Source organism: Hyla sarda, chromosome 12, assembly GCF_029499605.1.
Source record: "Hyla sarda isolate aHylSar1 chromosome 12, aHylSar1.hap1, whole genome shotgun sequence".
NCBI classification, from domain to species: domain Eukaryota; kingdom Metazoa; phylum Chordata; class Amphibia; order Anura; family Hylidae; genus Hyla; species Hyla sarda.
The window spans coordinates 64,564,190-64,636,278 of record NC_079200.1 but is presented as its reverse complement, the minus strand read 5'-3'; the positions used below and the strand labels follow the sequence as shown (position 1 = coordinate 64,636,278).

At 44.9% G+C, this 72,089-nt stretch overlaps 1 protein-coding gene across 1 annotated transcript; it reads left to right on the top strand.

The window, feature by feature from the left end:
• Positions 1 to 29,407: 29,407 nt before the first annotated feature.
• On the top strand, positions 29,408 to 67,924 carry EEF1A2 (eukaryotic translation elongation factor 1 alpha 2). The gene is made up of 8 exons (XM_056547961.1): positions 29,408 to 29,565; positions 36,624 to 36,804; positions 57,159 to 57,338; positions 59,123 to 59,419; positions 61,201 to 61,351; positions 61,560 to 61,816; positions 65,533 to 65,767; positions 67,568 to 67,924. The coding sequence occupies exons 2-8, from the start codon at positions 36,661 to 36,663 to the stop codon at positions 67,693 to 67,695; spliced, it is 1,392 nt and encodes a 463-aa protein (XP_056403936.1). The 5' UTR covers positions 29,408 to 29,565; positions 36,624 to 36,660; the 3' UTR covers positions 67,696 to 67,924.
• Positions 67,925 to 72,089: the final 4,165 nt, after the last annotated feature.

Genomic DNA, 72,089 nt, shown 5'->3' with positions numbered 1-72,089 from the left:
ACCCAGGCGCGCTTTGAAACCCTTGCTCTGTCTGCAACAAACTTTTTTACATCCATGAATTCTTTACTGACTGTAACCCATCCTTTCTAGGCTACACAGAAACAAGGCACCCTCAGGCACTGCCTTCTCTGCTGCACTCCTATGATGGTCTTCAATTTTCCCACATTGGAGAACTGCTCCTTCATCTCCACTCCATCTTTCCCCTGTTCCCCTCTACTCCCCCTCCCACATTAAAGTGACCGTCATCTACTGGGCATCAAGCCCTGTAGCGACCTTTATTGACCACTTTACTACCTGGCTTTTACAGTTTCTCTTCTTGGACATCCCCACTATCATCATGTGCGACTTCAACATCCCCATCAATACACCCAGTCAGCCACCTCTAAACTTCTATCACTAACCTTTTCCTTTGGCCTCTCGCAGTGCTCCTCCAGGGCAACCTCAACATTGACAGAATCTTAGACGGTCTTCTACCACTCTCCACCATATCTTTTTTTCATGACACATTCACAGTCACCACAATCTATAACACCACAGTCACCTCAGCCCTCCAATCAGTTGCCCCTCTCACACATAATAGAATTTGACGTATCAATAGACAGCCCTGGTACACTAATAGCGGCAATAGAAGAATACCCACTCCACAGAAGACTTTATAACACACAAACATGCACTCCTCGCCTTCAAGTCTGCACTCACTTCTGCTAAACAGAACTAATTCATTACTGTCATATCTTTTCTGTCCCACAACCCCAAGAAACTCTTTAACCCCTTAAGGACCAGGGTTTTTCCCATTTTTGCACTTTTATTTTTTCTTCCTTACCTTTAAAAAATCATAACTCTTTAAATTTTGCACCTAAAATTCCATATGATGGCTTATTTTTTTGCAATACCAATTCTAGTTTGTAATGACATCAGTCATTTTACCCAAAAATCTACAAAACAGAAAAAAAAATAATTGTGCGACAAAGTTGAAGAAAAAGCACAATTTTGTAAGTTTTGGGGGCTTCCGTTTCTACGCAGTACATTTTTTGGTAAAAATGACACCTTATCTTTATTCTGTAGGTCCATACGATTAAAATGATACCCTACTTATATAGGTTTTATTTGGTTTTTTTTTATGGGAAAAGGGGGGTGATTCAAACTTTTAATTTTTTTCCACTTTTTTTTTTTTGCAGTGTTATAGCTCCCATAGGGGGCTATAACACTGCACACACTGATCTTTTACATTGATCAATGGTTTCTCATAGGAAACCATTGATCAATGTGTGGTGTCCCGGTACCGTACATTGTACCGTACCTTGTGTGTTAAGTCCCCAAAGTCAGAGTTCATGCGCACCAGTAGGATCCTCCTAGTGGGATAATCCCTTGTCACCTCTTCCTTCTTTAATTTTATGTGTTGGATGTATATAATTTGTATATAATATAGATATGTATAGTACTTCCAGGACCTTAGGTCACATGACTACTTAGCCTACTGTTAGGTTAAGCTTAAGGACCTTCCAGGTCACGGGAATGGGTCACATGATGTACCACAATGCTTTGTGAAAGGACTGACAGTTGGTATGAACCAATAAGCTATGAGCCTGCCCCCTTGCCATATAAGGGCGCTGGTACCCAATCATTGCTCTCTTGGGTTCCAGACTAGCAGAGAGAGAGAAGCTCCGTGCATACCTGCAAGACAAACTTAGGCCTGAAGCCTGCTAACTTCAGCCAAATACCAAACCGTGAGTTCAACTAAACTCAATCCTAAATCTACGTGACTACTGAACCTAAAACCAAACCCTAAATTCAGTGGAACAGCGTAAAGCAAGTCTCAGAGCTTTTTTCCCTACAAGGTCCCAACCAACTGTGAGGAACCTAAAGTCCGGTCCTCCTTAAAGACTGTTACTATTGTCAACCTGCGTAAAAGTTGCAGTAAAGTTATTTCCAGTTTACTAAACCTCCGGTTGGGGACAATCCTTTATTCCTCCCTATCGTTCCTGGGACAAGTGGTGGTAGGATATATATATATATATATATATATATATATAGAGGAAGAACCCACACCCTGGCATCACGACAGTTAAGGGTTAATCCAACACCCTTTCATCACTGCTCAGCAACACCCTACCTACCCTACATCCCCACAAGCTCACCACATAGCTTTTTGGCGTCTCACAAATAGGATACGGGTGTGTGCCTACAGCTGTTGTCACACCCCCATGTAAAGAACAGTATTAATGTACTGTGAATCGCATTCAAGTGTATGGGACTGTGCTTATGGTACGGTGTGCAAGAAGTGCACATGAAAAGTAAGGGGGGAGGCAAAAATTTGTTTACTGCGAAGATGTGTAAAGTGCGTAGTGAAGCCATGCTATGATCCTCTGGGCCATGCAGTACTGCAGGGGTTAACTGCTTGCCCGAAAAGCGCTCTAAGAAAGCCCATGCTGCGCCACGACCCGCCCCTGGGCGTGGCTACCAAGTACATGTGTCGCAGCCAAAGGGGAACTTAAAGTCATTGCTGTTGTTTGCCAGGGGACTGGAAGTCGGAGCTGCACCGATGACGTCCTTCCGGTCGGCAGCCATTTTGTAGAAGTCCAAGATAAAAGGAGCACTGCACAGCGACCTCTTCAGTCTGCACGAGGAAGAGATGGAGAGTACAGACATGGCGGAGAGCAGTGTTCCACGTGGTGAAAGTATCAAGATGGCGCCGGAGCAGTGGAAAGTTGTGGCGGTCGCAGCCCAACTGTTCCAAGAACTAACAGACCATCTGCAGCAGTTGTCGCTGAACATGGAGGGGGCCTATGACCTGCCCCCGCTGCCCGATGACGCCGACTGCCTGGCAACCCCTCCGGGGGAATCTCCACGGACATCCGGAGCAGCATCACCGGTGACATTGTCCCCTCACTACCGGAAATGGGGGTCCTGGGTCGAGATCCCGATGGAGGAGTCTTCCATAAGTACTGTTACGCCGAGCGCTCCGGGTCCCCGCTCCTCCCCGGAGCGCTCGCTTCTCTCTCGCTACCGCAGCGCTCCGGGCAGCTCCACTGACCCGGTGCGCTGCGATACCGTCTCCAGCCGGGATGCGATTCGCGATGCGGGTAGCGCCCGCTCGCGATGCGCATCCCGGCTCCCGTACCTGACTCGCTCTCCGTCTGTCCTGTCCCGGCGCGCGTGGCCCCGCTCCCTAGGGCGCGCGCGCGCCGGGTCTCTGCGATTTAAAGGGCCACTGCGCCGCTGATTGGCGCAGTGGTTCCAATTAGTGTGTTCACCTGTGCACTCCCTATTTATACCTCACTTCCCCTTCACTCCCTCGCCGGATCTTGTTGCCATTGTGCCAGTGAAAGCGTTTCCTTGTGTGTTCCTAGCCTGTGTTCCAGACCTCCTGCCGTTGCCCCTGACTACGATTCTTGCTGCCTGCCCCGACCTTCTGCTACGTCCGACCTTGCTTCTGTCTACTCCCTTGTACCGCGCCTATCTTCAGCAGTCAGAGAGGTTGAGCCGTTGCTAGTGGATACGACCTGGTCACTACCGCCGCAGCAAGACCATCCCGCTTTGCGGCGGGCTCTGGTGAAAACCAGTAGTGACTTAGAACCGATCCACTAGCACGGTCCACGCCAATCCCTCTCTGGCACAGAGGATCCACTACCTGCCAGCCGGCATCGTGACAGTAGATCCGGCCATGGATCCCGCTGAAGTTCCTCTGCCAGTTGTCGCCGACCTCACCACGGTGGTCGCCCAGCAGTCACAACAGATAGCGCAACAAGGCCAACAGCTGTCTCAACTGACCGTGATGCTACAGCAGCTACTACCACAGCTTCAGCAATCATCTCCTCCGCCAGCTCCTGCACCTCCTCCGCAGCGAGTGGCCGCTTCTGGTCTACGACTATCCTTGCCGGATAAATTTGATGGGGACTCTAAATTCTGCCGTGGCTTTCTTTCCCAATGTTCCCTGCACTTGGAGATGATGTCGGACCAGTTCCCTACTGAAAGGTCTAAGGTGGCTTTCGTAGTCAGCCTTCTGTCTGGAAAAGCTCTGTCATGGGCCACACCGCTCTGGGACCGCAATGACCCCGTCACTGCCTCTATACACTCCTTCTTCTCAGAAATTCGAAGTGTCTTTGAGGAACCTGCCCGAGCCTCTTCTGCCGAGACTGCCCTGTTGAACCTGGTCCAGGGTAATTCTTCCGTTGGCGAGTACGCCGTACAATTCCGTACTCTTGCTTCAGAATTATCCTGGAATAATGAGGCCCTCTGCGCGACCTTTAAAAAAGGCCTATCCAGCAACATTAAAGATGTTCTGGCCGCACGAGAAATCCCTGCTAACCTACATGAACTCATCCATCTTGCCACTCGCATTGACATGCGTTTTTCCGAAAGGCGTCAGGAGCTCCGCCAGGATATGGACTTTGTTCGCACAAGACGTTTTTTCTCCCCGGCTCCTCTCTCCTCTGGTCCCCTGCAATCCGTTTCTGTGCCTCCCGCCGTGGAGGCTATGCAGGTCGACCGGTCTCGCCTGACACCTCAAGAGAGGACACGACGCCGCATGGAGAATCTCTGTCTGTACTGTGCCAGTACCGAACACTTCCTGAAGGATTGTCCTATCCGTCCTCCCCGCCTGGAAAGACGTACGCTGACTCCGCACAAAGGTGAGACAGTCCTTGATGTCTACTCTGCTTCTCCACGTCTTACTGTGCCGGTGCGGATATCTGCCTCTGCCTTCTCCTTCTCTACTATGGCCTTCTTGGATTCCGGATCTGCAGGAAATTTTATTTTGGCCTCTCTCGTCAACAGGTTCAACATCCCAGTGACCAGTCTCGCCAGACCCCTCTACATCAATTGTGTAAACAATGAAAGATTGGATTGTACCATACGTTTCCGCACGGAGCCCCTTCTAATGTGCATCGGACCTCATCACGAGAAGATTGAATTTTTGGTCCTCCCCAATTGCACTTCCGAAATCCTCCTTGGACTACCCTGGCTTCAACTCCATTCCCCAACCCTGGATTGGTCCACTGGGGAGATCAAGAGTTGGGGGCCCTCTTGTTTCAAGGACTGCCTAAAACCGGTTCCCAGTACCCCTTGCCGTGACTCTGTGGTTCCCCCTGTAACCGGTCTCCCTAAGGCCTATATGGACTTTGCGGATGTTTTTTGCAAAAAACAAGCTGAGACTCTACCTCCTCACAGGCCTTATGATTGTCCTATTGACCTCCTCCCGGGCACTACTCCACCCCGGGGCAGAATCTATCCTCTGTCCGCCCCAGAGACTCTTGCTATGTCGGAGTACATCCAGGAAAATTTAAAAAAAGGCTTTATCCGTAAATCCTCCTCTCCTGCCGGAGCCGGATTTTTCTTTGTGTCCAAAAAAGATGGCTCTCTACGCCCTTGCATTGACTACCGCGATCTTAATAAAATCACGATAAAGAACCGCTACCCTCTACCCCTCATCTCTGAACTCTTTGATCGCCTCCAAGGTGCCCACATCTTTACCAAACTGGACTTAAGAGGTGCTTATAATCTCATCCGCATCAGAGAGGGGGATGAATGGAAAACGGCATTTAACACTAGAGATGGACACTTTGAGTATCTGGTCATGCCCTTTGGCCTGTGCAACGCCCCTGCCGTCTTCCAAGACTTTGTTAATGAAATTTTTCGTGATCTCTTATACTCCTGTGTTGTTATATATCTGGACGATATCCTGATTTTTTCTGCCAATCTAGAAGAACACCGCCAGCATGTCCGTATGGTTCTTCAGAGACTTCGTGACAATCAACTTTATGCCAAGATAGAGAAATGTCTGTTTGAATGCCAATCTCTTCCTTTCCTAGGATACTTGGTCTCTGGCCAGGGACTACAAATGGATCCAGACAAACTCTCTGCCGTCTTAGATTGGCCACGCCCCTCCGGACTCCGTGCTATCCAACGTTTTTTGGGGTTCGCCAATTATTACAGGCAATTTATTCCACATTTTTCTACCGTTGTGGCCCCTATCGTGGCTTTAACCAAAAAAAATGCCAATCCCAAGTCTTGGCCTCCTCAAGCGGAAGACGCCTTTAAACGGCTCAAGTCTGCCTTTTCTTCGGCTCCCGTGCTCTCCAGACCTGACCCATCTAAACCCTTCCTATTGGAGGTTGATGCCTCCTCTGTAGGAGCTGGAGCGGTCCTTCTACAAAAAAATTCTTCCGGGCATGCTGTTACTTGTGGTTTTTTTTCTAGGACCTTCTCTCCGGCGGAGAGGAACTACTCCATCGGGGATCGAGAGCTTCTAGCCATTAAATTAGCACTTGAGGAATGGAGGCATCTGCTGGAGGGATCAAGATTTCCTGTTATTATTTACACCGATCACAAGAACCTCTCCTATCTCCAGTCTGCCCAACGGCTGAATCCTCGCCAGGCCAGGTGGTCTCTGTTCTTTGCCCGATTTAATTTTGAAATTCACTTTCGGCCTGCCGATAAGAACATTAGGGCCGATGCTCTCTCTCGTTCCTCGGATGCCTCGGAAGTCGAACTCTCTCCGCAACACATCATTCCTCCTGACTGCCTGATCTCCACTTCTCCAGCCTCCATCAGGCAAACTCCTCCAGGAAAGACCTTCGTCTCTCCACGCCAACGCCTCGGAATCCTCAAATGGGGTCACTCCTCCCATCTCGCAGGTCATACAGGCATCAAGAAATCTGTGCAACTCATCTCTCGCTTCTATTGGTGGCCGACTCTGGAGACGGATGTCGTGGACTTTGTGCGAGCCTGCACTGTCTGTGCTCGGGATAAGACTCCTCGCCAGAAGCCCGCTGGTTTTCTTCATCCTCTGCCTGTCCCCGAACAGCCTTGGTCTCTGATTGGTATGGATTTTATTACAGACCTACCCCCATCCCGTGGCAACACTGTTGTTTGGGTGGTCGTTGATCGATTCTCTAAGATGGCACATTTCATCCCTCTTCCTGGTCTTCCTTCAGCGCCTCAGTTGGCTAAACAATTTTTTGTACACATTTTTCGTCTTCACGGGTTGCCCACACAAATAGTCTCGGATAGAGGCGTCCAATTCGTGTCAAAATTCTGGAGGGCTCTCTGTAAACAACTCAAGATTAAATTAAACTTTTCTTCTGCATATCATCCTCAATCCAATGGACAAGTAGAAAGAATTAACCAGGTCTTGGGTGATTATTTACGACATTTTGTTTCCTCCCGCCAGGATGATTGGGCAGATCTTCTACCATGGGCCGAATTCTCGTATAACTTTAGAGTCTCTGAATCTTCCTCCAAATCCCCATTTTTCGTGGTGTACGGCCGTCACCCTCTTCCCCCCCTCCCTACTCCCTCTGGTTTGCCCGCGGTAGATGAAGTGACTCGTGATCTTTCCACCATATGGAAAGAGACCCAAGTTTCTCTTTTACAGGCTTCATGTCGCATGAAAAAGTTTGCCGATAAGAAAAGAAGAGCTCCCCCCATTTTTGCTCCCGGAGACAAGGTATGGCTCTCCGCTAAATATGTCCGCTTTCGTGTCCCCAGTTACAAACTGGGTCCACGCTATCTTGGTCCCTTCAAAGTCTTGTGCCAAATTAATCCTGTCTCTTACAAACTTCTTCTTCCTCCTTCTCTCCGTATTCCTAATGCCTTTCATGTCTCTCTTCTTAAACCACTCATCATCAACCGTTTCTCTCCCAAATTAGTTTCTCCCACTCCTGTCTCCGGTTCTTCTGACGTCTTCTCAGTGAAAGAGATACTGGCCTCCAAGACAGTCAGAGGAAAAAAGTTCTTTTTGGTGGATTGGGAGGGCTGTGGACCTGAAGAGAGATCCTGGGAACCTGAGGACAACATCCTAGACAAAAGTCTGCTCCTCAGGTTCTCAGGCTCTAAGAAGAGGGGGAGACCCAAGGGGGGGGTACTGTTACGCCGAGCGCTCCGGGTCCCCGCTCCTCCCCGGAGCGCTCGCTTCTCTCTCGCTACCGCAGCGCTCCGGGCAGCTCCACTGACCCGGTGCGCTGCGATACCGTCTCCAGCCGGGATGCGATTCGCGATGCGGGTAGCGCCCGCTCGCGATGCGCATCCCGGCTCCCGTACCTGACTCGCTCTCCGTCTGTCCTGTCCCGGCGCGCGTGGCCCCGCTCCCTAGGGCGCGCGCGCGCCGGGTCTCTGCGATTTAAAGGGCCACTGCGCCGCTGATTGGCGCAGTGGTTCCAATTAGTGTGTTCACCTGTGCACTCCCTATTTATACCTCACTTCCCCTTCACTCCCTCGCCGGATCTTGTTGCCATTGTGCCAGTGAAAGCGTTTCCTTGTGTGTTCCTAGCCTGTGTTCCAGACCTCCTGCCGTTGCCCCTGACTACGATTCTTGCTGCCTGCCCCGACCTTCTGCTACGTCCGACCTTGCTTCTGTCTACTCCCTTGTACCGCGCCTATCTTCAGCAGTCAGAGAGGTTGAGCCGTTGCTAGTGGATACGACCTGGTCACTACCGCCGCAGCAAGACCATCCCGCTTTGCGGCGGGCTCTGGTGAAAACCAGTAGTGACTTAGAACCGATCCACTAGCACGGTCCACGCCAATCCCTCTCTGGCACAGAGGATCCACTACCTGCCAGCCGGCATCGTGACAAGTACCCCGGCGAAAGCCGCATTTTCATCCTCCTCCAGCCCAAAGCCAGAAGTACCCCTGTCCCAGCTAACCCTGCCGAGTGCACGACCGCGATCACCCCCTCTGCCTAAGTGGGTATTTGGAGACGAACCAGGGTTGATCGAGTTCATGCACAAGACTGTCCTCCCTGAACCCGGGAAGCCACTCACACCGGTCCCTACAGCACAAAGGGAGAGGGCCTGCAGGGAGGCCTAGATGGATAAGCTGATGGAACAGCTCCAAGCTCGACATAGGGCACTCTATGCCTCTAAATCCGTCCATCTGCCTTATGAAGAGAGGGTCTGTCAACAGCAAAACACCAAGGACCTGGAGGCTCTCTAAATCCGTATGTGGGACTACCCCTGAGAAGGGGAAGCACCGTTAGAGCGCTGCCGTGCTACTGTGGCCAAATTTGACAAGGTCAGGGGATACGGTACTCTTCTTGATTGCAGGACGGTCCAAAGCCAGTATCTCCAAAAGAAATACCACTCCCTGGAAGTTGGAGAGATCGTCGAATATACACCGGTCCAGAGTTTAAGGGGTCAGTTGGCTGCAGCGGTTACGAGGCCAAAGAACCCCACACAGATCCCCTTCAAGTATTTCCCCTCCGATGACTGGGAGGCGGATCCACATGGACTGAGGCCGAAAAGGTCCATCCCTATTGCCTCCAACAAGAAAGATTTCTTCCCACAGCATCCGGATGTCTCCATGCCTTGTAATGTACCCAGGCCTACTTCTATTGAGGAGGTTTGGCCTAAACTGTGGGTACCAACCACAGTGCCGCGGCCTACTCCTACTGAGGAGGTCTGGCTGGACCAACCAGCACCAAAAGGAACAGCAGCCATCAATTTTATGGTGAATGTAAACTCCACGGTGTCCAAGTCCACCCTGCCTAATGTTGCTTGGGACCCCACCATTTACCCCGTCAAGGGGTCCTCAGCTCATCCTGACTCCCAGAGGAGCAAGAGTGTCACCCAGAGGGGAGGGAGTGTCAGCAAGGGGTTTATGTGAAGGCTGATCTTATGTTTTTTTGTTCAGCTTTGTCTCTCCAGAATGCAACGTTGAAAAAGCACTTAGCAGGACTATGCTAAGACAGTTCAGTTACTTATGCAACCACCAAGCTTGTGCCTGGCCCTTGGTCAAGAGACTCCTGCTCATTAGGAGATTCGTAAGTGTGTGCCTGGCTAAATGTGGTAGCCGTGTTTTATTTACCTCATGCTCATTGCACTACACCAACCTAATATCTCACACTCTAAACCACTTAAAAAGAAAAAAACTTTAGGGACTGTCACATTGTCATTACCCAGTCCATACCACTGTTTGTACGGTAATTTGTTCTCTGTTCTCTCTACGTGTTCAAGATGCTCTTCTTGGCCAGAAGGTGCTCCTGTAAGCCTAAGTGTATGTATAGTACTTCCAGGACCTTAGGTCACATGACTACTAAGCCTACTGTTAGGTTAAGCTTAGGGACCTTCCAGGTCACGTGAGTGAGTCACATGATGTACCACAATGCTTTGTGAAAGGACTGACAGTTGGTGGGAACCAATAAGCTATGAGCCTGTCCCCTTGCCATATAAGGGCGCTGTTACCCAATCATCGCTCTCTTGGGTTCCAGACTAGCAGAGAGAGAGAAGCTCCGTGCATACCTGCAAGACAAACTTAGGCCTGAAGCCTGCTAACTTCAGCTGAATACCAAACTGTGAGTTCAACTAAACTCAATCCTAAATCTACTGAACCTAAAACCAAACCCTAAATTCAGTGGAACAGCATAAAGCAAGCCTCAGAGCTTATTTCCCTACAAGGTCCCAACTAACTGTGAGGAACCTAAAGTCCGGTCCTCTGTAAAGACTGTTACTATTGTTAACCTGCATAAAAGTTGCAGTAAAGTTATTTCAAGTTTACTAAATCTCCGGTTGTGGACAATCCTTTATTCCTCCCTATCGTACCTGGGACAGGTGGCAGTAGGATATATATATATAGAGGAAGAACCTCCACCTTGGCGTCACAACAGTTAAGAGTTAATCCAACACCCTTTCATCACTGCACAGCTACACCCTACCTACCCTACATCCCCACAAGCTCACCACAAATGATTCTGCTGCTTGACTGCTCATGCCTGGATCTCAGGCACTGAACAGTCATTCAGTGATCGGACAAGGTAAGGCAAGGTAAGGGACCCTCCTGCTGTGTCACAGCTGTTCGGGATGCCGCGATTACACCGCGGATATCCCGAAGAGCCCCCTGAGCTAACTGGCATTGTTTTACTTTCACTTTAGACGCGGCGTTCAACTTTTAAAGCCTCGTCTAAAGGGTTAATAGCACGCGATCAATGTCGTGCGCTATTAGCCTCAGGTTTTGGCCGTTGTTAGAGGCCAGGCCCATCCAGCTATGACGCCGTGGCCCCGCGTTATAAAAAGGGAAAGGACTCAGGACGTACCGGTACGTCCTTGGTCCTTAAGGGGTTAACACCGTTAACTCTCATCTTAGCAGATAACTTTTCCGTTTACTTTAAACACAAGATCAATGCCATCACAGAAAGCTTTAACTTGCAGCCCCTCGCAAACTATCTTCACACCCATCCAGCGCTCTTCTCCCATAACTTGTTTCTCCGTTGTTACTGAAGACAAGCTACCCTAACTACTTTCCAGTTTGCACCTCTTCCCCTGTGCACTTGACCCAATCCCATCCCACCTCATCCTCAACCTGACTACTGTATTCATTCCAGCCCTAACCCATCATATTTCCTTCAACATGCAACCATCACACCCATCCTCACAAAAACATTTTTGGACCCATCCAGCTACTGCTCCATCTTGCTTCTCCCCTGTGCCTCAAAACTCCTTGAACAACATGTCTACTTTCAATTGTCCTTCCACCTCTCATCCAACTCACACTTTGATCACTTGCAGTCTGGTTTCTGTCCCCACCACTCTACAGAAACCGCTCTAATCAAAGTGGCCAAGAATTTCCTGACTGCCAATGCCTCATACCAATATTCTGGGCTCTTCTCATTGACCTCTCCTCTGCCTTTGATACAGTTGACCACTTTCTCATTCTACAAACTCATTCATCCCTAGGTGTCTCAAATGTATCCCTCTCCTGGATCTCCTCATACCACACCAACCATACATTTTGTGTTTCCCACTCACACACCACCTTCTCAACTCTCCCTCTCACTGTAGGAGTCCTCCAAGGCTCTGCCCTGGCGCCCCTTCTCTTCTATCTATACCCTTGGCCTGGGACAGATTATAGAATCCCATGGCTTTGAGTACTACTTCTACACTACCCTCAAATCTACCTCTCTGGCACAGATGGCATCTCTCTCCTATCCAAATTCCTAGATTGTCTGTAATCTATATCTTCCTTTGACTCCTCCCACTTTCTCATAATCCCCCCCCCCCCCACTCTACCCATCTTTTAATCACATTTAATGGCTCCACTTTCTCTCCAATCATTCAAGTCCACCCTCCTTGGGGTTACCTTCGGTTCTGTGTTGTCATTTAAACCAAACATCTAGACCACCCCCTATTGCCTTTAACTTAAAAACATTCAACAAATTCGCTCTGTACTCAACTTTGACTCAACTAAACTATTGGCACATGCCCTCATCATCTCTTGCCTGGACTACTGCAGCATCCTCCACTGCTGCCTTCCATTAAGCACTCTTGCCCCCCTCCAATCCATTCTTACTTCTACCGCTCAACTAATTTACCTCCCACATCGCTTCTCCTCTGCCTCGTTCCTGTGCTAATCCCTTCACTGGCTACATGTTGCCCAACAAATTCATTTAAACTATTAACTGGATTTCCTGATACTGCCCCTGACACAATCTACAATCCTCACAAGACCTTGGCCAGTGATCTCCCCTTGTCCTCACCTCATACAACCATCTCCATGACTTCTCATGACCATACACTGGAACTCTCTACCCTGACACATCCAGCGCTCACTCACCATCAAGACGTTTAAGAACAACCCGAAGACTCATCTGTTCAAGCAAGCCTATGACCTACAGTAACCCTGCTGCTACTGCACTGCACTATGAATGGCTACTTCCCCACCTGCTCACAAATAACCATCTGTTCCCCTCACCTACTGTTTTCTTCTCTACTTGTAGACTGTGAGCCCTCATGGCAGGGGCCTCTCTCCCTCTATATTAGGCTGGCATTTACTGTGTGACATGTTCACTGTACCTGTTTTTGTATTATGTACATTAACTCTTATCAAATATAAAGTGCCCTGGAGCCAAGGGTGCTATATAAATAGGTAATAATAATATTTTGCTGCATGTGACAACAATTAGATCCTAGAGGCGTCAGGTAGTAGAAACTGTCAGGTAGTAGAAAGAGTAAATTAAATCTTTGTGGCCCAAAAAGGCTAATGTAATAATATAATGCTGCAAGACTGCAGTCACACACTGATCTGTTAATGACACCGCTTGGATGACTTGATTCACTACGTGTTTAAAAACTGGAAGCCTTTAACAGCCCTCGCCCACCCCCCACCCCCCACTATGTTTATCCAACATACAGATTGTCTTCAGGGGTCCTGGGGCTGATGCAGGCAGTACTAAATGTAAGCCTGCTCTCTATATATAGTCTTCTGACCTAAGTACATTCTGCATCAGGAATGCCGTTGTTCCATGCCAAATGCAATGCCCTACTTCTTACATGATTACTAAGCCAAGCTCAGATCCTTATCATCGGCCTACTTTAACTTTTTCCCACAGTAGTTATACTTTTATATATGTAGGGGGGCAATATTATATGTATGTGGATGGGATGTTCATTTTTATAAAAGTCTTGAAGTGCTCCTTCTACAGGTGATGACCGGTACTGCATAATTTCAAAGGAGCTTGGGTCATGCTCAAGTGTAGGAACGTAATAAATTGTGTGATCTGGGGCACATATAGAAGTGAAAGTGTTTGCTACTGTCTCCAATCCAAAACTTGAGATCCTGGTGTTTGTATGTCATTCCCTCCCTTACCCTTTAGTACAGTTCAGGTTCTTACAATTCATTGAATCAAAATAGGATTGGTCCAAGGGATCCGGCTGGCTACTGCAGGGAAGATCTAGTATAACATACCAGTTACTATAGTATAGTATAACTAGTAGCAGATCATGTAATATATGGACAAGTTTGCCAGAGTAAGAGCTGCTTATACATATTTAGTCAGTGACCAAGTATCTTTTGAATTATGTGCAAATACATAGTAATACATGGAAGAAAAATAGACTGGTTCTATAGGACTACTAAGTTAAACAAATATATAAGATCTTGATAGTGTATGTGATAAATAAATAAAGTGTGTGTACACAAAGCATATGTATAAAGAGCGCTTCTGATAAAAGGAAAAGGGGAATAGGATAAATGTGCATTTATATATGTATGTTACAAGTGGCTCCGGAGCCAGACATGCTGGCCACAGGTGTACTACTACCCCGCCACCCCGTGCTGTCTCCGGCACAGGCTGCACTGCTGTCTCCTTACCGGGCTCTGCCTGCAGCCTCCCAGCCGGCAGACATTCTCCCCGATGTGTTCCTGACTCCACTGTGCTCCTCCCTGCTGGCGCGCACGTCCACGCTTCCTCTCTGAGATTTAAAGGGCCAGCGCACCAATAATTGGGCACTGACCCTATAAGTAATTCTCACTTCCCCTTGACCCCTGCCGGATCTTTGTTGCCTAAAAGAAAGCGTTTCCCTCTGTCTCACCTCGCCGTGTATCTGATTCTTGCTACGTATTCTGACCTTGTTCCTGTGCTGCCTGTCTTCTTACCTTCTTGCTATGTGACCAGACCTTGTTTCTTTGCCGCCTGTCCTGACCTCCTGACAGTCCTTACTACGCCTGTGCCTCTGCCTTCCTGTGCCACTTTATTCCTCGGCTGCCTGAGTCATACCAGGGGTAGCGACCTGGGTGCCGCCTGCCGCAACATGTCAGTCCCACTTTGCGGCAAGCTCTGGTGAAAACCAGCGGCATCTTAGACTCCGCTCCCTGGTACGGCCCACGCCATCATCCCCACAGATCAGTGGATCTACCTTACCACAGCCATTACAGTAAGATCCAGACATTGATCCCACCAGGGGGGGCCTCTGCCGGATGTTAAAGACCTCTCTTCTATTGTAGCCCAGCAGTCACAGCAAATTGCACAACAAACGGAGCAGTTAAATCAAATGTCTGCAATGATGCAGCTGCTCCTTACAGTCCAGCAGCAGCAACTACAGCAGCATCAACAACAGCAGCAACTGCCGCAACCAGCTCTAGTGGTTCCTCCGCTGTCTGCCGCTTCCATCGCTCCCAAACTTTGTTTATCCCTGCCGACAAGGTATGAAGGAGACCCTAAATTGTGCAGGGGATTCATGACTCAGTGCTCCATGCATGTCGAACTGATGGCCGATTAGTTTCCGACGGAGCGTGCCAAGGTGGCCTTTGTGGTTAGTCTGCTCTCTGGCAAGGCTTTGGCTTGGGCCACTCCTCTCTGGGACAGAAGAGACCCACTGACAATGAACCTGCAAGCTTTTCTCACTGAATTCTGCAGCGTCTCTGAAGAGCCTGCTCGGTCTTCCTCTGCAGAAACTGCGCTTCTGAGCCTCCGCCAAGGGGATTCTTCTTTTGGCGAGTATGCAGTCAAATTTCATACACTGGCTTCAGAATTTGTTTGGAATAATGCAACCCTTCAAAAAGGGTCTTTCCAGGGTCAAAGATGCTTTGGCCACACTGGATCCTCCTTCTACCTTGAGTGAGCTCATTCTCCTGTCCACTCGAATTGATGTGCGCTTTGCCAAGAGGAAATTTGTCTCGAGCGGGAACCTGGTCGAACTCGTCGTTTCCCTTGATTGTCACCGGTGTTCCAGCTGACTTCTCTGTCACCTGCAGTACCTCCTGCTGAAGAAGCTATGCAAGTAGACTGCGTTCATCTGTCACAGCATGAGAGGTCCCGCCGACGTGAGGAAAATATTTGCCTTTATTGTGCCAGTCGAGAACATTTCTTTAAAGATTGTCCTCTTCATCCTCCTCGTCCGGGAAATGCACGCACCTAGGGCATGTTAGAGAGGCGTCCCTTGGTGAGAATATCTCCTCTCCTCATTTGTCTATGCCGGTCCAAATCTATACCTCTTCTGGGACTTCGTTTCTAGCCTCTGCTTTTTTGGACTCTGGTTCTGCAAGGAATTTCATCAATGCCTCCCTGGTCCACAAGTATCGTCTTCCAGTATCTCGGCTCTGCAAACCCCTATACAACAGTGAAAGTTTTAATGGTGAAAGTTTGAAATTCAAATGTGCAATATCGCACGGATCCTCTGACCATGTACAAGGAAAAGATCATGTTCTATGTGCTTCCTTTCTGTACTTCTGCAATTCTCTTGGGTTACCTTGGTTGCAACTTCACATTCTCAATTGGCAAACAGGAGAAATTTCTCGCTGGGGTCCAGGCTGTCAGAAACACTGCCTGTTGGCTATGCAATTGAAGCACTCTCTTCCTTCACCTTCTTCTCTGCTGGGTTTGCCCCCTCCTTATCAGGACTTTGCTGATGTGTTTTGTGAGAAACAGGCCAAAAATCTTCCTCCATATTGACCCTATGATTGTGCTATTGAACTTTTGCCTGGCACTACACCTCCCTGGGGAAGAATCTACCCTCTCTCAGTGCCAGAAACTCAAGCTATGTCTCTGTATATTAAGGAGAACCTCCAGAGTGGTATTATCCGGAAATCCTCCTCTCCTGTCGGAGCTGGATTATTTTTCGTGGAGAAGAAGGATGGCTCTCTTTGCCCTTGCATCGACTACCGTGGCCGGTATCCTTTACCTCTAATTTCTGAGCTCTTCTACCATCTGCGGGGCATCATGGTCTTCACCAAATTGGACCTGTGAGGAGCATGTAATTTAATCAGGATTCGAGAGGGAGATGAGTGGAAGACAGCTTTTAATACACGTGATGAACACTTTGAGTATTTAGTGATGCAGTTTGAACTCTGTAACGCCCCGGCTGTCTTTCAGGAATTTGTAAATTAAATCTTCCGGGATCTTCTTTACACGTGTGTCGTGGTTTATCTTGATGACATCTTGATCTTCTCTCCCAACTTGGAGGTGCATCACACTCATGTGCGCCAGGTCTTACATTGCCTGGAAATAATCATCTTTATGTCAAACTCGAGAAATGTCTCTTTGAAAAGACAAGTCTTCCGTTCCTGAGTTACATTGTCTCTAGCCAAAGCCTCCAGATGGATCCAGTCAAGTTGTCTTTGGTACTCAATTGGCCACGACCTTCTACCCTTCGGGCCATACAATGTTTTCTTGGATTCGCCAATTATTATAGACAATTCATTCCACATTTCTCCTCCTTGATTGCTCCGATTTGTGGCTCTCACCAAGAAAAACAGTAATTCCAAGTCTTGGCCCACAGAAGCAGAAGATTCTTTTACCCAAATGAAGTCTGCCTTTGCTTCTGCACCTGTTCTGTCTAGAACCGATCCAGAAAAGCCATTCTATCTAGAAGTAGATGCCTCCTCAGTAGGAGCCGGCGCCATCTTAACTCAAAAGTCCTCTAGGGGTAACATGGTGACTTGTGGTTTCTTTTCTAAGTCATTCTTGCCTGCTAGAGGAACTATTCTATTGATGATCGGGAACTCTTGGCCATTAAGCTTGCCTTAGAAGAGTGTCGTCACTTATTGGAAGGTTCTACTCATCCTGTCATTATCTACACGGACCATAAAAATCTTTTATATTTTCAGTCTGCACAGCGTCTCAACCCCCGGCAGGCCAGATGGTCTCATTTCTTTTCCCGGTTTAACTTCTTTATTCATTTTCGACCTGCGGACAAGAATGTTAGAGCTGATGCTCTCTCTAGAGCTTCTGATGTAAAAGGTCTTCTCCCCGCCATATTGTTCCTCCTGAACAAATCATTACAGTGGTGCCAGTTGTTCTTCAGGAAGTTCCTCCAGGGAAGTTTTTTGTGCCTCCTCGTCTGAGATGCAAAGTCTTGTTTTAGGGCCATTCTTCTATACTAGCCGATCATGCTGGAGTACGGAAGTCCATTAAATTGATCATCCGACGTTACTGGTGGCCAAATCTGGAGCGCGATGTCTCTGATCATGGGGTTCAGTTTGTTTCCAAATTCTGGCAGGCTCTCTGCTCTCGTCTCAAGATCAAGCTTGACTTCTCTTCTGCATACCACGCCCAGTCCAACGGTCAGGTATTATATTCGTCATTTTGTTTCTGCTCGGCAAGACGATTGGGCCAACCTGCTTCCTTGGGCTGAGTTTTTGTATAACCACCGGGACTCTGAAGTCACTAAAACTTCCCCATTCTTCATAGTCTACAGCTGTCACCCTCGTCCTCCTCTTCCTCTACCAGTTCCTTCTGAAGTACCTGCGGTGGATATTCTGTAATGGGACTTTTCTTCTATTTGCCAAGAAACTCGGAGCTCTTTTATTCTTGCATCCTCTCGCATGAAGTCCCCGGCTGACAAGCAGAGAAGACCTCCTCTGATCTTTTCACCGGGAGACAAAGTCTGGTTGTACGCCAAGTATATTCATTTTAGGATTCCCAGCTACAAATTGGGTCCCCGCTTTCTGGGCCCTTTCAAAGTCATGCAACGCATTAATCCTGTGTCCTACAAACTCCATCTGCCTCCTTCTCTATGCATTCAGAACTCATTTCACATCTCTCTCCTCAAACCCGTTATTCTTAATCGTTTTTCTCATGGGGATGTCTCTTCCACTCCTGTCTCTAGTTCCTCTGACATCTTTGAAGTTAAGGAGAAATTGGCCACCAAGATCGCCAGAGGGAAACTCTTCTTCTTGGTGGATTGTGAGAGGTTTGGGCCTGAAGAAAGATCTTGGAAACCTGAGGAGAACATACTGGACCAAGGTCTGATTCATCGGTTCCTGCGGCCCAAAAAGAGGGGGATACCTAAGGGGGGTACTGTTACAAGTGGCTCTGTAGCCAGACATGCTGGCTACGGGCGCACTTCTACCCCACTGCCCTGTGCTGTCTCCGGCATGGGCGGCACTGCTGTCTCCTTACCAGGCTCTGCCTGCAGCCTCCTGGCTGGTGGACACACTCCCCGCTGCGTTCCCGGCTCTACTGTTCTCTCTCACTGCCAGCACTCATGTCCCCGCTCGCCGGCTCTCTGACCCTATAAGTAATTCTCATTTCCCATTGACCCCTGCCAGATCTTTGTTGCCTAGTTGCCTAAGAGAAAGCGTTTTCCTGTGTCTTGCCCCTCCGGGGATCTGACCCTTGCTACGTATTCTGACCTTGCTCCTGTGCCGCCTGCCTTCTGACCTTCTTGCTACGTGACCAGACCTTGCTTCTTTGCTGCCTGCCCTGCCCTCGTGCCAGTCCTGACTACATCTGTGCCTCTGCCTTCCTGTGCCACATTATTCCTCGGCTGCCTGAGGAGACAAGTCGTACCAAGGGTAACGACCTGGGTGCCGCCTGCTGCAGCAAGTCGACCCTGCTTTGCGGCGGGATCTGGTGAAAACCAACGGCACCTTAGACTCCGCTCCCTGGAACGGCCCACACCATCAACCACACAGGTACAGCGGATCCACCTTACCACAGCCGTTAAAATGTACTCTAACACCTATTATAACTCATTAAAAATAATTGAGTCTAAAGCATAAGGGAAAAACTTAGGGTTATAATCAAGTCCTGCAGGAACGCATGGGAACGGAGTTCCTGCACTTTTTCCACAACAGGCACAACATTCCCATTAACAGGAGTCCTGCAGGACCAGCCTTTAAGTGGAAGAGTTCCCACCCTTTTTTTCACAGAACTTGACCCCTGGTTATAATACCAAAACATGAGCATGTACAAAATGCTGTAGCAAATTGACTCCATTGTCCACTAGGGGCAGTGTTCCATTCGAGTCTATGAAAGTCTGAGAAAGATAGCTTTATCATATACAGTACTATATAATATATCTTTAGTGTTTTCAAGATCTTTGCTGTGGACTGGAACATTCTTGTTTACATACAGAAGGTGAGATCTTCTACAGACCTGGTTCTAGATTGACACAGCTTTAAATGTTGTTACAGTGTATCAGTGCTAGGGTAAGCAAAGTAGCATTGGGAGCCACTTATTACATAAACCTAAACACGGAGATACGTCTTGGTTACAAGTTTACACTTTGATCTACAGGTCAACCCAAAATGTGCCTTCTTCTAAAAATCCCTACGCATTTTGCTTGATTATTAGGACATGACCCGACTTGTCCTGTTCTGGCTTTGTCTAGAATGGAGGTAACATGAGTAGACATTAATCCTCCTCCTCCCTCTCATTGACCTAGATGGCTGGCTGGGCGCACATTTAACATCTGCTCCAGGTTTTCTTTAGATGGTCAGCAGAAATCGGAGCCTCAAGCAAATATCATATGTTACAAGAACTGAGAATGGCTTTATAGGGGGGGATCTGACCATACAGCAGATCATGACCAATGTTACTGGTCACATCATTATTTTAGTGGCCCACATTTCCATTTTTCTTTTTCAGTAGCCGGATGATAGGCCGATCACTGCAGAAACCTGGTGGTCACTTGGTAGCTGTTAATTTCTCCAGCAATGCCCCCTAAAGAATTAAGGGGTAGAGTGCCCATGTAATGCACAGACATACCAAGTCTGCCAGAGTGCCCACCATTGTGGCAGCTGAGGGAGGGCCATCTAGAACCCTCTTTTAGTGCCCTAGACCACAAGGGAAGTGCAATTAACCCTTTTACTAACCCTAACCATCAAGGAACGTACAATTAACCCTTTCACCACCCTAGACCATCAGAAAATGTACAGTTAACCTTTTTTACTACCTTAGATCACCAGGGATTGTACAATTAACTTTAGCTACCATGCTGGGAATTGTAGTTTTGCCACAGTTTGAGGGCCACAGCTACACTACACCATCAGGCTATTTACACCATTATTTATCACCTATTTCACCACCCTTGACCACCAGGAAACTTACAAAATACCCTTTCACTATGATAGATCACCAGAAGTACATTTAACCCTTTGGTTATCCTAGACCCGCAAAGTATTTACAATTATTTATTTTCCCTTCTCCAAACTACAAGTTTTTTTTTTAGAATTATAAACAAAAGACATTGTATTTTCCTTGTTGCCCTGTTATTAATATAATATCTGATCATGCTAGTTTCTTTGCCGTCTATGGGCACCCACTATTTTCTATGGGTGCAATTTATCCTTTACTGTGGTGGCTTCAGCAGGGGCTGACCTGCAACTCAAAAGAAAATGTTTCAAAAAATAGTAAACAGCAGTCAATTTCTTTTATCATCTTTTTTTCCCTATCTACCTGCCTTTCTGTGGACTCCCTCACCTTTTTGTACTTTGTATAATCTATATTTGATGTTGTTACTTATCTTGAGACCTGAAGGGCGACTTCAATGTGACTATGATAGGAGGGGAGTCTTGTTACCTACCCACAGCAGTCAGCCTCTCCTTAGGCAGAAGTGGATGATAAAATGTAGAGAAAATAATCTGCAGAATACTGTGCCTCTGAAGTGCAAAGCAGGGTGTTTCTTCACCCTGAAAGGGCTAAAACAGTAAACAGCAAGATCTGAGGAAGGGGGAGGCTACCCCCAAAACACGTAATGATTTTCTTATCTTTATAATATTAACAAGTCCTACCCTGGATTTAAAGAATATTCCTGACTTGCTACCTTAATGAACAAGATTCCACAATGCCAGGCTATTAAGGGTCTTTTTCCTACAACAATTTAACTTTACATTAGGAAGGGTTGCCCCTACTTCCCAGACCTCCGGGCATAGCAGCGATATTACGTTTTGGTACCCCTATGGTTTTGGGGTGATAGGGGCACATACATCAGGGGTGCAGCCAACTTGAAGAGGCATTTACTGTATATGTGGTTCCTGATATAGGTTCTGAATACGCCAGAGTAATATACAAGGTGCCTGTTTCCGGTATAATTTTTCCTTCTTTCAGAGAACAGCAGCCATTAAGGTTTAGTGAAGAAGTAATGAAAGGAAGACACAAGATCCCATCTACATGTGAGTCAGCACTCCACCTAGGAAATTTGTACTTTTTTGCTGACACAAGGCATCCATAAAAAATGGGTGGGGTGATGAGTCATAGGGCTCCATTTACCCAGAATTACAGTTTTTTTTTTATTAGATCTTTATTTGCATATTTTGACAAACATCAAAGCAAGTAATGAAATATCAGCTTAAACAAAATCTAGGCCACCATGACAGCTACTTTTGAAATTGTCACTCAGCTTTCCTAGAATCCTGAAGGGTAAATCTGCATATCTGAAACTTCATTTAATGCTGTATCAGCCAGCAGGAGCCCAGGATAGCTGGGTGACCATTGCAGTCCTGGAGGGGGGCAATGTGAGAGTAATATAATAATAACTGTCCATATTTCCCATTTAGGAGTCTCAGAAATCCGAATCACAATCATTATGACTGCTACTTCAGCCACCACTGCGCTCATCATTCAACTTGACTTGTCTCATAAACAGCAAATCTGCCTATATAGGAAGCAATACTGAATTAGGAGATGTGCTGATAAAGAAATAGGTACATTTTCTGTTCATCAGCCTAGAAAAGCTGGGTGACAACCAATATGGCTCCCAAAGGAGTTGTTATCCTGGCTTCTGAATGGCCCATGTGCCTACTAATGCTGCAGTATGGCAACAGGGGCTCTATTACAATATATGGCTAGGAAAACTTGTTCGGGAGTCCAGGAAAGCTGGGTGAATACACCTTTGGCAGCTATAATAGCTGTTGTTACTCCTTTCTGTATCTTTCATCATTAGAGAAAACATTACAGGAGGTTACATCATGTCCTCATGAGGCTTCTTGACACATCTCAGCTGCACGTGTGATGCTCCTCCTCTGTCCTGCCAGGAATCCTGAGTCAGAACGTGATATACACATCATTACAGGCCTGCATCTCTCTAATACCTATCTGTCGATGTCACCAGGACCAGCTGACCATCTAATATGTATAGGGGCAGGGGTCAAGTCCTGGGAAACAAAAGTGAGGGAACTCACCCAAGATTTCCACTCATGGGAACAGTATTCCTGCTTTGGAAAAAGTGCAGGAACTCACACGTTTCTGCAGGACTTGAGCCATGTATAGGGGCCTTTCCTTTACAGACCCCCACAATCCCTAGATATATTCCAAAAAAAAGCTCCCGGACATATTTAGTAGTGTTGGGCGTGAATATTCACATTTCAAATTTTTATTGCGAATATCGCAAATAGGCAAATTTGCGATTATTTTCGCTATATATTCGAAATTACGAATATTCGCTCTTTTCCCCGCATATTTGCATATTCCTTCTTTTAACTTGTGGGCCAATTAGAATGATGCAAATACACTTGTCAGAGGTTATCAGCAACATACCTAGCAACCAATAGTAAAGTTGCCCACCCCCTCACTGTTTTCTTCCTCGAATACGCGAATATGAGAATATAACGAATACGTGAAATTCGCGAATATAGGATGAATATTCATCTATATATTCGCAAAATATCGCAAATTCAAATATGGCCGATGCCGCTCATCACTAATATCTAGGGATGGGTCGGGGTATCAGCACTGAGCCCCCGACCAATAAAAAAGTTTTCACAAGTCAAAACTTTTTAGAAATGACAACAATACTTTAAACAGGACTGAGTGACCACTATTCATTAGAATGATTGAAGGTGGGATAGGCACCTCAGTTACCTCTCCGTAGAAGGTGGGCAGCAATACCAGAAAATTGCAGGGGTCCCAGTGGTCAGGGACCGCTGTATTAAAGATGAGACTTTAGCAGGTCAGAGATGACTGCTGTGCTACATATGATCTGGGTAATATGATCCCCCCCCCGTGGGTAATCCCTAATAAAACTTTATGAAAACGCATGAAGTTGCTGCCACCTCGTGGTGAGACTGAAGAAGTGCAGTCTGGCAAAATGTATGTGTAATACGAAGTCTGACCAGCAGAGGAAATCTGTCCTAAAAGAAATCTTCTCTAAATGTTATCCTTCTAGAAGTTGTAAGACGTTTCTATGTGTTTGCTACATCGTATAACAAAAGCCAACGATAAATAAATATTATAATATACTTAGAGGGTTTGTTACCATTGTATTCAGCCTGCGAGAAAAACAGCCTGCACTTCCATGTGTAGACCTCACAGGGGATTGTCTAGACTGGATACAATTATAGAAAGTATATTTAAAGGGGTACTCCGGTGGAAAACATTTTTTTTTTAAAATCAACTGGTGCTAAAAAGTTAAACAGATTTGTAAATGACTTCTATTAAAAAATCTTAACCCTTCCAGTACTTATCAGCTGCTGTATACTACTGAGGAAGTTGTATAGTTCTTTTCTGTCTGACCACAGTGCTCTCTGCTGCCACTGCTGTCCATGTCAGGAACTGTCTGGAGCAGGATAGGTTTGCTATGGGGATATGCTCCTGTTCTGGACAGTTCCTGAAACGGACAGAGGTGTCAGAAGAGAGCACTGTGCTCAGACTGGAAAGAACTACTCAACTTCCTTTGTAGTATACAGCAGCAGATACGTACTGGAAGGATTAAGATTTTTATATAGAAGTAATTTACTAATCTGTTTATCTTTTATAACAGTTGATAAGAATTTTTTTTTTTTACACTAGAGTACCCCTTTAACCTGTTAAGGACCCAGGGCGTACCTGTACACCCTGAGTCCGCTCCCGTTGCATAACGCGTCTAAAGTGAAAATAAACCTATGCCGGTTAGCTCAGGGGGCTATTAGGGATCGCCGCGGCGAAATCGCGGCATCCAGAACAGCTTACAGGACAGCCGGAGGGTCCCTACCTGCCTCCTGAAGCAGATGTAAGCAGGTCGGCACTGTGCAAATAGGTCCCCGGGATAGGTAATCCAATGCAAGAAGAAGATCCCGGCACTCAAATGATGCTTGAAACTTTTTTGTTTATTTCATGAACAAAGCAAACATAGATGCAGCACGCGTTTTGGATTCACAACAGCCTTTTTCAACTGCATAACCAATACACGGGATAAGGACGTCGTATATACGCGTCCGGCAGGTTTGCTTTGTTCATGAAATAAACGAAAAAGTTTCAAGCATCATTTGAGTGCCGGGATCTTCTTCTTGCCTACCTGCCTCCTCACTGTCCGATCGCCGAATGACTGCTCAGTGCCTGAGAGCCAGGCATGAGCAGTCAAGAGGCAGAATCATTGATCAATGGTTTCCTATTGAAACCATTGATCAATGATTTCCTATTTCCTATTGAAACCATTGAACAATGTAAAAGATCAGTGTGTGCAGTGTTGTAGCCCCATATGCGAGCTATAGCATTGCAAAAAAAAAATTGCAAAAAAAAAAAAAAGCGAACAAAGATCATTTAAAGGACATCTATAGTGCAAAATAACTTATCCCCTATCCGAAGCATAGGGGATAAGTTATAGATCGCGGGGGGTCTGAGCGCTGGGGCCCCCCGGGATCTCCTGGTCGGGGCCGCGGCAATGTACAGGAAAGGGGGCGTTTCGTCCCCGCATGACGCAGCGGCCGACACGCCCCCTCCATGTACCTCATAGAGATACATGGAGGGGCGTGTCTGCCGCGGCTTTCTGCTGGGGAGAAACTTCACTTCCTGCAGACTGCCGGAGGGGGCGTGTCGGCCGCTGCGTCATGCGGGGACGAAACGCCCCCTTTCCTGTACATTGCCGCGGCCCCGTCCAAGAGATCCCGGGGGCCCCAGCGCTCTGACCCCCTGTGATCTATAACTTATCCCCTATCCTTTGCATAGGGGATAAGTTATTTTGCACTGGAGTACTCCTTTAACCCCTCCCCTAATGAAAGTTTGAATCACCCCCCTTTTCCCATAAAAAAAAAAAAAAAGTGTAAATAAAAATACAAATAAACATATGTGGTATCACCGCATGCGCAAATGTCAGAATTATAAAAATATATAATTAATTAAACCACACGGTCAATGGCGTACGCGCAAAAAAATTCTAAAGTCCAAAATAGTGTATTTTTGGTCACTTTTTATATCATAAAAAAATTTATAAAAAGCGATCAATAAGTCTGATCAATACAAAAATGGTACCGATAAAAACTTCAGATCACGGCGCAAAAAATTAGCCCTTATACCGCCCCATAAACAGAAAAATAAAAAAGTTATAGGGGTCAGAAGATGACAATTTTAAATGTATACATTTTCCTGCATGTAGTTATGATTTTTTCCAGAAGTACGACAAAATAAAACCTATATAAGTAGGGTATAATTTTCATCATATGGACCTACAGAATAAAGATAAGGTGTCATTTTTACCCAAAAATGTACTGTGTAGAAACGGAAGCCCCCAAAATTTACAAAATAGCATGTTTTTTTTTTTCAATTTTCTTTTGTCTCAATGATTTTTTTTTCTGTTTCACCGTAAATTTTTGGGTAAAATGACATCATTACAAATTAGAATTGGTGACGCAAAAAATAAGCCATTATATTGATTTTTAGGTGCAAAATTGAAAGAGTTTTGATTTTTTTAAAGGTAACGAGGTAAAAAACGAAAATGCAAACAATGGAAAAACCCTGGGTCCTTAAGGGGTTAAAGGGCCATTGCCATATAAAGTTTACAATAAATGTAAAACCTGGATATTTTGCTTCCTTTTATGTAACATCATTACAGTACACTTCAAACGTCATTACACTATACACATATAAGTATCAAGATACCTCTCTATGTAAACTGCAGGGTAAATCTGGTCCTAATACAGCACTTACTGCAATACGGGGCTGACAGGGTCATCTGATCAGAGCAAGGAGGACCATATAATTGGCTGTTATGTAATGCCATCTGGGGAAATACCACCATGGGCAGAATGGTGGCTCAGTGGTTAGGATTGCTGTGCTGGGGGCCATAGGTCCAAATTTGGCCACCTGCATGAGTTTGTATGTTCTCCCCCTGTTGTACTGGTTTCCTCCCACACTCCAAAAACACAATGATAGGTTAAATTGGGATTTGGACTGAGAGTCACAATGCAACAAGGACCAATGTGACTGATGACAGTTCTGTACAGCACTGCAGAATATGTTGGTTCTATATACCTGAATAAAGTACATGTGATTGCTAAACCACTGACACATTACTGAGTAATCCAATCTTGACTAACACAGCACAAATATGGCCAAATGAGACCGTCTCCTTTAAATAACCAGAATTAAGGAATCAAGAGAGATTTATACAGAAAAGAAAGTCTTCACTATCCAGGGTCCTGAAAGTCAGAAGGAAACATCATATACAACAAAGTATACAGGGCAAATGTGAGGAGGTAATTACTTGTACCATAAGGACAGTATTGTAGTACTTACTGTACAAATCATTTCACAGTAGTAGTTATATTCTTGTACATAAGGGCAGCATTATAGTAAGTATCAACAACAAAAAATTGTTGTTGCTACTCTTGTTTCTTCAAATCATTTTGCACCCCTATAGTTTTTCTTGTACTTTCCTGCAGTATATCTCACATATATATATATATATATATATATATATGGTACAAGTATATATATATATATATATATATATATATATATATATATATATATATGAATAATTTTAGAGGTATTTCTTGCAGTGGTCCCTTGTTGTGCAATATAGTATGTTCTTGTACATATAAAGCAGTATTATGGTAGTAATATTCTTGTACATAGGAGGCAGTATTATAGTAGTTATATTCTTGTACATGGGGCAGTATTATAGTAGTAATATTCTTGTATATAGGAGGCAGTATTATAGTAGCAATATTCTTGTATATAGGAGGCAGTATTATAGTAGCAATATTCTTATACATAGGAGGCAGTATTATAGTAGTTATATTCCTGTACATAGGGGGCAGTATTATAGCAGTAATATTCTTGTACACAGGGTAAGTATTATAGTAGTTATATTCCTGTATTTAGGGGGCAGTATTATAATATATATATATATATATATATATATATATATATATATATTCATGTACATAGGGGCAGTGTTATAGTAGTTATATTTTGGATACAGTGAGCAGTTTTCTACATTATATACAAATAAATAAAACAGCTATTCTCATCTCAAACTCGCACATTTATGATAAATTATTATGTCCCTTAATTCCCTTATATCATCACTGTTTAATCTTACAGACTCCGTATACTTCCTCCGAAATGAATTCATATATTTTGGGAAAGATTTATTAAATCTTGTGCATGGGAACAGTGGAGCAGTTGCCCATAGCAACCAATCAGCTTTCAGAGACTTTTTTTTTTTTTTAATGAAAGCTAGAATCTGATTGGTTGCTATGGGCAACTGCTCCACTGTTCCTAGGCACACGTTTATTACTTATTATGATTATGACCTCACTTCCTCACCTAAATTAGAGGCTCACAAGTTGTGGCATCCCCTTTTCCCAGAGAGAGTGTTCACCAACCAGTGTGCCTCCAGCTGTTGAAAAAATACAACTCAGCCAAAGGCTGTCCGGCATGCTGGGAGTTATAGTTTTGCAACAGCTGATTCCATGGTTAGGAAATTCTGCATTAGAGACTTTGTTACGAGTGATGACTAGTGATGAGCGGCATTTGCCATATTCGAATTCGTGATATTTCGCGAATATATAGACAAATATTCATCCTATATTCGCAAATTTCGCATATTGGTTATATTCGCGTATTGGAGGAGGAAAACAGTGAGGGGGTGGGCAACTTTACTATTGGTTGCTAGGGATGTTGTTGATAACCTCTGACAAGTGTATTTGCATCCTTCTAATTGGCCCACAAATGAAAAGAAGGAATATGCAAATTTTCGTCATTTCGAATATATAGCAAATACATATCCACAATATTCGCGAAAAAAATTTGACTAGTGATGACATCATCCTTTCCCGATGTGAATTTCCTTTTTACCACTTCCCCCACATGACGTCACATTCTTCTTTACCTGCTTGGTTTAGATACATTATTATATCTTCTCCGTCCTCTGTATTCATCTTCGGGATAGTTTATTACTATATAACCAGTCACAGCCTCTGCTCATGTTCCCTCCCGGACTATGGGGGAGATTTATCAAAACCTGTAGAAAGGCAAAGTTGCTGAGTTGCCCATAGCAACCAATCAGCTCGCTTCTTTCATTTTTGAAAAGGCCTCTGAAAAATGAAAAAAAGCGATCTGATTGGTTGCTATGGGCAACTGGACAACATTTTCTCTGCACAGGTTTTGATAAATCTCCCCCTATGTGACCATTCCCAATTTCTGATGGCGTCTTCATCACCCTAATCCAGTGATTCCCAACCAGGGTGCCTCCAGCTGTTGCAAAACTACAACTCCCAGCATGCCCGGACAGCCTTCGGCTGTCCGGGCATGCTGGGAGTTATAGTTTTGCAACAGCTGGAGGCACCCTGGTTGGGAAACGCTGCCCTAATCTGTTTACCACTAAGTCCCCTGCCACTCTTCTAACCTAATAGTATGCCTGCATGTAAATCAGCCCTCGGGATGCCCCCTGTGGTCACACTGGCAGCAGCTGGCATTGCATCTAGTGTTGTTTATACCTCAGAGGCAGCAATGTCATATGATCCCAGCTGCCCTAGAAACAGCAGAGCAGTTCTGCCAACCAAGATGCTGGCTACACAGAGGAGGCTGACTCCACACTGAGGTCTCCTTCATTCACCAACATCACATTAAGGAGGACCCCCACCCCCTCCTTTCCCCCCATTATGTCATCCTCCTCCAGTGCCCCCCCCTCCTTCCTAGCATCTTGCTGTGTCCCCTTCCTCTCCTGATCACTCCTTCCCCCCTCCCTCTCCAAACTCTTCTCACTCCTCCTCTCCCCTCACCCCCTCCCTCCCCATCATCCCCGGTACCGCATTGCTGTGGTGCAGGGGTGACTGCATTGCGCTGGGGCCGTCAATAGGTGGACCCCCTCCCGGAGAAATAAAACTGGCTGATCTGGAGCCGGCAGCCCCTGCTGTCTGAGAGCTCAGCCACAGGTAAGAGCTCCCCACTTCCAGCCTGCAGCCCCCCAATAACTCTCATCCTGTGATGCTTCCTGTGCTCCCCCATCCTTGGCTTGCACCCACTCAACAGCCACCCCCTTTTTCTGTAGCCTATATAAGTTGTGAGCCCCCCCTTTACTGCCCACACCTTGTCACCTGCTTAATCTGGAGCCCCCTTGTTTGCAAGTCCTTGTACCCCCCGCCTACCAGTAAGCCCCCAAGTCACGTAGCACATTAATGCCTATAGACCCTCAATAACTTATCTTGTGTTCTATAAGCCCCCCAACACATAAGCCCCCTACTCTTTTCTCTAGTCCATAATAATAAGTTCCTGTAGCCCCCTTCGATTGCCCACCCCTAGTCGCACCTGTCTAGCAGAGACCCCCTGGTCAGCCATACACTCCCCTTCCCTCTATCCACTTTGGAGCCCCATCTAATTTGTGGGTGCATGGGGGAAGGTGGGGCAGATCAGTTTTTTGGGGGGTACTAGATGCTTCGTACTTGTATGGAGGATGTGGGACATCTGGAAAAGGGACATTTTATCTGTGGCGTAATGTAAAATCCATCAAAGGCTGCAAGAGAAAAGAGGGAGGGAGCTCCCAGCCGAATGCAGGACACATACATCTACAATATCTGGATACACCATAGGATTTATAGGCACAAATGTAGCACAGCTAAGTTTATTATTACTTTATATGATGTGTATATACATGTATATAGTACCCATTCATAGAGATATTAACAGAGATATCGCTATCTTTACAAGGCACGTCTGAGGCAGAGCCGAGTTTGTCATGTAGCACAAAACACCAGTTATCATCATGGTGTTCTAGTATATACATATACTGTAGGCACAGCATCCAGGGTCAGATGAAGCGGAGGTACCGATACCATTATATACCATGACATGCAGCAGAGCAGAGTTTGTCATCGTCAATTCTCACCATGGCATGCTATTCTATACATATAAACACAGCATTAAATGGAGCAAATATATTGATACCATTATAATGTATGACAAATAAAGTAGAGTTGAGTTTGCCATTTAGCACAAAAAGGCTTTATTGTCATCATGTTGTGTTATCTTTGGCTGCATAGGAATGCAGGGAATCAAGCTGCATTTTCCTGATTGAGAAACAGTCCATGACAAGTTTAGCTCTGCTTCATCATTTGATAACCGTACTGTGTACAAAGGACACACAACTCTTGAATTTCTGCCCCAAACTAAGGGGGTTAAACTGACTGATCACTGATGGACTTTATCTGGGCAGAAAATACTCAGAAGTGGCACGGCACATGACCACTCAACGCTGTTTTTTATGGTACAAACATAGAAGAGATGAGTTTGTCAGCAGAGTTCCTAGTTGCTGACTATTGCAATGTGTTCTCTGCTATTTTATATATGACTGCACTTTACAAATTCAGCTCTGCTTCATCAGCAGTTCATGTAGGTTGTCATAGTAAGGACAGATAAAGGGGGGCGTCTTGTCTCCTCTTGGGTATAGAAGTTCTATTTACTGTCCCTTGATGATTCACTGTGCTGTAATTTATACCCCCACTCCTCCCTCTACCTGCCCCCACCTGCTTTCTGCCTTTCCTTGGTATTGTGTATCTGATCTGGGCGAGGGCACTGATGTGTTATTCTGGGCTCATTGATCTGGAACATAGAAATCGATTGATGCCCATTAGATGCCAGGACGTAGCAGGGGGCAAGGACAGTACTAGTAAAAATGAACATCTTTACATACAAGTCCTGTTTACTGAATCGTCCCCTTCTGTCGAGTTTTCGATTTATCCAATACATCTAAATATATGAGAAAACTGAGTAAAAGTTATACTGTTGCCTTTACAGCTCCAAAGGCATTTTTGATTCATCTTTCTCACACTACTGAAAAAAAAAAAAAAAAAACATCAGTTGAGTTCTGCACCATTTTAAGAAGGTGGAGTGTCAATAGGTAGATTTGCCATTCAGGAATCGGGCAAAGATGAGTGTTAGGCAACCATTAAGGGAACCGTGTTTGTGGTCATATTGATTGTTATTGATTTGCGTTCCCAAATGTTTTTCCTTGAGGAGAGCATCATAAAGACATATGGAGACTTAAAGACCATTCACACCCAACTGACACCACTTTTTTCTTAAAGGAGTTATCCAGGAAGATTAAAACAGAGCTATTTTAAAAGAAAAGAAAAAACAGTGCCACACCTGTCCTTAGAATGTGTGTGGTATTACAACTTAGCTCCATTCACTTCAATGGAACTGAGCTGAAATACCTCGCACAACCACAAATATGGTGCTGGTTAAAAAAAAATAAAAAATCAGCTCGGGTTTTCTCTTCCAGGATAGCCTATTTAAAGTCAGTGTTTTACTCCAACTTGGAGAAATTAACTGGGAATGGAAGCCAAGCCAAAGCCCCTCATCAGTATAGTATAGTACAGCCCCCTCATCAGTACAGTACAGCCCCCTCATCAGTATAGTACAGTACAGCCCCCTCATCAGTATAGTACAGTACAGCCCCCTCATCAGTATAGTACAGCCCCCTCATCAGTATAGTACAGTACAGCCCCCTCATCAGTACAGTACAGCCCCCTCATCAGTACAGTACAGCCCCCTCATCAGTACAGTACAGCCCCCTCATCAGTATAGTACAGTACAGCCCCCTCATCAGTATAGTACAGCCCCTCATCAGTATAGTACAGTACAGCCCCCTCATCAGTATAGTACAGCCCCCTCATCAGTATAGTACAGTACAGCCCCCTCATCAGTATAGTACAGCCCCCTCATCAGTATAGTACCGTACAGCCCCCTCATCAGTATAGTACCGTACAGCCCCCTCATCAGTATAGTACAGTACATCCCCCTCTTCAGTATAGTACAATACAGCACCCTCATCAGTATAGTACAGCCCCCTCATCAGTACAGTACAGCCCCCTCATCAGTATAGTACCGTACAGCCCCCTCATCAGTATTGTACAGTAGATCCCCCTCATCAGTATAGTACAGTACACCCCCCTCATCAGTATAGTACAGTACAGCACCCTCATCAGTATAGTACAGTACACCCCCTCATCAGTATAGTACCGTACAGCCCCCTCATCAGTATAGTACCGTTTAGCCCCCTCATCAGTATAGTACCGTACAGCCCCCTCATCAGTATAGTACAGTACAGCCCCCTCATCAGTATAGTACGTACAGCCCCCTCATCAGTATAGTACAGTACAGCCCCCTCATCTGTATAGTACAGCCCAGCCCCCTCATCAGTATAGTACAGCCCCCTCATCAGTATAGTACAGCCCAGCCCCCTCATCAGTATAGCACAGTACAGCCCCCTCATCAGTATAGTACGGTACACCCCCCTCATCAGTATAGTAGCATACAGCCCCCTCATCAGTATAGTACCGTACAGCCCCCTCACTAGTATAGTACAGTACACTCCCTCATCAGTATAGTACAGTACACCCCCTCATCAGTATAGTACAGTACACCCCCTCATCAGTATAGTACAGTACAGCCCCCTCATCAGTATAGTACAGTACAGCCCCCTCATCAGTATAGTACAGCCCCCTCATCAGTATAGTATCGTACAGCCCCCTCATCAGTATAGTACAGTACAGTCCCCTCATCAGTATAGTACAGTACAGCCCCCTCATCAGTATAGTATCGTACAGCCCCCTCATCAGTATAGTACAGTACAGCCCTCTCATCAGTATAGTACCGTACAGCCCCCTCATCAGTATAGTACCGTACAGCCCCCTCATCAGTATAGTACGGTACAGTCCCCTCATCAGTATAGTACGGTACAGCCCCCTCATCAGTATAGTACGGTACAGCCCCCTCATCAGTATAGTACGGTACAGCCCCCTCTTCAGTATAGTACGGTACAGCCCCCTCATCAGTATAGTACGGTACAGCCCCCTCATCAGTATAGTACAGCCCCCTCATCAGTATAGTACTTTACAGCCCCCTCATCAGTATAGTACTGTACAGCCCCCTCATCAGTATAGTACAGTACAGCCCCCTCATCAGTATAGTACAGTACATCCCCCTCATCAGTATAGTACAGCCCCCTCATCAGTATAGTACCGTACAGCCCCCTCATCAGTATATTACAGTACATCCCCCTCATCAGTATAGTACAGTACAGCCCCCTCATCAGTACAATACAGCCCCCTCATCAGTATAGTACAGTACATCCCCCTCATCAGTATAGAATGGTTCATCCCCTCATCAGTATAGTACGGTACAGCCCCCTCATCAGTATAGTACAGTACACCCCCTCATCAGTATAGTACAGTACATCCCCCTCATCAGTATAGAACTGTACATCCCCTCATCAGTATAGTACGGTACAGCCCCCTCATCAGTATAGTACAGTACACCCCCTCATCAGTATAGTACAGTACATCCCCCTAATCAGTATAGTACTGTACATCCCCCTCATCAGTATAGTACTGTACAGCCCCCTCATCAGTATAGTACAGTACAGCCCCCTCATCAGTATAGTACAGTACAGCCCCCTCATCAGTATAGTACGGTACAGCCCCCTCATCAGTATAGTACGGTACAGCCCCCTCATCAGTATAGTACGGTACAGCCCCCTCATCAGTATAGCACGGTACAGCCCCCTCATCAGTATAGTACGGTACAGCCCCCTCATCAGTATAGTACAGTACAGCCCCCTCATCAGTATAGTACGGTACAGCCCCCTCATCAGTATAGTACAGTACAGCCCCCTCATCAGTATAGTACAGTACAGCCCCCTCATCAGTATAGTACGGTACAGCCCCCTCATCAGTATAGTACGGTACAGCCCCCTCATCAGTATAGTACGGTACAGCCCCCTCATCAGTAAAGCACGGTACAGCCCCCTCATCAGTATAGTACGGTACAGCCCCCTCATCAGTATAGTACAGTACAGCCCCCTCATCAGTATAGTACGGTACAGCCCCCTCATCAGTATAGTACAGCCCCCTCATCAGTATAGTACGGTACAGCCCCCTCATCAGTATAGTACAGTACAGCACCCTCATCAGTAGGCCAAGCCCCTTATCAGTACAGAGCATGGTATTGACTGGGGGGGATGTTTCTGGGCCAATAACCTTGAAACAGCTGTCTGCATATGGGTATTTTTTTTCCTTCTGGAGAGATTTTAGGCTTGACATACATTCCTAGTCAGTTTCGAAGACTCCTAATAGGAGGAAAATACTGAATTTAGGGAAAGCTACCTGAACAAGGTGGTGTGAGAGCTGCTTCATATATTCTTTTTCCCCAGAATTCCTGGTGAAGCATGAGTGGCCTTTAAAGCGTACCTTTCATAGTGCAAAAAAAAGAAAAAAAGTGATATGTTACTCAGGACCCAATCCTGATCATGTGCATATCATTTTTTATGTGTCTCGGACCTATACATCCAGAGATATAAGCATTTATCTGATGGTGAGTTACTTTTTCATTGTGCAGGCTGGAGGGGGCGTGTCAGTCTGTCTACCTCACAGAAGCAAGCCCGGGCAGTCAGCCAATCAGTACTCTCTACTCTGTAACCCTTTCCTCTCTGGTTTTATGTTGTGTCATGTGTCAGAGGAAGATACCTGGAGCTTGCCTGCAGTAATCAGAAGACATTATGGTGAATTCATAACAGGATAAAATGTTTAAATATAAGAATAGATCTTTATAATAATAGTGCAAGGATTTTTTAGATAAAAGTGTAGCATTTTTATGAATACATGTTCTATCTGTTTTATCTTCTCCTAGTAAAGCTGGATGCTAATCAGTATAGCTGTCACTATGTGTGTCATTCATCTTTCACCGACTCCAGAATGTCTGATCAACTTCTTTGTCATTCAGGAGTCTGAGAAAGCTTTGACTATTGCAGCATGCTGGGAGTTGTAGTTTAGTAACAACTGAAGCTGCAATGTTTGTTAATAACTGTGTTAGAGCAGTGTTGCCTCCAGCTGTTTTAAAACTACAGCTCCCAGCATGTCCACACATCCTTTATCTGTAGTTTTGCATACTCAATAGAAATCTCCTATACTGGATACTGGTATGCTTTACAGACGGTATCCAGTATGCTGTAAAATCTAGACTAGTCTGTCTGGCTAAAAGACAGGCGACCCCTAGTGGTGGCTATTTTTAGCTGGGAAATTCAGGTGAAATTTTTTTTTTTTTTAACAGGTGCATATTGTGAAATGTCATATTATAATGAGTCCTGCAATATATGAAAAGTTTTTAACAATGACAGTGCCTCTTTAAGTCTCCACATATCTTTTTGATGATCCTTTGGTCCTACAACGACAGCTTCTTACTAGCCAGCCAGCACCCTGCTCTGTATTAATGAGGGGCAATATCCCCAAAACAGCTGTCTTCAGATAGGTATTCTTTCCTTCAGGATAGACTTCTGGCTTGGCATACATCCCTAGTCAGTTACTAAGGCTGCTTTCACACTATAAAGTTATTCCGTTTTAAAGAGCCATTATAATGTTCCATTATGAAAACCCTTAAAAACGCCTGTTAAACGGCCATTCCAAAATCCGATTAAAGTCTGTGGTATTTTTACATTATCTGTTTTAACCCGTCATAGCCTGTTATTAATAACGGACGTTATTTGTGACAGGAGAAAAAACATGCACTATTTTTCTCCCGTCACAAAATAACATCCATTATTAACAACGGGCTATGATGGGTTAAAACTGATAATGTAAAAATCCCATAGACTTTAATGGGATTTTGTAACGGCCGTTTGTAAGGGTTTTCATAAGGGAACATTATAACAGCTCTTTAAAACGGAAGAACTTTATAGTGTGAAAGCAGCCTAAGAATTTGAGTGAGAGCCAAAAACACCTGGAAAAGGCTGCATTATATATCCTTTTTTCCCAAATGTAACCAAAAACTGTTGAATAGAAAAAATAAAGAATTATGGGTTTTCAGCAATCAGCAAGTGACGTGTGATGAAGATTGCTAAGTATATCACATAGGTATGAGGCAAGTTGTGCCTCTTGCCTCAGTGTCTTCACAACTATATGAATTGGGGTATGATGACTTAATATGATCTTTACATTAGATACCCTCTCCCCCTACTGAGCACAACCCCCAGGAGGATGGGGAAGGAGAAGACTCACATCAATATCGTGGTCATCGGCCATGTGGATTCCGGCAAATCCACCACCACTGGCCATCTTATTTACAAATGTGGAGGCATCGACAAGAGGACTATTGAGAAGTTTGAGAAGGAGGCCGCTGAGGTGAGCGCACGCCATAAATTACAATAATATCAGATGTTTATGTAAAGAAAAATGATTTCATTTCGACATGTGAACTTCTGGTTAAGGGATGATTTTAGAAATGTGTATATACAATGTACCTATAGGGTTACAGCACTTTTGAATGACCTTTTGCAGCAGCTGGAGAGCCACAGGTTGGGATCTCAGGTTAGGGTATACGATTAGAAAAACATGGCTGATTTATTCTGAAAACAGCACCCCCACCTGTCCATGGGTTATGTCTAGTATTCCAGCTCTGCTTGAAGTGAATGGGACTGGGCTGTAATACCACGCATAACCTGTGGACAGACGAGGTGCTGTTTTTAGAAGAAAGCACTTTTTTTTTTTTTTGTAATCCTATACAAACATACTTGCCCAATCTACAGCCTTGGCCCTTTTATTATTCGGGTTTTCAGAACAATAATGAGGATTGAGGACATTTGTGAAGTTTATAGTAAGATTCTCTTTGTTGCCCATAGCAACCAGTCAGAGCTCAGCTTTAATTTCACATGAGCAATATGAGAAACTAGCTGAGTACCCGGCGTTGCCCGGTTCTTCCTTCCTAATCCTTGTTGGGGAGGAAAATAAACAAAGGAGGAAGCTTTTGAATTCATATCCAGTCCTCATATATTTTTGGCATATCCCAACCCCATATCCCGACCTCCTATCCCATCCTCCTATCCCGTCCTCCTATCTAGACCTCCTATCCAGTCCTCCTATCTCGACCTCCTATCCCAACCTCCAATCTCGAGCTCCTATGCTGACCTCCTATCTTGACCTCCTATCCCGTCCTCCTATCTCGAACTTCTATCCCATCCTCCTATCCCCACCTCCTATCCCATCCTCCTATCCCATCCTCCTATCCCGTCCTCCTATCCCGTCCTCCTATCCCGACCTAATATCCCGACCTAATATCCCGACCTCCTTTCCCGTCCTCATATCCCGACCTCCTTTCCCGTCCTCATAGTCTCGACCTCCTATCTCGACCTCCTATCTCGACCTCCTATCTCGTCCTCCTATCTCGACCTCCTATCTCGACCTCCTATCTCGACCTCCTATCTTGTCCTCCTATCTCGACCTCCTATCTCATCCTCCTATCTCGACCTCCTATCTCGACCTCCTATCTCGTCCTCCTATCCCGACCTCCTATCCCGACCTCCTATCCCGACCTCCTATCTCGTCCTCATATCCCGTCCTCATATCCCGTCCTCCTATCCCGACCTCCTATCCCGACCTCCCATCCCGACCCGTAATATGTGTGTTACGCCGAGCGCTCCGGGTTCCCGCTCCTCCCCGGAGCGCTCGCTTCACCTCCTCCGCTGCAGCGCCCCGGTCACGTCCTCTGACCCGGGGCGCTGCGATCCTGCTGCTAGCCGGGATGCGATTCGCGATGCGGGTAGCGCCCGCTCGCGATGCGCACCCCGGCTCTCCTACCTGACTCGCTCCCCGTCTGTTCTGTCCCGGCGCGCGCGGCCCCGCTCCCTAGGGCGCGCGCGCGCCGGGTCTCTGCGATTTAAAGGGCCACTGCGCCGCTGATTGGCGCAGTGGTTCCAATTAGAGTTATCACCTGTGCACTCCCTATATTACCTCACTTCCCTTGCACTCCCTTGCCGGATCTTGTTGCCTTAGTGCCAGTGAAAGCGTTCCTTGTGTGTCCCTTGCCAGTGTTTCCAGACCTTCTGCCGTTGCCCCTGACTACGATCCTTGCTGCCTGCCCCGACCTTCTGCTACGTCCGACCTTGCTTCTGCCTACTCCCTTGTACCGCGCCTATCTTCAGCAGCCAGAGAGGTGAGCCGTTGCTAGTGGATACGACCTGGTCACTACCGCCGCAGCAAGACCATCCCGCTTTGCGGCGGGCTCTGGTGAAAACCAGTAGTGGCTTAGAACCGGTCCACTAGCACGGTCCACGCCAATCCCTCTCTGGCACAGAGGGTCCACTACCTGCCAGCCGGCATCGTGACAGTAGATCCGGCCATGGATCCCGCTGAAGTTCCTCTGCCAGTTGTCGCTGACCTCACCACGGTGGTCGCCCAGCAGTCACAACAGATTGCGCAACAAGGCCAACAGCTGTCTCAACTGACCGTTATGCTACAACAGTTGCTACCACAGCTTCAGCAGTCATCTCCTCCGCCAGCTCCTGCACCTCCTCCGCAGCGAGTGGCCGCTCCTGGGATACGCTTATCCTTGCCGGATAAGTTTGATGGGGACTCTAAGTTTTGCCGTGGCTTCCTTTCCCAATGTTCCCTGCATCTGGAGATGATGTCGGACCTGTTTCCCACTGAAAGGTCTAAGGTGGCTTTCGTAGTCAGTCTTCTGTCCGGAAAAGCCCTGTCATGGGCCACACCGCTCTGGGACCGCAATGACCCCGTCACTGCCTCAGTACACTCCTTCTTCTCGGAAATCCGAAGTGTCTTTGAGGAACCTGCCCGAGCCTCTTCTGCTGAGACTGCCCTGTTGAACCTGGTCCAGGGTAATTCTTCCGTTGGCGAGTATGCCGTACAATTCCGTACACTTGCTTCAGAATTGTCCTGGAATAATGAGGCCCTCTGCGCGACCTTCAAAAAAGGCCTATCCAGCAACATTAAAGATGTTCTGGCCGCACGAGAAATTCCTGCTAATCTACATGAACTTATTCACCTAGCCACTCGCATTGACATGCGTTTTTCTGAAAGGCGTCAGGAACTCCGCCAAGATATGGACTCTGTTCGCACGAGGCGTTTCGTCTCCTCGGCTCCTCTCTCCTCTGGTCCCCTGCAATCTGTTCCTGTGCCTCCCGCCGTGGAGGCTATGCAGGTCGACCGGTCTCGCCTGACACCTCAAGAGAGGACACGACGCCGTATGGAGAACCTCTGCCTGTACTGTGCTAGTACCGAACACTTCCTGAGGGATTGTCCTATCCGTCCTCCCCGCCTGGAAAGACGTACGCTGACTCCGCACAAAGGTGTGACAGTCCTTGATGTCTACTCTGCTTCTCCACGTCTTACTGTGCCTGTGCGGATGTCTGCTTCTGCCTTCTCCTTCTCTACAGTGGCCTTCTTGGACTCTGGTTCTGCAGGAAATTTTATTTTGGCCTCTCTCGTCAACAGGTTCAACATCCCAGTGACCAGTCTCGCCAGACCTCTCTACATCAATTGTGTAAATAATGAAAGATTGGACTGTACCATACGTTTCCGCACGGAGCCCCTTCTTATGAGCATCGGATCTCATCATGAGAGGATTGAACTTTTGGTCCTCCCCAATTGCACCTCGGAGATTCTCCTTGGACTTCCCTGGCTTCAACTTCATTCCCCAACCCTGGATTGGTCCACTGGGGAGATCAAGAGTTGGGGGTCCTCTTGTTCCAAGAACTGTCTAAAACCGGTTCCCAGTAACCCTTGCCGTAACTCTGTGGTTCCTCCAGTAACCGGTCTCCCCAAGGCCTATATGGACTTCGCGGATGTTTTCTGCAAAAAACAAGCTGAGACTCTACCTCCTCACAGGCCTTATGATTGCCCTATCGACCTCCTCCCGGGTACTACTCCACCCCGGGGCAGAATTTATCCTCTCTCTGCCCCAGAGACTCTTGCCATGTCCGAATACGTCCAGGAGAATCTAAAAAGGGGCTTTATCCGTAAATCCTCCTCTCCTGCCGGAGCCGGATTTTTCTTTGTCTCCAAAAAAGATGGCTCCCTACGTCCTTGCATTGACTACCGCGGTCTTAATAAAATCACGGTTAAGAACCGCTACCCCTTACCCCTCATCTCTGAACTCTTTGATCGCCTCCAAGGTGCCCACATCTTCACTAAATTGGACTTAAGAGGCGCCTATAACCTCATCCGCATCAGAGAGGGGGACGAGTGGAAAACGGCATTTAACACCAGAGATGGACACTTTGAGTATCTGGTCATGCCCTTTGGACTGTGCAATGCCCCTGCCGTCTTCCAAGACTTTGTCAATGAAATTTTTCGTGATCTATTATACTCCTGTGTTGTGGTATATCTGGACGATATCCTAATTTTTTCTGCCAATCTAGAGGAACACCGCCGGCATGTCCGTATGGTTCTTCAGAGACTTCGTGACAACCAACTCTATGCCAAAATTGAGAAATGTCTGTTTGAATGCCAATCTCTTCCTTTTCTAGGATATTTGGTCTCTGGCCAGGGACTACAGATGGATCCAGACAAACTCTCTGCCGTCTTAAATTGGCCACGCCCCTCCGGACTCCGTGCTATCCAACGCTTTTTGGGGTTCGCCAATTATTACAGGCAATTTATTCCACATTTTTCTACCATTGTGGCTCCTATCGTGGCTTTAACCAAGAAAAATGCTGATCCCAAGTCCTGGCCTCCTCAAGCAGAAGACTCCTTTAAACAACTCAAGTCTGCCTTTTCTTCGGCTCCCGTGCTCTCCAGACCTGACCCTTCCAAACCCTTCCTATTGGAGGTTGATGCCTCCTCAGTAGGAGCTGGAGCTGTTCTTCTACAAAAAAATCCTTCCGGGCATGCTGTCACTTGTGGTTTTTTCTCTAGGACCTTCTCTCCAGCGGAGAGGAACTACTCCATCGGGGATCGAGAACTTCTAGCCATTAAATTAGCACTTGAGGAATGGAGGCATCTGCTGGAGGGATCAAGATTTCCTGTTATTATCTACACCGACCACAAGAACCTCTCCTACCTCCAGTCGGCCCAACGGCTGAATCCTCGCCAGGCCCGGTGGTCTCTGTTCTTTGCCCGATTTAATTTTGAGATTCACTTTCGTCCTGCCGATAAGAACATTAGAGCCGATGCTCTCTCTCGTTCCTCGGATGCCTCAGAAGTTGATCTCCCTCCGCAACACATCATTCCACCTGACTGCCTGATCTCCACTTCTCCTGCCTCCATCAGACAGACTCCTCCAGGAAAGACCTTTGTTTCTCCACGCCAACGCCTCGGAATCCTCAAATGGGGTCACTCCTCCCATCTCGCAGGTCATGCGGGCATCAAGAAATCTGTGCAACTCATCTCCCGCTTCTATTGGTGGCCAACTCTGGAGACGGATGTTGGGGACTTTGTGCGAGCCTGCACTATCTGTGCCCGGGATAAGACTCCTCGCCAGAAGCCCGCTGGTTTTCTTCATCCTCTGCCTGTCCCCGAACAGCCTTGGTCTCTGATTGGTATGGATTTTATTACTGATTTACCCCCTTCCCGTGGCAACACCGTTATTTGGGTGGTCGTTGATCGATTCTCCAAAATGGCACATTTCATTCCTCTTCCTGGTCTTCCTTCTGCGCCTCAGTTGGCTAAACAATTTTTTGTACACATTTTTCGTCTTCACGGGTTGCCTACGCAGATTGTCTCGGATAGAGGGGTCCAATTCGTGTCTAAATTCTGGAGAGCTCTCTGTAAACAACTCAAGATTAAATTAAATTTTTCCTCTGCATATCATCCCCAGTCCAATGGACAAGTAGAAAGAATTAACCAGATCCTGGGTGATTATTTGCGACATTTTGTTTCCTCCCGCCAGGATGACTGGGCAGATCTCCTTCCATGGGCCGAATTCTCGTATAACTTCAGGGTCTCCGAATCTTCCTCCAAATCCCCATTTTTCGTGGTGTACGGCCGTCACCCTCTTCCCCCCCTCCCTACCCCCTTGCCCTCTGGTCTGCCCGCTGTGGATGAAATTTCTCGTGACCTTTCCATTATATGGAGAGAGACCCAAAATTCTCTCTTACAGGCTTCTTCACGCATGAAGAGGTTCGCGGATAAGAAAAGAAGAGCTCCCCCCGTTTTTTCCCCTGGAGACAAGGTATGGCTCTCCGCTAAATATGTCCGCTTCCGTGTCCCTAGCTACAAGTTGGGACCACGCTATCTTGGTCCTTTCAAAATTCTGTGTCAAATTAATCCTGTCTCTTATAAACTTCTTCTTCCTCCTTCTCTTCGTATCCCTAATGCCTTTCACGTCTCTCTTCTCAAACCACTCATCCTCAACCGTTTTTCTCCCAAATCTGTTCCTCCCACTCCTGTTTCCGGCTCCTCGGACGTCTTCTCGGTCAAGGAGATTTTGGCTGCCAAAAAGGTCAGAGGAAAAAATTTTTTTTTAGTAGACTGGGAGGGTTGTGGTCCTGAAGAGAGATCCTGGGAACCTGAGGACAACATCCTTGACAAAAGTCTGCTCCTCAGGTTCTCAGGCTCCAAGAAGAGGGGGAGACCCAAGGGGGGGGGTACTGTTACGCCGAGCGCTCCGGGTTCCCGCTCCTCCCCGGAGCGCTCGCTTCACCTCCTCCGCTGCAGCGCCCCGGTCACGTCCTCTGACCCGGGGCGCTGCGATCCTGCTGCTAGCCGGGATGCGATTCGCGATGCGGGTAGCGCCCGCTCGCGATGCGCACCCCGGCTCTCCTACCTGACTCGCTCCCCGTCTGTTCTGTCCCGGCGCGCGCGGCCCCGCTCCCTAGGGCGCGCGCGCGCCGGGTCTCTGCGATTTAAAGGGCCACTGCGCCGCTGATTGGCGCAGTGGTTCCAATTAGAGTTATCACCTGTGCACTCCCTATATTACCTCACTTCCCTTGCACTCCCTTGCCGGATCTTGTTGCCTTAGTGCCAGTGAAAGCGTTCCTTGTGTGTCCCTTGCCAGTGTTTCCAGACCTTCTGCCGTTGCCCCTGACTACGATCCTTGCTGCCTGCCCCGACCTTCTGCTACGTCCGACCTTGCTTCTGCCTACTCCCTTGTACCGCGCCTATCTTCAGCAGCCAGAGAGGTGAGCCGTTGCTAGTGGATACGACCTGGTCACTACCGCCGCAGCAAGACCATCCCGCTTTGCGGCGGGCTCTGGTGAAAACCAGTAGTGGCTTAGAACCGGTCCACTAGCACGGTCCACGCCAATCCCTCTCTGGCACAGAGGGTCCACTACCTGCCAGCCGGCATCGTGACAATGTGTACCAGGTATTGAAATATCTTCAGCCGTACGGAAGTTATGTGGGAACATACATTTCCCATTGATTTGCATGGGACATTAAACAAAAACCCCGACCCTCACAAATGGGGGTAGTTAAGGGTTAAATTAACCATCCTATATTTTAAGTGGACATATAAGTAACATGTGACCAAATATTATCGAAATATCTCCAGCCGTTTGGAAGTTATGCAGTAACATATATTTCCCATAGAGTTGTATGGGACTTTAAACAAAAACCCCGCCCCTGGCAAATGGGGGTGAGTAAGGGTTAAATCACCTATCCTATGTTTGTTGTTGACATATAAGTAACATGTGTGCGAAGTTTCATGTTAATATCTTTAGCCGTTTGGAAGTTTTTGTGGAACATACACACATACATACACACACACGTTGAGTTTTATATACTGTATATAGATAAAAGCGCAGCTATGGACAACAAAAAGACTCTTACTATAAGACAGCACGATAAATCTCCCCCATTACGTCTTTAGGATTCTAGTGATGTTGCCTATGGTACCATATATTTGGCTTTATTTGTTTACTGTGTAAATCTAAAATTGAATTGGTTGCCATAAGCAATACCAGTCTGTTACATAGTAGTTGATTTATAATGCTATGCATCGGCTGCTTAGGGTTTAAACATGGTCTATGGAGGTTACCGGGTAAATCTTTGTATTAGGGTCCCCATACTTATGGCCCCCAAGTTTCCCTATTATGGTATGATTATTGACACAAAAGGGGTGATCTATGAGCCCCTTCCTCATCAGGAAAGGGTCTATGGATGGGGGGTGTAGGTCTACTGGAAAATAGATGTATGGAAGAGAGTGGTGCAGTTGCCCATGGCAACCAATCGAATTGCTTCTTTTATTTTATTTTTTTCTTTATTTTTTTATTAAAGAGACCTGTGAAAAATGAAAGTAGCAATCTGATTGGTTGCCATGGGCAACTACGCCACTCTTCCTCTACACAGATGTTGATAAATCTCCCCCTATGTTCCCTGGTGTCCAAAGGGTGGAGGGGTCAGCTTTGTCCAAGCTTTGTTTAGGGTTGGAGCCCTATAATGGAGGCGCTACATCTTGTAGACCAGAGCAACATTCCCTCTGGTGCCCTAACTTTATTCCAGCCCTGCTTGAGTCTTCCCATGTATGTAGATAAGAATATATATATATATATATATATATATATATATATATATATATAAAAACTCAACGTGTGTGTGTGTGTGTGTATGTATGTATGTATGTGTGTATGTTCCAGCATCACGTCCAAACGGCTAAAGATATTAACATGAAACTTGGCGCACATGTTACTTATATGTCAACAACAAACATAGGATAGGTGATTTAACCCTTACTCACCCCCATTTGCCAGGGGCGGGGTTTATGTTTAAAGTCCCATACAAGTCAATGGGAAATATATGTTACTGCATAACTTCCAAACGGCTGGAGATATTTTGATAATACTTGGTCACATGTTACTTATATTTCCACTTAAAATATAGGATAATTAATTTAACCCTTAACTACCCCCATTTGTGAGGGTCGGGGTTTTTGTTTAAAGCCCCATGCAAATCAATGGGAAATGTATGTTCCCACATAACTTCCGTACGGCTGGAGATATTTCAATAACTGGTACACATATTACGGGTCGGGATATGAGGACGGGATGGGAGGTCGACATAGGAGGTCGGGATAGGAGGACGGGATAGGAGGACGGGATAGGAGGTCGGGATAGGAGGTCGAGATAGGACGGGATAGGAGGTCGAGATAGGAGGACGGGATAGGAGGTCGAGATAGGAGGTCGGGATAGGAGGACGGGATAGGAGGTCGGGATAGGAGGATGGGATAGATGGACTGGATAGGAGGTCGAGATATGAGGACGAGAAAGGAGGAAGGGATAGGAGGACGGGAAAGGAGGACGGGATAGGAGGACGGGATATGATGACAGCATAGGAGGTCGGGATATGACAACTATATATGAGGACAGGATATGAAGTCAAAAGCTTCCTCCTTTGTTTATTTTCCTCCCCAACAAGGATTAGGAAGGAAAAACCAGGCAACGTACTCAGCTAGTATATATATATATATATATATATATATATATATATATATATATATATATATAAAACTCAACGTGTGTGTGTGTGTGTATGTATGTGTGTATGTTCCAGCATCACATCCAAACGGCTAAAGATATTAACATGAAACTTGGCACACATGTTACTTATATGTCAACAACAAACATAGGATAGGTGATTTAACCCTTACTCACCCCCATTTTCCAGGGGCGGGGTTTATGTTTAAAGTCCCATACAAGTCTATGAGAAATATATGTTACTGCATAACTTCCAAACTGCTGGAGCTATTTCAATAATACTTGGTCACATGTTACATATATGTCCACTTAAAATATAGGACAGTTAATTTGACCCTTAACTACCCCCATTTGTGAGGGTTGGGATTTTTGTTTAAAGTCCCATGCAAATCAATGGAAAATGTATGTTCCCACATAACTTCCGTACGGCTGGAGATATTTCAATACCTGGTACACATATTACAGGTCGGGATATGAGGACAGGATAGGGAGGTCGGGATAGGAGGTCGAGATAGGAGGTCGGGATCGATGGACGGGAAAGGAAGACGGGATAGGAAGACGGGATAGGAGGTCGGGATAGGAGGTCGGGATAGGAGGACAAGATAGGAGGACGGGATAGGAGGACGGCATAGGAGGTCGAGATAGGAGTTCGAGATATGAGGACGGGATATGAGGTCGGGATAGGAGGCTAGGATAGGAGGATGGGATAGGAGGTCGGGATAAGAGGTCGGGATATGGGGTTGGGATATGACAACAATATATGAGGATGGGATATGAAGTCAAAAGCTTGCTCCTTTGTTTATTTTCCTCCCCAACAAGGATTAGGAAGGAAAAACCGGGCAACGTCGGGTATTCAGCTAGTGTATATATAAAACTCAATGGGGGAAATTTATCAAAACCTGCCTAGAGTAAAAGTTGCTGAGTTGAACATAGCAACCAATCAGATCGCTTCTTTCATTTTTTTGAAGAGGCCTCTGAAAAATGTAAGAAGCAACCTGATTGGTTGCTGTGGGCAACTCAGCAACTTTTTCTCTGGACAGATTTTGATAAATCTCCCTCAATGTCTGTATGTATGTGTGCGTGTGCGTGTGTGTGTATGTGTGTATGTTCCGGCATCACGTCCAAACCGCTAAAGATATTAATATGAAACTTGGCACACGTTACTTATATGTCAAGAACAAACACAGGATAGGTGATTTAACCCTTACTCACCCCCATTTGCCAGGGTCGAGTTTTTTTGTTTAAAGTCCAATACAAGTCTATGGGAAATTTATGTTACTGCATAAGTTTCAAACAGCTGGAGATATTTCGATAATACTTGGTCACATGTTACTTATATGTCAAATAAAAATATATAATTAACCCCTAAGCTGCCCCCATATGTGAAGGATAGTGTTTTTGTTTCAAGTCCCATGCAAGTATATAGGACTTCTGGTGCCTTACTCCACAAGCTCCGCTCTGCTTCTCCTGGTGAATGCATCAGTCCAGCTGGTAAGCCACACCCCATCTTAAAAAGACACGCCCACATTTAAGCCATACCCCTTTTATTTTCAGCTTACGATATTTTTACAACAACGCAGCCCACCTGAGGAAAGGATATGAGGATGAGCTATGGGGAAGGGATATGAGGACAGGATATGAGGTCGGGTATGAGGACAGGATATAAGGTCAGAATATGAGGTTGGGATATGAGGACGGGATATGAGGTCGGGAAATGAGGTCGGGATATGAGGACAGGATATAGGGTCGGAATATGAGGACAGAATATGAGGACGGGATATGAGGACGGGATTTGGGGATGGGATATGGGGAGGGGATATGGGGACAGGATATGGGGTCGGGATATGGGGACGGGATATGGGGAAGGGATATGGGGACAGGATATGGGGAAGGGATATTGGGAGAGGATTTGGGGTCGGGATAAGAGGAGGGGATATGGGGTCAGGATTTTGGAACGGGATATGAGGACAAAAGCTTCCTCCTTTGTTACTTTTCCCCCACAAGGATAAGGTAGGGAAAACGGGCAATGTTTAATAAAGGAGTTATCCTAATACTAAAAGTTATCCCCTATCTGCAAGTTAGGTGATCAGTGGGGGACCCCCCTGACCATGAGAATGCAGGCTTGCCTCCCAAATGTATAGAGCAGAAGCATGCATGTTCACCCCATTCCCTCTCAATGAGCATCCCAAACATTACTGACTGCTGAACTCTACTCTTTTCAGAGGTGCCATAGAGAGTTAATGGAGTTAATGCTGAGAATTTGTGCTGCCGATTCGTTCACTTGGTGGATACAGGACCCCCTGTAAATGGGAGTTCAAGCCGCTGTGGATAGGTGCTAACTTTCAGTCTTAAACATATACATTTTATTGAAATCACTAGCTGAGTACCCGGCGTTGCCCGTTTTTTCCTACCTTATCCTTGTGGGGGAATAGCAACAAAGGAGGAAGCTTTTGTCCTCATATCCCGTCCCAAAATCCTAACCCATATCTCCTCCTCATATCCCGACCCCAATTCCCCTCCTGTCCTCATATTTTTCTCTCATATCCCGTCCATATATCCTGTCCCCATATCCCGTCTCCATATCCTGTCCTCCTATCCTGTCCTCATATCCCGACCCCATATCCCGTCCCCATTTCCTGACCTCATTTCCGACCTCATATCCCGTCCTCATATCCCGTCCTCATATCCCGACCTTATATCCCGTCCTCATATCCTGTCCTCATACCCCGACCTCATCCGGTCCCCATAGCTAATCCTCATTTCTAATCCTCATATCCTGTCCTGAGGTGGGGCTGTGTTGTGGTAAAGATGGTGTAAACTGAAAATAAAAGGGGAGTGGCTTAAAAGGTGGGCGTGTATTTGTGAGGTGAGGTGTGACTTACCAGCCAGACTGACACATTCACCAGGAGAAGCAGAGCAGAGCTTGTGGAGTAAGGCACCAGAAGGCCTATATACTTGCGTGGGACTTGAAACAAAAACACTATCCTTCACATATGGGGGCAACTTAGGGGTTAATTTAACTATTATATATTTTTATTTGACATATAAGTATCATGTGACCAAGTATAATAGAAATATCTCCAGCTGTTTGGACATTATGCAGTAGCATAAATTTCCCATAGACTTGTATGGGACTTTAAACAAAAACCCCGAGCCTTGCAAATGAGGGTGAGTAAGGGTTAAATCACCTATCCTATGTTTGTTGTTGACATATAAGTAAGGTGTGCCAAGTTTCATGTTAATATCTTTAGCGGTTTGGACATGATGCTGGAACATACACACATACATTCATACATTGGGGGAGATTTATCAAAGTTATCTATCAATATAGAGCAACCTACAGAGCGTTAGGCTGGTCTATTGTGCGCCTAATTTATGAAAAGGCGCACGGCTCTTGATAAATTCTGCGCACGGACTTCGAGATCTATGCTTCAGACTGTATTTAAACCTGCTCCAGCATGGTCTGACATTTCGGCGTACTTTCAGTCGATGCGACTTGTCGCCAAAAAGTTGCTTTTGATTAATTCAGCACCAATATATTTTTCAGTGTCAAATAGACTAGAATGCATCATGTTCTAAAAATCCTCTAAAGCAAAAGTCGCAAAAAAGTCGCACATAGTTAGACTGCGACTTTCTGTGCGACAAATTTAGACAGGAAAAAACTGTCTAAATCCTTTAATAAATCTCCCTCATTGAGTTTTATATATATATAGATTATGGTATACAGTCATGGCTATAAATGTTGGCACCCCTGAAATCTTTCAGGAAAATGAATTATTTCTCACAGAAAAGGATTGCAGTAACACGTTTTGCTATACACATGTTTATTCCCTTTGTGTGTATTGGAACTAAACCAAAAAAGGGAGGAAAAAAAGCAAATTGGACATAATGTGACGTCAAACTCCAAAAATGATCTGGACAAAATCAATGGCACCCTTTCAAAATTGTGGAAAAATTAAAATGTTTCAAGCATGTGATGCTCCTTTAATCCCTTAAGGACCAAGGACGTACCGTTACGTCCTTGGTCCTGCTCTCCCGATATAACGCGGGGTTACACAGTAACCCCGCGTCATATCACGGCGGGCCCGTCGTCATAGTGAAGCCGGGACCCGCCTCTAATAGCACGCAGCGCTGATCGCGGCTAAAAGTGAAAGTGAAAGTTGCCGGCTAGCTCAGTCGGGCTGTTCGGGATAGCCGCGGCTAATCGCGGCATCCCGAACAGCTGACAGGACAGCGGGAGGGCCCCTTCCTGCCTCCTCGCTGTCCGATCGCCGAATGACTGCTCAGTGCCTGAGATCCAGGCATGAGTAGTCATGCGGCAGAATCGTTGATCACTGGTTTCTTATGAGAAACCAGTGATCAGCATAGGAGATCAGTGTGTGCAGTGTTATAGGTCCCTATAGGACCTATAACACTGCAAAAAAAAAAAGTGAAAAAAAAAGTGAAAAAAAAAGTGAAAAAAAAAGTGAATAAAGATCATTTAACTCCTCCCCTATTAAAAGTTTGAATCAACCCCCTTTTCCAATAAAAAAAAAAACCACAGTGTAAATAAAAATTAACATATATGGTATCACCGCATGCGGAAATGTCCGAATTATAAAAATATATCATTAATTAAACCGCTCGGTCAATGGCGTGCGCGCAAAAAAATTCCAAAGTCCAAAATAGTGCATTTTTGGTCACTTTTTATATCATTTAAGATCAATAAGTCCTATCAATGCAAAAATGGTACAGTTAAAAACTTCAGATCACGGTGCAAAAAATGAGCCCTCATACCGCCCCATACACGGAAAAATAAAAAAGTTATAGGGGTCAGAAGATGACAATTTTAAACGTATTAATTTTCCTGCATGTAGTTATGATTTTTTCCAGAAGTCCGACAAAATCAAACCTATATTAGTAGGGTATCATTTTAATCGTATGGACCTACAGAATAAAGATAAGGTGTAATTTTTACCGAAAAATTTACTACGTAGAAACGGAAGCCCCCAAAAGTTGCAAAACGGCGTTTTTTTTTTCAATTTTGTCACACAATGATTTTTTTTTCCGTTTCACCGTAGATTTTTGGGCAAAATGACTGACGTCATTACAAAGTAGAATTGGTGGTGCAAAAAATAAGCCATCATATGGATTTTTAGGTGCAAAATTGAAAGAGTTATGATTTTTTAAAGGCAAGGAGCAAAAAAGAAAATGCAAAAATGGAAAAAACCCCGGTCCTTAAGGGGTTAAACTCACCTGGGGCAAGTAACAGGTGTGGGCAATATAAAAATCACGTAAAAGCAGATAAAAAGGAGAAAAGTTCACTTAGTCTTTGCATTGTGTGTCTGTGTGCCACACTAAGCATGGACAACAGAAAGAGGAGAAGAGAACTGTCTGAGGACTTGAGAACGAAAATTGTGGAAAAATATCAACAATCTCAAGGTTACAAGTTCATCTCCAGAGATCTAGATTTGCCTTTGTCCACAGTGCGCAACATTATCAAGAAGTTTTCAACCCATGGCACTGTAGCTAATCTCCCTGGGTGTGGACGGAAGAGAAAAATTGATGAAAAGTGTCAACACAGGATAGTCCGGATGGTGGATAAGCAGCCCCAAACAAGTTCCAAAGATATTCAAACTGTCCTGCAGGCTCAGGGAGCATCAGTATAAGCGCAAATTATCCGTCGACATTTAAATGAAATGAAATGCTGTGGCAGGAGACCCAGGAGGACCCCACTGCTGACACAGAGACATAAAAAAGCAAGACTACATTTTGCCAAAATGAACTTAAATCAGAAAAAATCCTTCTGAGAAAACGTCTTGTGGACAGATGAGACCAAGATAAAGCTTTTTGGTAAAGTACATCATTCTACTGTTTACCGAAAACGGAATGAGGCCTACAAAGAAAAGAACACAGTACCTACAGTGAAATATGGTAGAGGTTCAATGATGTTTTGGGGTGTTTTACTGCCTCTGGCACTGGGTTCCTTGAATGTGTACAAGGCATCATGAAATCTGAGGATTACCAATGGATTTTGGGTCGCACTGTACAGCCCAGTGTCAGAAAGCTGGGTTTGCATTCGAGATCTTGGGTCTTCCAGCAGGACAATGACCCCAAACATACATCAAAAAGCACCCAGAAATGTATGGCAGCAAAGTGCTGGAGAGTTCTGAAGTGGCCAGAAATGAGTCCAGATCTAAATCTCATTGAACACCTGTGGTTGGGAAAAGGCGCCTTCCAATAAGAGAGACCTGGAGCAGTTTGCAAAGGAAGAGTGGTCCAACATTCTGGCTGAGAGGGGTAAGAAGCTCATTGATGGTTATAGGAAGCGACTGATTTCAGTTATTTTTTTCCAAAGGGTGTGCAACCAAATATTAAGTTAAGGGTGCCAAGAATTTTGTCCAGCCCATTTTTGGAGTTTGGTGTGACATTATGTCCAATTTGCTTTTTTTCCTCCCTTTTTCGGTTTAATTCCAATACACACAAATGGAATAAACATGTGTATAGCAAAACATGTGTTACTGCAATCCTTTTCTGTGAGAAATACTTCATTTTCTTGAAAAATTTCAGGGGTGCCAACATTTACAGTCATTGCCAACTATGACTGTATAACAATGGAAATACATTCTGATTATACAGCCAAGTAAAGAATAAAACATCATAACCAAACTAATCATCATAACCAAACTAATAAAAAAGCTATATAGGATATATGTAAAAGATAGTATAGGCTTGTGTTTCCCAACCAGGGTGCCTCCAGCTGTTGCAAAACTACAGCCTTTGGCTGTCTGCTCATGCTGGGAGTTGAAATTGTTCAACAGCTGGGGGCACCCTGGTTAGGAAACACTGGTATAAGCATATCATAAATAGCTCATAAAGTGTCTAGAGGCTAAACAAATGCAAACATGGGGACATGGTATTACAGACAGTGTCATCCGTACCTAGGCCAATGCCAAACCTTGTTAAAAAAAGATCCACCGTATCTGAGCAAATTGCTGCAGTTTTTTCCATTAAAGAGTACTTCTCTTTATCTTGTTCAATTTTATGATCCTCCCAGTCACTGCCCCCATCATGATAAACCACCCCCTGCCTTTATTTTTATTATTTTTTAGTTTTCTACCTTGATATTGCTCTGTATTTTCTGCTCTGCCTCAGTCAGATTCACAGACTGGGAAGGGGTGTTCTCCAGCAGGCGTGACAACATCTGAAGCCATAGAGGGGAGAACTTCCTCCCTGACTCTGTTACACACAGCCCAGAGCAGTTAAGTGTGTGAGATGAACTCTGAATGGCTAAGGCTGCACCAGCAGGAGTCCAAAGTCTGTGCAGAGATGGGGGAAATGTGCTCTGGACAAGTAGGGAGACACCTAGTGGCAGTGTTTTTAAACACAAATAAAACATAGAAAACTTCATTTTTTAAACAAAGTACATTAGAAAGATTTTTTATTTACCATAAGGAGTACAATAGCAAAAATTAGTTTTATTGAGAATGCCCATTTAAGTAAGATAGTATTAATTCTAGCAACATTTTCTCCAATATGGAGATCAGATTTGTGTGTGCAGATAGGCGATATTTTTTATTCTTAGTATAACCCCAGTAATGGCCTATATCTGGGAGACATGTTATGAAGAATAGAAGGCTAGGAATATAGCAGGAGTATATATGATGATGAGTATTAATGATGATGGGGGCCAACATCTGATGGCTTTCATGGTTGATCTGGAATAAGGATCTTTTAGAGTGGTCTTCAGGATTCTGTATTATGGGAATCTATAGGGCTGAGCTATGGTACAAGGCACAATCACATATATGGATGCCAACAACAAAACATACAATCTAGCATTTTATTGAAAACATCACCAATCCACAACACTCATGTTTAACACCTACAAAGGACTGACACTTAACTATGGCACCAAAATAACTTTATTAATCACAAAATCATAACACAAAAACAGAGACCCCTTCCATTTAAAATCTCCCATCCTTAAAACACACCAACCCCAAGAGAACAAGTGGGGAGCATACACATGAATATCCACAGTATATATATATATATATATATATATATATATATATATATCCACCAACTGGTGTCACATAGTATTCTCACTAGTACATAATGCTATGCCATATACACAAAACTAGTTGAGCTCTGTGGACTTCGTGGATGCACCCCACCACTACCTTGACACGTGTTTCGACTCTTCGTCAGGAGGTGTTATGATTTTGTGGTCAATAAAGTTATTGTGGTGTCATAGTTAATTGTCAGTCCTTTGGAAACATATATGGATGCATCTGAATAAGCACTGCTCCACTGGGGATCGGTGTCCCCTGATGATGAGACCAATAATGTTTGCCCAGGGAGGGTCTAACCCCCAATCTGGTGGGGCAAGCTGTGAATAACAGCATTGCCCTCTGACTGGAGAGCTGTAGGGGTTAATTTAGGTCAGCAGTCACCCTCTCCCTTGCTGTTTAGTCTGCCCAGCAACTGGGGATGGTAGGTCCCAAGGGTGGGGGCTAGAGAAAAGGAGCACCCTATCATTGAGAGAGTTTTTCCCGGGTTTTGTAGCTCCTCCTCTGGGGTATATAATGTTAGGTTTCCCTAACCTCCCCCTCTTTGCTGCCCTCGGACCCAGAGTTTTGCCCTTCCTCCCTTTGTTTGTCTGTTTGTGAAGTCACAGCTTGGCGGAAGAAGTTGGAGAGAGCGGAGTCAACCCAGGGTAGACCTCCACACAGGTCAGTGTGGCAGTACCTCCTGGGTTGGCAAGAAGCCAACGTGCCTTTGTTTCCAGTTTGATGTTTCCAGTTTGCCGTTATTTATTATGTTATTTATATATTTATAAATAAAAGCTGTGGCCGATCCTCACCCACACAAAGTTAAATATTGTTGTGGTTTCAGTTATTTATTTAGGTAAGGTGGGGTAACAGGGGAGGGTGCTTTACAGGTAAGAGCTAAATGGGTCTCTACAGTCTCCCTTAACAACCAAAGTATAGAGTGCCCCTACTAATGAACTCGACAGGCTGAAATTTCATGGACGTGGGTTGCTCATGTCCCACCCAAAAAGTTGATAATGTATTTCTCTATATATTGTTATCACTCTTGCTGATAAATGGCAAACACAGTTGGTAATGCACTGACTGATCCTGCACACCCATTTCACTGCACTATTTAGACACATTTTCTATTCAGGAGTCTTGGAAAGTTGAATGTCTGTTGGAAACTCAGCATCTAGTACACAACTGAAAAGAAGGCGATGACTCAGGGATTTATATTCTCTCTCCATGTTATGCTCTGCCAGCACAGAATGCTGCAAGATTACAGTGCTACGGGGGCATACAAATCCGATACAGTGCATCAGCGGGCATCCAGAGGAAGCTGGAATGATCTAATTCCCTGTTTTGTATGGGGATGACTCGGCCCTTGAGAGGCTCTGTTGAGACCCAGATGGTGACAGCTCTGCGAGTGTATTGTGTTCTGGAGCTGGAGCCCCAAGATGATGATCAGGAGCAGCTGAGGATGAAGGCCACAGAGAACGCTATCTCTGCCAGGGTTTAATTATAGCTGATCTGCAGGCTCCATTTTCTGTGTGCATGCAGAGGGCACACTGTCCTATCAGCAACACACGGCTGGGAAATGGAGACTCTCTATCAGAGCAGGGGGCATCACTGCCCTTAACTCATTGTCGCCCAAAGACAATCCAATTTGAGCCTCAGTGTGGCCATCGTCACTTCAATTAAGCTGCCAATGCTAGTACATTCCAAAATAAAGGTGCAGGAGCATGTAACCTTATGGCCAGCATGCTCTCACCATATCCATCATACTATGATTGTAATCATCAGACATTGCCTATAACTTGCTTTCAACTATCATGTCCTTACTGTAGACATCATGTTGTTTGATTGTTCTTTGTTTTGATTTGTATCCATCGTGCCCTGACTATAACCATCATGCCCTGACTGTAACCACCATGCATTCACTGTTTTAATCAGTTTCACAAATGAGTTGCATGGAATGCAACTCATTTGTGTTTCAATGGGTGGGGTAGCTGATGTGTGGAAGGGAGGAAAGTGACCTCATATTTACAAACAAGGAACTATGGGATGTGTAGTTTGAGAGAACGAACTCCAACAAGAAATACCCAGTTGACAAAAAGCTAGCCACAGTGTTATGGTAATCTACCAACATAGCCATTTAGCCCCAAGACAAGCACATATCCTTCCTAAGCATGTCCATTACTGTCTGGCAGGTACATACTAAAATCACCTTATGGTGGATAACCCCTTTAAAACACCATACATTTACTGTAAGTAGAACTGATAGCTCCTGACTGCGACACACTCACTGGAGTAAATATGCTTTGGTAGTTACCATAATGTCCTGACTGTAACCATCTGGTCTTGCCCTTACTGTAACCATCAGACACTGTGTATGCATTGTGATTAGTATTTTCATAGCTATTATATAATCATCATGTTGTCACTGTAACCATCACACCCTGACTATAACCATCAGGCATCCATTGAATCCTTCAGGTCCTGACGTTAACCATAATAGCCTCACTGTAACCTTCAAGTGCTAAATGTAACCATCAGACCTTGATTGTAACGTTTAGACCCTCTCCATGTATTATAATTAGTATATTTATAACTATTATATAAACTATTATATAGCTGTTCAGTCTTAAAGGAGTAGTCCAGTGGTGACTCAGTGGTGAACAACTTATCGCCTATCCTAAGGATAGGGGATAAGTTGCAGATCGCGGGGGTCCGACCGCTGGGGGCCCCTTGCGATCTCCTGTATGGAGCCCCGACAGCCCGCGGGAAGTGGGCGTGTCGACCTCCGCACGAAGCGGCGGCCGACACGCCCCCTCAATACAACTCTATGGCAGAGCCGGAGCGATGCCTCGGCAATCTCCGGCTCTGCCATTGAGATGTATTGAGGGGGCGTGTCGGCCGCCGCTTTGTGCGAGGGTCGACACCCGCTATCTGGACGGAGAGCCTGGCCCCTGTACAGAAAGATCGCAGGGGCCCCAGCGGTCGGACCCCCCACGATCTCAAACTTATCCCCTATCCTTAGGATAGGGGATACCTTTTTCACCACTGGACTACCCCTTTAAAGGTACAATAACTCTGATTGCAATCCTATTTCTAGCTGACTTTACTCTATTATTCCCTGTTCTTTTTCTATGACTTTACTGTCTGGCAGCAAGTTCAGAAAACTCCCTGCCTATGATCACTGCCATTGTGGGGTCTGAAAAAGTATGGAGGAACTTATATGAGACCACTGTTCTTTACTGTATTCCTAGCAATGTCATTGTAATGCATCTTCACCATTTTTGGCTTTTCTTAGATGGGTAAAGGCTCCTTTAAATATGCCTGGGTTCTGGACAAACTAAAGGCAGAAAGAGAGCGAGGAATTACCATTGACATCTCCTTATGGAAGTTTGAGACCACTAAATATTACATCACCATCATTGATGCCCCTGGACATCGCGACTTCATAAAGAACATGATCACTGGAACATCTCAGGTGAGTGGAAGCTTTCACTCCTCCAGGATCAGGTGCAGGCTCCTGTCCTACGATACTATGTGGACCTTATGTTATCTACTCTTGTAGGTTGCTTTTCCAGACCTATGTGTTCATCATAGAATTTATCTTTTATGGTCCTTAAACAGAACTTAGCATCAGAAAAATAAGACAAAGCTCTTCCCTAAAGATCAGGGAAGTAATGGGAGCGGCTGTGCAGTCAGTTGGTTATACTAGATTATACTTCCCATTGACCCCAAATATAGTTTTATAACCTTATATAGTAATAGAACGTTCCAGTACATTGGGGACCATAGATAAACGTATCTATTACATAGCCTCTAAACAAGCTGGAGTACTCGCTTAGCCAACATCCATTTATCCTGTTCCTCCAATAAACATTCATGTTCAGGTTGGCTGTGTGTGCACGTGTTTTTAATGGAGGAAGAGGAGAGGGGGGGGGGATGTCAGACATCTTTGGCAGAACAAAAGCATAAATAGCTGGTCCAGTTGAAATTGGATTTGGCCAACATTTGTTTAATGTGTATGTTCAGCTTTACCTTCACCTCCCAAAAACAAAACATCCTACCCTACCTGAAGATACCGTTCATAATTTTACCCAATTTAAAGATGTTCTTCACCTCCAGAAAGCATCTTAAAGGACATCTGCAGCAAAAGACAACTTATTCCCTATCCACAGGATAGGGAATAAGTGTCTGATTGCATGGGGTCTGACCGCTTGGACCCCCCGCGATCTTCTGCATGGGGTCACGGCTCTGCCGCAGCTCTCCCATGCAGGAGGCGTGCCGGCTGCAGCATGACGTCACGGCTGACATGCCTCCTCCATTTATCTCTATAGGAGAGGCGGGGAGGCAGTGTTGGTGCCTCCCTGCCTCTCTCATAGAACTGTATGGGGAGGGGGCATAGAGGGGGCATGCCGTTGACCTCAGAGAGGTCGACACTACGCACATTATCCGCTCACATAGAGTGGCAATGTGGGGGCCCCGTTTGGGAGATCGTGGGGGGCCCCAGTGGTCGGACCTCTCGCAATCAAACACATCCCTTATCCTGTTGTCTTTTGCTGCAGATGTCCTTTAACCTACTTAGAAAAATGTAATTCACCTACAGAAAACATCTTACCCAATTTGACAATACCCTCTCCTCCTCCAGAAACATCTTACCTCACTTGAAGATGTCCTCAATCTTTAGAGAACATTTCACTTTAAAAAAAAGGACCTCCTCCTTTAGAAAACATCTTTAAAAGGGTTATCTAGGAATAGAAAAACAGAGAAACTTTCTATCAAAAACCGCTCCCTGTCTGTCTCCAGGTTGGGTGTGGTTCTTCAGCTCAGTTCCATTGTAGTGAATGGAGCCATTCTGGAGACAAACGTGGAGCTGTGTATGAAAGAAATTAGCTGTGTTTTTCTATTCCTGGATAACCTGTTAAAGATGTCCTCCACATTTGGAGAACTTAGTGATCCAGAAGAGTTTTCCTGGACCACTGACCTATTGTAAAGATTGGTTCTCGGACACCATTATTATTACATTAGTGGCAGACCCATCCCTCATTAAGACCAAGTATTCAGTTCCATCTCTTCCAGTTTCCGCAGTTTAATTACATTTTCTGTATGTTCTCGCTTCTGTATGTTCTCAAGTAGTTGGATTGGGTTCTAGTAAATCAAGTCATTTACCTATGTAAATGTTATTACATATTAAATTTAATTTAGAGCAATATACAGCATTTCCCAGTTCAACCTGTGTAATGGCGGTAAATGTTCTCCTTCCAGGCAGATTGCGCGGTCTTGATAGTAGCAGCCGGAGTTGGTGAATTTGAAGCTGGAATCTCAAAGAATGGTCAAACAAGAGAACACGCTCTGCTAGCTTACACACTTGGAGTTAAACAGCTAATTGTGGGCATCAACAAAATGGACTCCACTGAGCCACCATACAGTGAGAAACGTTATGATGAGATTGTAAAAGAGGTCAGCGCTTACATCAAAAAGATTGGGTACAATCCAGCCACTGTACCTTTTGTGCCCATTTCTGGTTGGCATGGGGACAATATGCTGGAGCCATCTCCTAATGTAAGTGAGACAAAGTCAAGGCAAGATTTATATCAATGAGCTATTTCCAGGATCGGTTGGTTTTCAAAGAGGGTATATGTAATTCAATACGGAGTAAATAGTTTGGTTAATCCAAATTATACCAATGGGCTATGTTGGTTGGGTGCTTGCGGGAGAATAGTAAGAAATGATTCAATAGTTTTTGCCTTTATTTCTGGTTATGGGATATTTCAGCTCATTTTAGTGTCACAGGATATTTAGTTTAAAGAAGCCCCATTTGCCCCTATTTAACCCCAGCCCCCACATTATCTCTATTTAGAAGTATGTGTCACTGACTCATCATCACGTTGGATCTGGCAGGTCCAGAACATTCCTCCGTCATCAGATCCTATGAACCCAGTTATAAAAAGACAGGGGCTCTGTGCCAGTAGAGATGACTTGGGACAGCAGAACTTGTGGAAACCAAACAAGGCCTTCAGCTCCACCACCAATGCAGGAGGCTTTAAAGGGGTTATCCAGGAATGGAAATACACAGGTAATTTCTTTCAAAAACAGCTCCACGTCTGTCTCCAGGTTGGGTGTGGTTTTATAACGTGGTTCCATTCACTTCACTGGAACTGAGCTGCAGAACCATACCCAACCTGGAGACAGATGGGGAGCGGTTTTTGAAATAAAGTAGCTCTGTTTTTCTTTTCCTGAATAACCCCTTTAAAAGTCTTACTATGCTACTAAATCTGATTGGACAGACTATGGTCAATTCCTGAGATGGACAGCTGTGGGGAAGATGCAGCTGAGATGCAACTAAAGGGCCAATGTAGAAGCCAGTGTATAAGGTTAGGGTAACATGAACATATGCTATTAGCCTACATGGTGGACTGCATAGTCATAATATAGTATGTCTGTAATTGCTGGATGGAAACATTCCACATTCGAATATGTCCAGGACATACTGAAGTTAACATATATGGCATCACCTATAGCATCTAGTGAGATTGTTGTCACTGGGTCCTAGTACTTTGGAGAGTAGTAAGAACTACTTCCAGAGATCAAGTCCTGGGAAAAATGTTTGGGAACTCCCCTCAAGGGCTAGTCCTGCTAATGGAAATGGTGTTCCTGCTGTGGAAAAAGTGCAGGAACTTAGTTCCCACGCGTTCCTGCAGGACTTGAGCCCTGCCTACTTCCATATGTTATGGAACCATTTATAGAAGAAAAATAGCTCCACAAGGGTTATTAATTATATAAAGATATTATACAATTTCTACTAATAGGCAACCAACTGAAAATAACTTTTGGAGGGGATTATGAGAAAAGCCCTGCCTGTCAGAAGCTCTTAACCAATAAACATTACTTAGAACACGCCCATTAACGCTGATTTGGATTAAATTAGCCAATTGATCGACAACACCTCACAATGCTCCTCCTAAATGTCCTTTTCAGCTGGATACACAACAGTCCCCTAAGTTCTGGTTCAGGTGTGAAACAGGAAGAGTAGGTGGTTGGCCATGTGGTACAAGGCCACAGGTAACATGTAGCTTCACTTTGTGCCATGAAAACCTAGGCATAAATTATTGATGGAAATTTGACTATGGCAATGACAAGTTGAGGCCATAATCCTATTTGCCAAGTCTTTAGGCAATAACATCACAAGACCTATGTTCCAATTCCTTACCTGAATGAATGAATTGCCACTGTCACAGAAACATCCAATGTACCCTAATCTCTATCTGTCTCTTGTTTCCCCCCCCCCCCCCCTTTTTTGCCATACTGTGTCCCCTGCTGCCTGCTGGTTTTCCCTTTTGCAGATGCCCTGGTTTAAGGGATGGAAGGTGGAGAGGAAAGAGGGAAATGCAAGTGGAGTTTCTCTTCTAGAAGCTTTGGACACAATTCTGCCCCCAACTCGTCCAACAGATAAACCTCTGCGCCTCCCACTTCAGGACGTGTACAAGATTGGAGGTAAGATGGTTATGTGATCATAGACAAATCATCAGCATGTAGGTTGCATGTACAGTTGATTGCTCTTATTTTGGACATCTATTTTGTGCTTGTGTTGTTGCCTGGCACCCATCAGACACATCCAAATCTAGGATTAGTCAACAGTAATGTAACGTGTCTTCATTATGACAGGTTGACTATAAATTATCCTTTTCCTCCCCACCTGCAGGAATCGGTACAGTTCCAGTAGGTCGTGTAGAAACTGGAATCCTGAAACCTGGCATGGTAGTGACGTTTGCTCCTGTAAATATAACCACAGAAGTGAAGTCTGTAGAGATGCACCATGAAGCTCTGAGTGAGGCACTTCCTGGAGATAATGTTGGCTTTAACGTCAAGAACGTGTCTGTTAAAGACATTCGCCGTGGTAACGTGTGTGGTGATAGCAAGGCTGACCCACCCCAGGAAGCTGCACAATTCACCTCCCAGGTCAGTGAGCAGAAGTGTCCATTTCTTACAAATTCCAAGTAACATCTCAATATGGCTACTAGAGATGAGCTGACCGAACCAGGTTCAGTCACAACTTTACTGAAATAACATCAGCCCCTTGACAGAAAGGAAAATAAGAAAGGATCACTATGTAGCCTATAATGCTTTGCAAACAGCTCTACCAGCTTATCAGGAGAGCCGTGTTTTAAGGCCTATTCATTTAGGAGCCACTTTAGAGATAGGTGTTAGGTGAAGATCTCTGTGAGGGACAGTGATCAGTGAACAACACAGATAGGAGTAGGAGAGTAGGACCACACACACACACACACACACACACACACATATATATATATTAATGGTAGTAAAGCAGCACTGCAGAGTGCATTCTGCATCTGTTTTATCTTTTTGTTTAGTTTTTTGCGGTACACTTATTGTGAAAAAACAGTGAATAGTTTTGTGTCACTGTTGGTACTCCTCAGAAATTGGATAATTTTTTAACAGCTAGTTAAAAAACACTAAACCAGTTTCTAATTCCAAAAAACGAAACATTTGGACCACTTGAAAAAAAACATTGCTTCTTACAATACCTTTGTGTGCGTATTAACAGCAACAGGCATCTGCCTCCAAATAGGGATGATTTTGGACCTTTTTTAAATAAAAAAAAACATAGAAAATCCGTTAGTGCAGTGTGTTTTAAAAAAAGCTGTTAGTTACTGCCAAATACTATCTCTTTACCCATAAAGATAAAAAAATATATATTCCTCGGCAAGTTTCATTAAAGAGATAAACTTGCAGAGGAATCATTTTTTTTTTTTTATCTCTGGTAAAGACATAGGGGGAGATTTATCAAAACCTGTCCAGAGGAAGTTGCCCAGTTGCCCATAGCAACCAATCAGATCACTTCTTTCATTTAGCAGAGGCCTTGTTAAAAATGAAAGAAGCAAGCTGATTGGTTGCTTGCTATGGGCAACTGGGCAACTTTTGCTTTGGACAGGTTTTGATAAATCTCCCCCATAGTATTTGGCGGTAACTAGCAGTTGTTTTTTTTAAAGACTCACTGCACTAGCGGATTTTCTATGCTTTTTGTAAATATAAATCCGAAATCCGGCAGTAGGGTGTTTTTTTTTTTTTTTTAGTTTTGTTTTATTCGAGTTAAATATAACCATTCTGTCTGCTATAAAGAAAAAAAAAACTTTACCTACTTCCCATGCTCGCCTAGGCCTCTGGTATTCTGCAGATCTTGTTCCTTGTGTCTGTCACAATGCAGCTCAGCGAATCCCTGTCCACAGCAGTGTCCTGCCTTGAAAAGTGATTGGCTGAGCGACAGTGTGTCATAAGGAGCCCCAGCCCCGGTCTTCTTCCAGGTGTCAGGGCTCGAAATGTCACATTGGCTCTCAATCAATGGCCAAAGTGGCACACCACTTTTACCAATGATTCAATGAGCTACACTGTGACAGATCACCCTTGGGAAGAGGATCACACTGAAAGCAGAATATTACAGGCATTGGGAGAGCGCGAGAGGTAAGTAAAGGCTAATTTTTTTTATAGCAGACAGAATGGGTGTATTTTTTTAAATTTTTTTTTTAAACACCCTACTGCCGGTTAATTAATTTAATTCTGCTTTAAAAATGAGCTAAAAATACTTACTAGGTGACCTAACAGTGGTAAACTGGGCTGTTATACATACGTTTTTGGGCTATTGGTGAGGTACAGAACTATTTCAGTCAGAATTACCAGAGTTTGGTGAATCAGCTGAACTGAACTTTTTGAAAATTTCCCAAACTTTTTTTTTTTTTTTTAAATCAACTGGTGCCAGAAAGTTAAACAGAATTGTATATTACTTCTATTAAAAAATCTTAATCCTTCCAGTACTTATTAGCTGCTGAATACTGCAGAGGAAATGGTTTTCTTTTTGGAACACAGAGCTCTCTGCTGACATCATGACCACAGCGCTCTCTGCTGACATCTCTGTCCATTTTAGGAACTGTCCAGAGCAGGAGAAAATCTCCATATGCTGCTCTGGACAGTTCCTAAAATGGACAGAGATGTCGGTAGAGAGCACTGTGGTCATGATGTCAGCAGAGAGCTCTGTGTTCCAAAAAGAAAACCGTTTCCTCTGTAGCATACAGACCCTAAATAGTACTGGAAAGATTAACATTTTTTAATAGAAGTGATTTACAAATCTGTTTAACTTTCTGGCACCAGTTGATTTAATAAAAAAAAAGTTTTCCACGGGATTACCCCTTTAAAGGAGTATTTCGCCCCTAGACATCTTAAGGCCATGCAAAAAAACTTAAAATCTTTAAAATGCTAGGTTTTTACATGATTATTTGGAAATTCTTGTCTACATAATGTCTCGTTCACCTCCAAAGGGTATAAAATATCTGATCCTAGGGGGTCTGGACACTGGGAACCCCGCTCTGTGCCGGATGACTGGCGACCACAGCTGTCACGCCACCTCCATTTAGGTCTCTGGGAAGGGGCGTGATGGCTGTGTACTTCTGCTCCACAGCTGTCACGCCCCCTCCAATAGACATAAATGGAGGGGTGTGACGGTTGTGGTAATGTTACGAGAACACAGAAGCTCCTAAGCCGGCGTTCTGACCATAAATGTTCAGAATGCCAGGGTTCTGGGACCCCCTCTGATCTCCGGACCGGCACCCCGGCGTTCTGAACATTTAAGTTCAAAAAGCCGGATTGAGAGCTTCTGTGTCCCTAACGTCACCACAGCTGTCATGCCCCCTACATTCATGTCTATAGGAGGGGGCTTGATGGCTGTGGAGCAGAAGTATCCTCTGGACAGGGCATAAGATGTCTAGGGGTCGGGTACACCTTTAATATACAATTTTGCCTGCAACCATTACAGAACACTGCCACCCAAAGGCCTCTTTGTAACATTAAAATTTTACAAGAATTTCCATTTTAAGGTTTTTTTGCATGGCCTTATTGTATTTTTATAGAGTTATTATCATGACAACATGGCAATATTTCCTGTCCTGTATATTTTCAGGCTTGTGATTACTGTCTAATACTAGCTAGCATGAGAAGTTCTATGTGGAAAATGATATGGATAAATACAGGATCTACATACAGTCATTCCCCATGAGCCAAGGACATGAAGTGTCTTCATGGGAACAACGTAACACCTGAATAAGACAATTTAAAAAATGAGTTTTACATTCTTAGTTTGCCTAGAACATATGGGCTTATAGTGTTGGTGACCCTCTTTCAAATGAGGTATCACTCACCAGAGTCCGTGGATCCTTTTCTATTCACTTCTTTTGGTGACTTTGCTTCCCGCAACTGAGCAGGGAGACGTGTCATCACTCCTACTGCTGTATCTGCGTCTGCGCTGCTATATTGCTTGGCTGCAGGGAACGATGTCCCCGCAGTGATAAGTAATAAAAGGGTGGGTATGTCGGGTGGGTCGATAGCTTCGTGATTGTCACAAAAGAGCAATAAGAACACCCCCATTGATAATTTCTCCTAATTAGCATATTCTTAAGTTTGCTCATAATTTAGCAACAGCTCCATGGATTCAGGTGAGTGATACCGTGTTTGAAAGAGATTCACCCACACTATAAGCAGAAGTTCAGCTTAGTGTGGGTGACCCTCTTGTCACTTTCCCTTTAAAGATGATTTTAGATATGTGTTAATAGTTATTTAGATATGTTAACATTAGAAGATTAATGATTTTGTCTTTCTATCCTTGGAAGGTGATTATACTAAACCATCCAGGCCAGATCAGTGCTGGCTACTCTCCAGTCATTGACTGTCACACTGCACATATTGCCTGCAAGTTTGCAGAACTGAAAGAGAAGATTGACCGTCGCTCTGGCAAGAAGCTTGAGGACAACCCCAAATCCCTAAAATCTGGAGATGCTGCCATTGTAGAGATGATTCCTGGAAAGCCCATGTGTGTGGAGAGCTTCTCCCAGTACCCTCCTCTTGGTGAGAACATCATTCCTCAAGTCTGTTTTTAATACCCATCCAACAAAGAAATTGTGGAAGAGAACAAAACTAATATAATACTACCTCCTATGTACAAGAATATAACTACTATAATACTGTCTCCTATGTACAAGAATATATCTAATATAATACTACCTCCTATGTACAAGAATATAACTACTATAATACTGTCTCCTATGTACAAGAATATAACTAATATAATACTACCTCCTATGTACAAGAATATAACTACTATAATACTGCCCCTATGTACAAGAAATAACTACTATAATACTGCCTCCTATGTACAAGAATATAACTACTATAATACTACTTTCTATGTACAAGAATATAACTACTAGAATACTGCCCCCTATGTACAAGAATATAACTACTATAATACTGACCCTTATGTACAAGAATATAACTACTATAATACTGCTTTCTACATACAAAAATATAACTACTATAATACTTCCCCCTAAGTACAAGAATATAACTGCTATTATACTGCTTTTATATTTCCAAAAATATAACTACTATAATACAGCCCACTATGTACACCATGGGCGTCAAATATGCAGCCCAGCGAGCACTGAAGTGGGGCAGTACACAGGCATACAGCCTACAGCCATACAATGTGGGGGAACTGTACTGCACCTAATGTGGGGGAACTGTACTGCACCTAATGTGGGGGGAACTGTACTGCACCTAATGTGGGGGAACTGTACTGCACCTAATGGGGGGGACTATACTGCCAACCTAATGGGGGGGAACTATACTGCCAACCTAATGGGGGGAACTATACTGCCAACCTAATGTGGGGAACTGTACTGCCAACCTAATGTGGGGGAACTGTACTGCCAACCTAATATGGGGGAATTGTACTGCCAACCTAATGTGGGGGAACTATACTGCCAACCTAATGTGGGGGAACTGTACTGCCAACCTAATGTGGGGGAACTATACTGCCAATCTAATGTGGGGGAACTATACTGCCAACCTAATGTGGGGGAATTATACTACCAACCTAATGTGGGGGAACTATACTGCCAACCTAATGAGGGGAAATTATACTGCCAACCTAATGTGGGGGAACTATACTGCCAACCTAATGTGGGGACCTCGTATTGACGTTCGCTCACGTCACGCTCCCAGAATTCAAGGGTCGGCGTTACTACGTCCTTTTTTGCATGTGACCCACATAAACTTAAACCTTGTTTTTTTGGCCCATGTTATCCTTTGAGTTTGACATGCTTGATGTACACGAATATAACTACTATAATACTGCATCCTATGTACAAGAATATACCTACTATAACACGGCCCCTATGTACAAGAATATAACTACTATAATACTGCCCCTATGTACAACAATATAAGTACTATAATACTGCTTTCTATGTACAAAAATATAACTACTATAATACAGCCCACTATGTACACGAATATAACTACTATAATACTGACCCCTATGTATAAGAATATAACTACTATAATACTGATCCCTATGTACAAGAATATAGCTACTATAATACTGCCTATGTACAAGAATATAACTACTATAATACTGCCCCTATGTACAAGAATATAGCTACTATAATACTGCCTCCTATGTACAAGAATATAACTATTATAATACTGCCTCCTATATACAAGAATATAACTACTATAATACTGCCGCCTACGTACAAGATTATTACTACGATAATACTAACCCCTGTGCACAAGAATATATCTGCTATAATACTGCCACCTATGGAGCAATTTCTTATTTGCTTTTCTTCTATCTGTTTTTAGGCCGTTTTGCTGTACGGGACATGAGGCAGACTGTGGCTGTGGGGGTAATAAAGAACGTTGAGAAGAAGAGCGGAGGTGCTGGGAAAGTCACCAAATCTGCACAGAAAGCCCAGAAGGCTAACAAATGAATTGTAGGCTCCTTGCGTGCGGTGTACAAGCCCTGTCCCTCTGAGAGGCTCCACACCCTTCCCTCTGAGGTGCACGTCAGCCCTTCCGCTTGTAAAAGCCTATACGTAAACGACTGGATGCTCACCATTAAAGTCCAGTGGAAGTTCTTTAAGAGGAAAAGCATGCCCCCACCATTGTGACCCTTAGTGCTCATTTTACCAATTAAACTGGTTCAACATCAATAAACAACGTGGTGTGGTCTTCATTTCTCTGTTACATGATGCATAACGGGCAGGGTCAGTTATAATAAATATTTGCCCCCTACTTTTAAAAGGCATCAGTTTCTAAATGTATTACATCAGAGTAAAACTGGGGTGTTTAAATGGTTTTTGTCTTTAAAGGGGTACTCCGCCTGTAAACATTATTATTATTTTTTTTTTAATCAACTGGTGCCAGAAAGTTAGACAGCTTTGTAAATTACTTCTTTTTAAAAATCTTAATCCTTCCAGTACTTATTAGCTGCTGTATAATACAGAGGAAGTTCTTTTCTTTTTGAATTTCCTTTCTGTTTGTCCACAGTGCTCTCTAATGACACCTCTGTCCATTTTACGAACTGTCCAGAGCAGGATAGGTTTGCTATGGGGATTCGCTTTTACTCGGGACAGTTCCTAACATGGACAGAGGTGTCAGCAGAGAGCACTGTGGTCAGACAAAAAGGAAATTTAAAAAGAAAAGCACTTCCTCTGTAGTATACAGCAGCTGATAAGTACTGGAAGGATTAAGATTTTTAAATAGAAGTGATTTACAAATCTGTTTAACTTTCTGGCACCAGTTGATAAAAAAAAATGTTTTCCAGTGGAGCACCCCTTTAACACCCTAAGGACAATGGACATAAATGTACGTCCTGATGTGATAATACTGAACGCACCAGGACGTACATTTACCAGGGTAATGGCGGACGTCAGTGATAGCACGGAAGCCCGCTGTTAACCTCTCAGATGCTGCCAGGGTATGAACTATCTCTGTGTGGCCCGTTGACTCACCAGATATTCCGCTCACAATTAGGATTTTCTAAATCCTCCTGGGTGGGGAACACTTGCAGAATGGTGCGGTCGCTTGCTTGAAGATTTATTTTAGGCTTCCCTGGAATCATTCCACACTCCTGTGCCTGTACTGACGTAACGTTGACCAGTTGCCCATAGCAACCAATCAGATCACTTCTTTCATTTTTTTTAAAAGGCCTCTAAAGAAGCAATCTGATTGGTTGCTATGGGCAACTGGTAAATTTTTATGCTACACATGATAAATCTTCCCAAAAGACTTACTAAAATCTCATAATAGTGCCCCTAGTGGCTAGAGTATTAAGGCTGTCCTTTTATATCTCTATCCGAAACCTCAAATATACACACCAAATGTCTAAAAGATCTAAATGTCAACAGAAATCCCACCTGACCACAGAACTTATACTTATGTACTCTAGGAGATTCCATAAGATTCTAGGACTGCCTTAAAGTAAAACATACAAGACTATAACTACAGTCCAGCATTGGAATGCAAAGTCGTCAGTGAAGCGGGGAGTGTGGGGTTCTTTGTGGTAGATTTGCACTCATTTCTACTTATCAATGTAACTACAGTAATACTTTGCACTTTTGACAAATGCTTAAATCTGAACTGGTTCATACTTTTTAAATCTCTGGTTTGTATAGTCATGGGGATATAGGCTTTACTTTTGGCCTTTTTCTGATCTTGTGAGTGAATTATCATTCCGTCTACTATGACACTTGTAGAAAACATTAAAGCAGATGAGTTACATCTAATAATATATTGGATATATTGTTTGCAGTGCTGGGTCTGTGCCTGCGGGCGCTTTGCTTGGTAAGGTAAGCCTGGCTTAGCAAGTCCCTCTGGTTCTTAGCCTGGTAGATGTGACTAACAGATCTGAGGCAGGATGACACTTGACGTTACTTGGGGTTAGTTGTGTTCTGTCCTGGTGATTTTTAAGCCAAGGTGACAGCCACCCTCATGTCAGCCAGCCATCAGGCAGTGATACGTTATATGGCTGTACTGGTATATGACATGTGAACATTGAGGCAGACGGCCTGGGGAGGACATGCTATGTGGCAATCTTCACAGTCTACAATTCATCTTTGAAGTAATGAACATGAGTATGAACAGTATGGTAAACAATCCATATATTCAGAAAACAACCAGATACAATTCTCTCCCAACCAAAAAAATTTCCAACAGGCGGCTAGATCTAAACTGGTCTCAACTGGTCATCCAAAGGCATTTTCAGGTAGTATGTCACATAGAGTGAGGAAGGAGACTTGACTAGTGCCCTTAGCACTTTTCTGTAATTTCTATTTTAATTATAACCATTATACACTAATATTAATATTATAATACTTGCACATGTACAAGAACAGAATTAACATCATACTGCCCCCTATGTACAAGAATATAACTACTATAATACTGCCCCCTGTGTACAAAAATAGAACTACAGTTGTCCCTCCACATACGATGGTAATCCGTTCCAAATGAACCATCGTTTGTTGAAACCATAGTATGTTGAGGGATCCGTGCAATGTAAAGAATAGGAAGTTGTACTCACCTGTCCCCGCCGCTCTGGATCGTCACCGCTCGTCACTGCTGCCCTGGATGTTGCGCTCTATCGCTGTCGCCGCGTCCCCGTGATGTCCCCGCCACTCCAGAACATCTCTGCTGCCCGGGATCGTCGTTCTCACGTCGCCGTCATCACGTCACTACGCACGCAGCTCCTATTGCATGACGGGACGGCGTGCGCGCTGGCGTGATGATGACGATGGAGAGTGCTGGCGATGGAGGGGATCCCGAAGAGGACGCTCCGGAGCCCCGAGGACAGGTAGGAGACCATCACCGGAGCACACGGGGCACCGTAAACGGCTATCCAGCGGCAGCTGAAGCAGTCAGCGCTACCGGATAGCTGTTTATGCGATGGCACCGACACACAAAAGCATCGTATGTCGATGCTGCCGTCAACATGCGATGGCCTCTGAGAGGCCATCGCATGTTGAAATTATCGTATGTCAGGGCCATCGTAGGTCGGGAGTCACTGTACTATAATACTGTCCCTAATGTACAATAATATAAATATCCTAATACTGCCTCCTATGTACAAGAATAGAACTACTATTATACTGCCCCCTATGCTAAAAATAAAATTACTATACTGCCTCTGCAGGTGCTGGTCCAATCGGCTCCGGCCTGCACGCACCTGAGCTGGTCTTTATAAGGCATCAGTCAGCTTCTGCCTATTGCTTGCAATTACAGCTCATACCTATGTCTCTAGCTTTCTGCCTGCTATACCTTATATGTTACTCTGACCTCCTGCATGTTTATTGACCATTCTTTTCCCTGTCATTCTGTGCCTTGTAGTCTCTCTGGTTAGACCCTGATTTGCATTTGACTTCCCTTTTGCTTATTGTTTTGTTACTAAGTTACTTTCTGGTTTTGACTCTGGCCTGTTTGATTCCGCTTTGGTTTTCTATATTTCTGTTTGTCTGTTTACTGTATTGTGCTCTCTGGTTTGTGCTTTGGTTAACCCATTGTGTCCTGACCTAATCCCGGGCATTTGTACTGTGTTCTGTTTATTTTATTGACTTGACACCTCTGCATTTTACTCCAGCGGAGGGACTGGCACCCAGTTGTAGGACCACTGTCTAGGTTGGTTACACTTGTAGGCAGGAAGAAGGGTTCTGGGTAAGCTCAGGGTGCACTATTCCCTGCCTGGGTGCACAAGCTATACTGTTTCTGGTTTTACTAGAGCAGACATGGAAGCATGGACCCCATGACTGCTTTGATGGGTCAAATGCAGATGTGGTGGCCCAGTGCAGGAGTTGCACCCATGTACTCTTGCTGTCCTGTCTGGCGGACTCTATTGATGTGACCCCTGAGTCCACCCTATTGAGTATGTTAAATGGTTAATCAATGCCTTATGTTATTCATGACAGTGTGTTTATAATGTATATACCTTTAAATGTTTTTGTCCGGTAACCAGGGAAGGTGTCAGTGACAAGATGACTTGTGGGTGACCTATAGGACCCCTTCAAAATCTCCCCTATATATACAGGAGAGGAGCTAGTTAGTTTCAGTTTAGAGCATGCTGAGGAACAGTCAAGACCTGAGAGTGTCTGGTATCCTGAGGAGACCCAAGGCCAAGTCATGCAGCTACGCCACTAACCAGGTGCCCCACAGGTGAATGTCAAAACCTGGTAAGCTACAAAAGGGGTGAAGCCTAGTGTGGTGTCCCGGTACCGTATTGCATACCGTACGTAGTGTAGAGGTCCCCAAAGTCAGAGTAACTACGCTCAGGTAGGGTCCCTCAGGTGGGACAGCCCCTAGTCGCCTCTCCTCAATTCTAATTCTCTAATGT

Bases quoted from the DNA above. Each gene is read 5' to 3' on its own strand.
- EEF1A2 (XM_056547961.1), top strand. From the start codon at position 36,661: ATGGGGAAGGAGAAGACTCACATCAATATCGTGGTCATCGGCCATGTG. The intron at 36,805-57,158 runs GTGAGCGCACGC...GGCTTTTCTTAG, and splicing joins TTGAGAAGGAGGCCGCTGAG to ATGGGTAAAGGCTCCTTTAA. The intron at 61,352-61,559 runs GTAAGATGGTTA...CCCCACCTGCAG, and splicing joins GGACGTGTACAAGATTGGAG to GAATCGGTACAGTTCCAGTA.